Source organism: Argentina anserina, chromosome 5 (assembly GCF_933775445.1).
Source record: "Argentina anserina chromosome 5, drPotAnse1.1, whole genome shotgun sequence".
NCBI lineage: Eukaryota > Viridiplantae > Streptophyta > Magnoliopsida > Rosales > Rosaceae > Argentina > Argentina anserina.
Window position 1 is genome coordinate 21,235,576 of NC_065876.1, and position 72,089 is coordinate 21,307,664.

General features: G+C 38.8%; 6 protein-coding genes and 1 long non-coding RNA gene across 7 annotated transcripts in view; 5 read left to right on the top strand and 2 right to left on the bottom strand.

Moving 5' to 3' along the window:
* The first annotated feature begins 6,736 nt into the window (after positions 1-6,736).
* Positions 6,737-7,817, top strand: LOC126795720 (uncharacterized). Its single transcript, XM_050522494.1, has 4 exons — positions 6,737-6,908; positions 7,037-7,083; positions 7,284-7,472; positions 7,527-7,817. Exons 1-4 carry the CDS (start codon positions 6,737-6,739, stop codon positions 7,815-7,817), a joined length of 699 nt encoding a protein of 232 aa, XP_050378451.1.
* A 2,132-nt stretch (positions 7,818-9,949) lies between these two features.
* LOC126794422 ((-)-germacrene D synthase-like) lies at positions 9,950-12,266 on the top strand. Its single transcript, XM_050521135.1, has 7 exons — positions 9,950-10,041; positions 10,135-10,414; positions 10,521-10,893; positions 10,991-11,209; positions 11,326-11,488; positions 11,589-11,834; positions 11,946-12,266. Exons 1-7 carry the CDS (start codon positions 10,024-10,026, stop codon positions 12,240-12,242), a joined length of 1,596 nt encoding a protein of 531 aa, XP_050377092.1. The 5' UTR covers positions 9,950-10,023; the 3' UTR covers positions 12,243-12,266.
* A 7,983-nt stretch (positions 12,267-20,249) lies between these two features.
* LOC126794418 (uncharacterized) lies at positions 20,250-24,738 on the bottom strand. Its single transcript, XM_050521131.1, has 2 exons — positions 21,958-24,738; positions 20,250-21,876 (listed from the first exon to the last, which is right to left on the bottom strand). Exons 1-2 carry the CDS (start codon positions 24,700-24,702, stop codon positions 20,356-20,358), a joined length of 4,266 nt encoding a protein of 1,421 aa, XP_050377088.1. The 5' UTR covers positions 24,703-24,738; the 3' UTR covers positions 20,250-20,355.
* Positions 24,739-25,035: 297 nt separating this feature from the next.
* Positions 25,036-32,677, top strand: LOC126794417 (uncharacterized). Its single transcript, XM_050521130.1, has 2 exons — positions 25,036-31,821; positions 32,207-32,677. Exon 1 carries the CDS (start codon positions 25,086-25,088, stop codon positions 31,755-31,757), a length of 6,672 nt encoding a protein of 2,223 aa, XP_050377087.1. The 5' UTR covers positions 25,036-25,085; the 3' UTR covers positions 31,758-31,821; positions 32,207-32,677.
* Positions 32,678-64,215: 31,538 nt separating this feature from the next.
* On the top strand, positions 64,216-65,961 carry LOC126794423 (6-phosphogluconate dehydrogenase, decarboxylating 3, chloroplastic). Its single transcript, XM_050521136.1, has one exon. It carries the CDS (start codon positions 64,297-64,299, stop codon positions 65,779-65,781), a length of 1,485 nt encoding a protein of 494 aa, XP_050377093.1. The 5' UTR covers positions 64,216-64,296; the 3' UTR covers positions 65,782-65,961.
* Positions 65,962-66,114: 153 nt separating this feature from the next.
* LOC126794430 (uncharacterized) lies at positions 66,115-67,520 on the top strand. Its single transcript, XR_007672150.1, has 3 exons — positions 66,115-66,360; positions 66,493-66,585; positions 67,305-67,520. It is a non-coding gene; the product is annotated as an uncharacterized LOC126794430 (long non-coding RNA).
* A 1,819-nt stretch (positions 67,521-69,339) lies between these two features.
* The window catches only part of LOC126795721 (putative disease resistance protein RGA3), a 3,614-nt gene continuing 864 nt past the window's right edge, over positions 69,340-72,089 (bottom strand). Inside the window, exons 2-6 of the mRNA XM_050522495.1 lie at positions 70,937-72,089; positions 70,793-70,855; positions 70,583-70,676; positions 70,333-70,486; positions 69,340-69,914 (exon numbers count right to left, since the gene is read on the bottom strand). The exon at positions 70,937-72,089 is cut by the window's right edge and continues 539 nt beyond it. Of these exons, the coding sequence (XP_050378452.1) occupies positions 70,949-72,089 (1,141 nt within the window). The 3' untranslated portion in view covers positions 69,340-69,914; positions 70,333-70,486; positions 70,583-70,676; positions 70,793-70,855; positions 70,937-70,948. The remainder of the gene's footprint in view (positions 69,915-70,332; positions 70,487-70,582; positions 70,677-70,792; positions 70,856-70,936) is intronic.

A 72,089-nucleotide genomic window follows, 5' to 3' on the forward strand; every position in this document is an offset into this window, starting at 1 on the left:
AGGGAATTGAGTGAGAGAAGGGTAAGATAAATTTTTAACAATTGGCTCATCCTGACTGTTGGTTGATAATGGATGGCCAAGATCTGTTTATTAGGTTATATTAGGAAAAATTCATTAGGAGAGGATCCCAGACCAGAACAGGACATAGTGAGATGTTCCTCAATGGAGATGAGGTGGAGTGTTCGTTACTCCGTAGCCAGCTGGATGACTTGGAAGAGAGAGATAGGGATACTCGAGATCAATATTAACCCTGTAAGCATCGTTAGTAGTATAAAGCAAGAGGGTATCGTTCACAAACCGGGGATCCAACCAGGGTAAAGAATCACAAACATTTAACAACGAATTCATAAGAGTTTAAAAGATTTGAGATATATTTCGGATCAAACATAAAATAAACCTAAACTAATATATACATGTGATCAACCAACCAACACATAAGAAATTACCAAACAAATAACATAAGAACAAAGGTAACAAAATCTACTCTCAATCTTGTTCATGCCGTAAGTATCATAGTTCATCTTAAATTCGATCATGCATCAAGTTCCTACCTGGTTCCTAATACATAGATATTATTGAGCTCAACTACTTGTCTTGCTACGAAATCTAACATACCAATTCATCATGCAATTACGTATCACAAAGAGAAATCAATATGTTTAAAGCACTTATCCAATGTCGAACTTAAGATCATAATCGGTGGAGGAACACAAAGGGGACAAACAATTAATCAACTACTTGTATCAAAATTGTTTTTAACTTTGAATGATTAACATATGCGACATCAACTACTTGTCTTAATCACACATGCAATATAAGAACACACCGAAAATGAATTAAGAACATAAATAAACAGAAACTCATGGCATAAAACCTAAAATCATTGAATAAAAATCGAAAACCTTAATTCATCATGTCATTCGAAAATTACAAATATCTCATAGACAAGAATAAAAATAACTTTAACAAAACCTAAACATAAATCATCCAAGAACAAGAACATAAAAACCCGAAAACTTAACATGAAGATCAAAGAGTTACACTTTATAATTCTCCTCCCAAGGTTCCTTACAGAGGTATCACGAGATCTTCAAGAGTATGGTATCCTAGGCTCCCAAGCTTTGGACAGAAAATATGGTGAAGGGTGGTGAATTCGGATTCAATGATGCTTGGTGAATGAAAGTGTTTGGGCAGAGCTTTGGCAAGTCTTGTGAGCAAGATTGATGATCATTTTATGTGGAAATGAGGTGCTATATATAGAGGAAGAAACCCAAGGGAGGATGGCCACAAAGTCCACAAAGTTGAAACCAAATTGGTTGAGGTTTCCTAGATTCGGCAGATCTGACCTTTGTCCCTTGTTGTGGCCATAACTTTCTCTAGAAAATAGATATTGAGATGATTCCAACTGGTAATTTCAACTAGACTTCCGTGGCTTTTCATCCATATATCATGCACGTTTTCAATCATTCTGAGCTGTCCAGGGGAGCTCGTCAAAGTTGGATGATCTCTCCTCATTAAATTTGCTGCATGCCTTCTTTGACATTCTTTGGTGCAGGGATTTATGGAGATTCTGATCATATTTGTGCTCTATATGCAGGACAAACAAGGTCCCAAGTTTCCCTCATAACCCTTGGATCAAAAGCAAATCAATGGCTGAGATAATTCCGCCGAGCTCACCTGACCTCCGAGTAATGATTTGGTCATATCTCCCTGTAGGAATAAGATATTGATTTGATTCCAAATCCTACAGAAACGAGACTCAAAATCCTTTTTATCCATATAAGGTACGTCTTCTAACGCAATCGGAGCTATCCAGGGGAGCCCATCGAAGTTGGACTACAAATCATGACAGCATTTTCATTCTTGCATGGATTGGGCTTTTAAGTGTATCTTCTTCTCTTTCCTTGTGGAACTAGGATTGCTTTCCTTCTCCAACATGGATTTGTATTTCCTATTAAGAATAAGTACATTAGAAACAAAGAAATACGAAAGGATGAATCCTACTCGAACAAGGAATCATATCTTAACAAGGATTATTAACACTTAGCACGATTTCATCATCAATTCACTTATAATTGATATAAGCTCTACCTAGACACTTATTCATACAAAAGAAACTAAAACATACTAAATAAGAGGTAACAAAGAGTAAGAATATGGCATAATCACATTAAGAACGTCACACTTTGTGCTCCTATCAATAGGGCAATGGGGTGGACTTAGATTTTTATCTAACAATTGGATACGTTATACATGTTTAAAATATCGGTACTTTGACGTGTTGATAATATAAGAACCGTTGGCTGTTATTAAAAATAACAATTTAATGGTTGAAATTGATATCAACATGACCGAGTATTAATATTATGAGTATGGGAGAACTTTTGAATTTTAAGGAAGAATTTATAAGGCTACACCACAAGCTTCGTGTTGTCTATCCTTTTGTTATGAATCAATAAGCATACTCTTTAATTTACCAAACTACCCTTCATTTACACGGTCCATGGAAATCTTTCCTTTGGTTATATAAATTAAAATTTATTATTATTATTGGAGTTGAGATATTGAGTTGAACTAAAACATGAATTCAAAACATAGGTAAGATTACGTTTATATATGTGTGTGTGTGTGTGTGTGTGTGTGTGTGTGTGTGTGTGTGTGTGTGTGTGTGTTGTGTATGTGTGTGTGTGTGTGTAAGGGCTAGTGCGGCTGTCCTCAAGCTTTCATTAATGAAACCGTTGAATACTAATAACAACTTATTTGCTTTCGAACATCAGTACGATGGTGGAGAGATCACTAGATACGTAACTCAATCAACGATGAAGCAGCATTACATATCCTAATATCTAATAAAACAGCTTTCCAACTATGGTAAGATTACGTTTTGAGGTATAATAGTTTAATTCCATTGAGGTTTAATATCATCCTTTAGAGATGCTTCCATTTCAATTCATTTTGTGTTCTGTTAGAATTTTTTCCATACAAGAAATGAAATTACAAACTGAATCCCTTAGGGCATCCATAATTAATAAGATCAAATACAAGGGCATTAGGCCAACTCCAATAAAGGAGTCAATTTCCAGATTGAAAGCCTAACGTAAACATTTGATAGCCCAAACACAATCCAACAATATAGTCAATTAACACATGTAATTGACAACAACCCTTCAAGAGTCAAATTTGACATTCCAAATGCAACTAGTCTTTCATTTTTTTATTGTTTCTTTTGGTTCCCAACTTAACCATTTTTCATTATCTTAGAGTCAGTGAAAGCACCGCAATTGAAACTTTGAGAAGATTTGTACAGGCTGTCATCGACGTATTTGGGGATGAATATTTAAGCCCACTTCTGATGATATCACGAGATTGTTATCAATTGGAGAGAGGCATGGTTTTCCGGGAATGCTTGGTAGTATTGATTGTATGCACTAGACTTGGAAGAATTGTCTGGTTGCTTGGAAATGTATGTTTTCTCGTGGAGATCATCGTAAACCTTTATTAATTCTTGACGCTATTGCTTCACAAGATGTTTGGATATGGCATTGTTTTTTCGGATTACCAGGATCACACAACGATATTAATGTATTAGAGCATTTGCCTTTATTTGTCGACCTACGTGAAGGACGAGGTCCTCCGGTCAATTATAGGGTGAATGATCATGATTATATATTAGGGTATTATTTGGCTGATGGTATATATCCTTCATGGTCTACTTTTGTCAAAATAATTCCATGTCCACAAGGAGAGAAAGCAAAGAATTTTGCTAAACCTCACGAGGGATGTCGAAAAGATGTAGAAAGAGCATTTGGTGTGCTTCAAGCACGTTCTGCAATTGTTCGTAATCCTGCTCATTTTTGAGATCGGGGAGCTCTTCAAAATATTATGAAAACATGTGTTATATTGCACAATATGATAATTGAAGATGAACGTGTGGAACACATTGTGGCCAATGATCATGAAACTCTAGCAAGACAATATGCTGAACCAGAAGGTCCAATTGATGACTTTATAGTTTCACGTAATCCTACAATAGAGTTTCAGGATTTCATCAACAATCATTTGCGAATACTGATAGAACGTTAATTAAAACGTCTATAATAAACCCTGTAAAACATCATCGTTAGTATAAAATAAGTGGGGATCGTTCTTTCCGGGGAATTGAAGGGAACTCTAAACTTTTAGTGTTAACAAATAATGGGGGGGGGGGGGGTTTGAGATTGATTGTTACTTACTAAAATAAAACCTAAATTACTATTTACATGATCGACTTCTCTTTAATAAACTTAAATCAAATTTACCATTACACCACATAATTACAAGTTCGAATCTATCATGCATTCTAATTTGACCAATTACATACTTTTTAGACACCAATACAATTAGAGTCTTAGGGGATCATCTAATCATGCAAGATTTCAATTAACATTTAGATTGACTTAGGGTCTAATCTAAATTTGCATGCAATCGAATTCAATAACACTTAGAGTAGAAATTAAACAAGATTGCATTTAAGCACCAAATCTTTGTTGGAGACATGTTTCATGTATGGCGTCACCCACAATGGTTTTACATGCAAATTTCCAGAATTTTTACCACTTTTAATCTACACAAACCGAATCTACATAGGGCATGATTCGATTTGTGTCAATATGGTTGATGAATCTAGCACTTAAACACAATCTTAGGGACTGCATCAAAGCACTAAATTCATATGCACATATCTGAAAATTATCTAAAAGTATGAGAAAGATGATTAGAACACAATAATAGAAATACAAACTCATTAATTATATGAAACCATCAATTTGGCAAAGAACCAAAAATCCAATAAAACAATCTGAAAATTTTGATTCTTAATACAAAACAATAATCCCACACAAACATCATACTACAATCTTCATAGACAAAGTATTGTAAAAAAATCAAAAACAAACAAACCCACGGAGAAGAGTTGCGAGAATCACACGTTGTATGAACCTTAGAGGTGTGTCTTCAATAGTGATTTCGGTGGAGATGGAATTACTATATGGGGGAGGATGGATTGTTGTTTTGATGAAGGATGTTTGAGGTAGTATTTTGGTAGAGTTTTGGCTCTTGAATGCAAATGAGAAGTGATGATATTTGAGAGGTGAAGCCATGTATATATAGAGGAAAGATGGAGGGTTTGAAATTGCTTCTTTCTTCCTATAATAATGTCATGCTTTAATCCCTTAAATCATGGAAAGTTTTATTCCCTAAAACATGCCATGCTTTATTCCCTAAAACATGCCATGCTTTAATCCCTAAAACATGCCATGTTTTATTCGCTAAAACATGCCATGTTTTATTCCCTAAAACATGCCATGTTTTATTCCCTAAAACATGCCATGTTTTATTCCCTAAAACATGCCATGTTTTATGCCTTTAATGATCATCTTCTATTTAGTTGTTGCATGACTTGGCTCCATCTTTTTTTCTTTAATTATCTATTCAATCCAATCTGAAAATAAGAAAATAAAATCATAAGTAAGAGATAATTAGTTTCAAAACCTAACAAGGATTCTTAGTCAAACTAGGACTCTAAACCAATTATGCGTTTGAACTCATGTAAGTACAAAAATGCATCCAATGCCGCTCAAGACTCTTACTACGACTCAATGACTCAATAATGCAACAATAAGGGCTAAGCAAAGTACAAATTGAGGTAAAAACATGTTAAGAACGTCGCACAAAGTGCTCCCATCAAATACGGGATAGGGGAGCACATACCATGCTCCAAGTTGATCTTGTGGAGCATTTATGACATCTTCATGAGGCTAGAATGAATAGGTAGATATCCATTCAAGTATATTACTGTGCTCACTTGCCTAAATTATTTTCTCTACTGTATATTTATAACTTGTTGTGATATGTGTGTTTGGTAGTTAATTGTTGTGTATTATACATGTAGTGGTGAAAGTAGCAGCAAATGAAGCAAAAGGTCATTCACAACTTATGGTTGTATGGAGATTATGGAAAATGTCTAGATAGATAGGTACGTAGTAGAGGCTTGAAAAATATTTTAATGGTTTGTTGTAGTGAATTTGGACTGTCCTTGCTTGTATTACGTTTATATGTGAGTACTTGTACTCTAATTTTATTTAAGTAATTTCATTTTTGTCTTGTTTCATACTATAATGCTATAATATCAATAGTTCAATCTTTTTCATGTGACATACATTTCTCTTAAATAGCTAATTGATTATGCATAACTTGTATCCATCAACCTACATATCATGTAAGTGAGTGTCTTAAACCATCTCAGAAAGGTTATCTCATCTCGTCAGTGGACACTTGCAATAAAATATCAGGTATTTCTTGAACTGGTTAAGTGTAATTCATTTTGAATTGTTTTGGTGCATTAAATTCTTAGACTTGTTAACTAGTTGTTTAAGTAAGAAGCTTTTAAGTACTTATGTACTAGCTATCTGTATATAAAATTGTGTTGTTGTGAATGATTAATGTATATGAGATGTTCAGGAATATTTATGTAATACACCAGTAATATGTACTTCTTGTTAACTTGTTCTGTGCATTAGTAATGGTGTGCAATAACTATAACAACAACTAAACACGTTTAGGATTATACAAATCTTATTCCTTAAAACCTTCACCTGCAATAACTCTGTCTATTGATTTTCAACTGTTTCTCAACTCATTATCCTTCATTCACTCCTATATAACTCAATTTCATGGCATCATCATATACAAATTGCACATGGATTTTCAATATCATTCTTTTGCTAATGTGCAAGATTCAGGGCATGATAACAATGAGGGAGTCTCTCAGAAAGCCTCCAAAAGGCCCTCAAGAGGTCCAAGCTTTAATCCATACGAGGATCAGCTGCTTGTCAGTGCTTGGTTGAACACTGGTTTGGATCCTATAACAGGTAACGAGAAAAAATGTCAAACATTTTGGGGAAGAATACATGATTATTATCATAAGTACAAGAATTTTGAGAGTGCCAGCGATGGGGAAAGATACAACTGAAGGTAAACAAGTTTTCAAGATGTGTAGCAGCCGTAAATTTAAGAAATGAGAGTAGCAAGACTGAACTAGACAAGGTAAATTCTTTATGCAGCCATTCAATTTCTGAGAAATTAAAATGAAACTGATTTCAGTATTTTTGTTAGCTCTTATGTATAGGCTATATTTCCTATATATATAAACAACTATGTTTCATATATGTTTAATACGTATTAGGACCTCTTATATATTTATATGCTAGATTCATTGCTAACAAGAATTTTACTCCATTTTTCAGTTGGCAGATGCAAAACAGTTGTATGAAGCACAAGAGAGCTCTAAGTTCAATCTTGATCATGCTTGGATTTTGCTGAGGCATCAACCAAAGTGGATACAACTAAATGAGGAGCTGAACATTAAGACAAGTAAGAAGAAATCAAAGCCTCATATCTCATCATCAAAACTTCATATCCCAACATCTTCAGTTGTAGACTCTGATATAAACATTGAAGAATAAATCAACATTTATGATCCAATGTAGAGACCACCGGGTAAGAAAGCTGAGAAAAGAAAGTTGAAAGAAACAAGTGATCAAATGGAGTTAATTCAAAAGCTGCTTCTAGAGAAAAAGAAAGAGATGAAAAAAAAACTAGCAATCATGAAAGATAAATTTGAAGTTGATAAAGAAAAATTGAGAGTTAGAAAAGCTGAAGCTGATAATAGGAAGTTTGAAGCTGAGATGAGAGTTATGTCTATGGATACTTTCCTTATGAATTCTGAGCAACGGGCATACTATTCAAAAATGCAAATGAAAATTTTGCATGGAGATTAAATCTTTTCTTTTGTATGATGTTGTTTTTGGTAAATGTTTGTTTTATGGTATGTAATTTCTAGAGGGACAATATATTTCTCCTTGTTATTCATCATGTACTAGATTTATTAACTTTTATTCTAAGTACTGATGCATGCATATGTTTCAGTTAACTAAATTATTGATTATATGATTTTGCTAATTGTTATCATCTCATTTTGTGCAGAACGTATGCTTAATATATTTCTTTCAACATTTACAGCATTGTAGCAGAACTATAACAAATATATAGTTGTAGTTGAGCTATGAGTTGAGTGAGAGAACTCTTATTGGAGATGGAATTTGAAGTTGTTTCATATCTATATGCACATCATTCTCTTCATTCATTCATATCATTTGAATATATTTTTATTTTATTGACTAAAAATTATTAAGATAAGATATGAATTTGACTATATCATTAGAGATTGTAATTGTCAAAATATGTCAAAGTCATATATACCATATTACAAGTTCAAATTTAATTTTGACAAAGACATCTGACAAGATCATTGGAGTTAGGCCTTACAAGCCTCCAGGGGGACTTAACCAACCCATGATCTCTCATGCAACGTGCAACGTGTGAACAAGGGGGGAGAATGGCCTCATCATTGATAGTGTTGTGTTCTGTTAGATGATATAATGGTTTACAAATATTTTGAAGTCTAAATCGACGTGGCGTGTTGTGAGCGGTGTTTATTTGGTGTTGAGCACTATCCTAAACCCATGTACACTGAATCACTTTTTCAATTGAGTTGTCAACTACCTATTTGGTGATGTACAGTTATATTGTAAGCTTGCAAAAACAGAACCTCATCCTTGTCCTTGCCTTTGACTTTTTGCCTCTCTCTAATCCCTTCTCGTGGCCGGTTCATCTTCTGGACCTTTTCAAGGTTCATGCATATCTTAACCTCCGTCGCCATGAAAAATCCCACTTAATTAACCTGAGCACAGAATCCAGCAACAGAATGAATATAATGAATTGATAGTTGACGCTAAATCCCACTAAACCCAGGCGGTCATCTTCTCGCTCTTCAACATATCATCTTCAAAATATTCTTGGCCCCATATCAAACTCTAGACGAAATCGACTGTTCTTATTTTTGGTGACGTGTAAGAGTAACAAATAAAACTCAGAGCACTAAAGACGTGGCCTTGAATTGATTGATATCTAACCAGCAAATGATTCAAGCTCATGTCTAGATTCAGTGGTTTCGTGATGAGAATCAAGTTTTATAGTATCGCATGCAGGCCGGATCTGAGGTGAGGTCCGAGCAGTGGCCGCCTCAAGCCCTACAATCTGACCCTTTTTTTTACATAAATATTTTTGTGGTTGAGAAATTTTCATAAGCTTATGATAGTTGGGAAATTGTAATCTAAAAATGGCTTGGTTATGGTATCCATTAAAAAAAAAAAGAGGTCGAGAAGGTTGATTATGTAAAATAAATTGATGCTTTTGCATCCAAAATTACTAAATGAGTAATTTTTAAGTGATTTTGTGAGCAGATTTGAGAGATTTCGAGTAATTTTTAGTGATGTATTTTAAAATTTAAGAATTGTAATTTTATCTTATAATTAATCATATGAAATAAATTTTATTAGTTATTATTCGCAAGTGCAATACATATTTATTTACTGATTTTTTTTCGTATTAAAATACTGGAGAGCCCATTTTATATCTCGTCTGAGGTCTCTAAATCTCAGGTCCGTACTGATCGCATGAACTAACAAAAGGCTAAGTTGTTAATTAAGCCAGGTTCATAGCCTTACTACAGCTAATTACAAAACAAGTGCCGCATGTTTATGTTTAGACTTTAGAAGGTGCCGCGCCGCCACCAATTTAATTTAAAGTAAGTTCCACAGTGTAAGGCAACATACAGAGATTAATTTTGACTGAACTTATTAAATGGATGCATGCATGGAATATTCAACACGAGAGAGGATCAGAGTAATGTTTGATCTATAAATAGCAGGGACAAATAGCAACAACATCATAACCTCTTCTATTTAAGCCAGCTTTTTCATACTTGCACAAAAGCTTTTTAAGAGTTTTAAACGTCTAACATTCAAGTATTTGGTGTTAAATATGTTTTTCCAAGTTTCAGCATCTGAAGCTCAAACACTGAGAGTCGACGTTAAAGTTCGACAATCATCCAACTTTACTCGCGGTATTTTGGTGGATCAATTTATGCCATATGCTTATGTGGTGCGTATGAAGTATGAACTAATTAAGCTAATATACTGTTGTTTTTTGTTGTGTGTTAAGATCTAAATTTTGTTATTTTCTCTGTATATGCAGAAAAAAGATACTAAAATTGAGAATCGCGTCCAAGAATTAAAGAAAGAAGTGAGGAAGACGTTGATGACTCCAGAGGAAAGTATCTATATAAAGATGAGTTTGATTGATGACATTACACGCTTAGGAGTGTCACGCCACTTTCAAGAAGAGATTAATGAAGTTCTACAAAAAATTCACAAAAATCCATGTCATGGTACCGACCTCCAATATGATGAAGATCTTTACTTCACAAGTCTCCGATTCCGTTTGCTTAGACAACAAGGTTATAACATATCGTGCGGTAAGCCAGTTGTTTTCAACTCTGTGTCAAATCTACCAACCATTTCAAATGTGTTTCCTCTAATCATGTAACTTATGCATGTGACATTGTGACGTTCTTGAAGTAGACAAGTTCAACAAGTTCAAAAACGGTGATGGAAAATTCAAGGAATCACTTGCCAAGGATGTAGTAGGACTACTAAGCTTGTATGAGGCCGCACACCTTATGATGCACGGAGAGGACATATTGGAAGAGGCACTAGCATTCGCCACCACTCATCTCGAGTCTGCATTGAACCATTTGAGCTCCGTACTTTTAAAACTAGTAACTCATGCCTTGTGTCAGCCCTTTTGGAAAGGCTTACCAAGGGTAGAAGCACTACATTATATATCTATCTATGGGGATATCGATTCACACAATACAACTCTGTTAACTCTTGCAAAGTTGGATTTCAACCTACTCCAGAAAATCCATCAGAACGAACTAAATAAGATTGCAAGGTTAATCCTTAAGTTATTATCAGTAAAACTAATATACGTAAAAATGCATGCCAAGTTAATTGTAGGAGTAACTTTTTGTGTTTGATAATTATTTCAGATGGTGGAAGGACTTGGATTTTGTGAACAAGCTACCTTTTGCTAGAAATAGGATGGTTGAATCTTACTTTTGGGCATCAGCAGTCTACTTTGAACCTGAGTATCACCTTGCTCGGATGATTGTTTGTAAATACGTTTGTTTAATAACCGTCGTTGATGACATTTACGACGTTTATGGAACTTATGAAGAACTAGAGCTCTTTACCGAAGCTATCGAGAGGTTTTACTTAAAATTTGATAAACTCTTTGTTTAATCCTAACTCTATTATATTAAATTAATTGTTATATCATTTAAGATCACTAGCTTGATATAGTCTATTAACTAAATTTGATCAGGTGGGACATTTCTGCTGCTGATCAGCTACCAAGTTATATGAGAGTTTGTTATGAGGCGCTGCTAAATACGTATACTGAAATTGAAGAAAATATGTATACTGAAATTGAAGAACAACTTACCAAGAAGGGAAACTTTTCTCGCATTCACTACGCTCGAGAAGCAGTAAGACTACTGATAATGCGAATAACCATATTTCTTTCGTGTTGAAATATTGGAATAGTATATGATAACTAATTGATTATGTCTTTTGATTCTATCACAGTTTAAAGTCCAAGTCAGAGCTTACATCCAAGAAGCGAAATGGTTCAAGAAAAAATACACACCAAGAATGGAGGAGTATATGGAAGTAGAATGTGATACATCCTTCTTTTGTTTCGCAGTCACATCATTTTATGGACTAGGAGCTAGTGTTACAAATGACACCATGGATTGGGTGTTCAGCGACCCTAAGATTCTAAAGGCTACATCAGTGATTGGCAGACTCTTAAATGATATAGTTGGCCACAAGGTACATCGATCATATATGTGTGTGTGTGTTATACATATTTGCATCACTATTCAGACTCAACCATTGATCTCGATGCATGTTATAACCTTAACCTTGTTATCGTAAATGTAGTTTGAGCACGAGAGAGAACATATTGCTTCATCAGTGGAATGCTACATGAACCAATATGGTGTCACACAGGAAAAAGCAAAAATTGAGCTAATGAAGCAAGTCAGTGATGCATGGAAAGATATAAATGGAGAGTGGCTCCAGCCCAGCGCAAGTATCCCGAAGCCCCTACTATGGTTCATTGTGAATCTTGCTCGTTCGGCCGAAGTTCTATACAAGAATGTGGATATGTTTACTCATTCTAAAACTGTACTCCAGGGTTATCTTGTCTCTCTATATATCAAACCTGTGGCTATGTAAACTTGAAATTATAGCTAGCTATAAATAATGTCTACAAATCAAGTCCTGTAAGTTTTAAACACAAGTAGTTCATACTCGCTGGCCACTGAAAGTTGAAACAACTGTTTGAATTTTTAGACAACTGCGAGATGTCTTGTTAATAAAGTATTTTTCTCAGTTTCTGATCGAGTGTGTGTTCGCTCCACAACTCTGATATGATACTGTTTTTCTGGATTAATTCATTGGTTCAGATTATTATTGGAGTGAACATACGGTGTCACCGTATCTGTTTCATTTCTGCTACGACAGAGCCAACATATAAAGTTAGTGTTAAAGGCGTCATTAAACTGTTGTTAATTAAATTGAGTAAGAACTATCAAGTTTCAAGAATCTTATTAGAGGTGAATAAACTACACTGTCATATACTCATATATGATCATTCAAATTAGTTTTCATCAGCTATCCCATACGGTTAGTTGACCACGTTATGTAATTAGTTTTCACCGGAGACTTAATCCCTTTTTAATCAATTCTCATGCTTAAGATAAAAGATGTTACTGAATAAATCAACATATACAAACACATTATAATCAACAAGGTTCTTAAACAAGGATTAGAAGATAGCCATTGCTTGAACCTTGATCTTATGCTCTCATATATGGTTACGACCTCAATGTGATAGGTGATTGTTTCGTAGTTGTAGAGAGATGCAGGGACCAAAGCTCATGTATTAGTGATCCAATTAGTGCCTTACCCATCAAAAAGTCTTAATTGAATCATAAACAATTTCCTTATTGAACATGAGAATCATATCAGAAATCTAGTTGGATTCTTAGTAAATATCTTGTTTATATGATTACAAAATATTGCTGAATATACATTCCTCGTTCAACTCAAATTACTTAGATATTATTTGATCAATTGGTTAGTCCTCAAATTCCAAGATTTGAGTACAAGTCCAAATAATTTTTTCATAAGAAGCTCAATGCAAGATACAAATTTATATGACCAAATTCAGTTGATATTCTAGGGGCTTTTAGCCTTTTGTTAGCATGAGTCAACAAACAACAACCAGATCTCACCAACCAATTCTATAGCCGTACTAATTGACAAATCAATATTTGGTTTCATACTTGATAAATAGTAGTCTATATTTTTATAAATACCTTGTAATTGTTCATATAAATTAAGCAATAATATATACCTTTCTTCTTGGTATCAGAGCCTCCGTGCTCTGTTTTTCTGGGCATTTTTTTCCCGTCTTTTCCGGCAGGCTACAGCCTTCGTGCTCGCCGCTGCCTCCTCCCCTCCGGCGCTCCCTCACCGCTGTCCCCCGGCGCTCCCCGACGTCGCCCTTCACTTGAGCCAAGCCCGACGTCGCCGACACTCCTCCAGCGCTCCCGCTGATTCCCCTCGGCCCGACGCCGTCCGCTCCGGACTCAAGCCGACATCGTCCTCTCGTCGCCACTGTTGCTGTCTCCGCGCCCCCTGCCCCGACGTCGCTCGCCGCTCCTCACTCGCTGCTCCTCAGTCGCCGCTCTTCACTAGACGTCGTTCTCCTCTCCAATCGCAGAAAGTGTCCCCAAAATCAACCCTAAATCGACATCTCCTGACCCGGTTCGATTAAAGCCCGGCCCGAACTCGACCCGGCCCAGCCCAGAAACTGTGCGGCCCGGCCCACTCGATCAGACCCGAATTTATCCCGGGTTTGACCCGACCCGAATTCGACCCGACCCGGCTTTGAATCCGACCCGCACAAGATCCGGCCCGGCCCAGAATTCATATCTCTTTAATGTCAGTGTAGGTGCACTGACAGTGAACGTGCACCGAAGACAGGTTCTTATCAATTCTTTGGTGTTTCCGCTGCATAATTCCTGATTCTGTTTTTCCATTTCCTTTTCAATGGGTTCTGGAGACGAAGCTGATGTTCCGAAATTTGAAGTATCCGTCAAGAGTTCTGACAGTAGGTCCTTTGGGGGTACTAAACTCAATGGAACCAATTTCCGTAAATGGAAGCGACTTATGGCGGCTCATCTTCGCGGCATGCACAAGATGGGGCATGTAACCGGAGTCACTCAGGCTCCTAGTAAAGATGATATTATTGCCTACACTAAATGGGACGATGATGATGGCCTTGTGATGTCCGTCTTGTGGAAAGCTATGAATGACGAGATAATTGATCTGGTGGAGGCATGTGACACTGCGCAGGCAATATGGCTGACACTTGAAGGCTTATACACTAATGATTCTGATTTCATACAGGTTCATGAGTTAATGTGCACCGCTTTGGCGATGCAACAAGATGGGCAACCGATGGCGCAATATTTCACCAAACTAAGAAATATTTGGGCTGAGATTGATGTGAAACGTCCTTGCATGATCAAACATCAAGAGGATATTGTTTGGTACCAACGTGAGAAGGAGCTTGAGCGAGTTCACCATTTTCTGAAAGGTCTTGATACTAAACATAACAGTGCGAAAGGGGAATTACTCCGCCAGACCGAACCCTCTATCTTAATTACAGCTTTCACCTATATCCGTAAGGATGAATCTCACCAGGAAAGCCTTCATCAGACACAAGTTGAAGTTTCTAGCCTTACTATTCATGCTAGATCTTCAGCACCACCCCTTCAGCAGGCCACTTCATCTCCACTTCATCACCGAGGACCACCACCAGGTTTCGGGAATCAGCCCCGCCCTCCTTGTTCTTATTGCCATGATACAAACCATGCTCGTGCAACATGTTGGAAGTTGTATCCACACCTTAGGCCCCAAAGGCCTAATTATCGTCCTAACGCAAAAGCAGCTATTCAACTGGTACAGGAACCAGATATTTATGGTGTAGTTGGACATGATCATCATACAGCAGGAGAAGCAACACCCATAGCATCAATAGCTGGTCGTGGTAAGATTGGTATGGCTTTACATATTTCTCACTTTGATGGTTTTGATACATGGATTATTGATTCTGGTGCGTCTGATCATATGACTTATGACAAATCTTATTTTACTATATTATCTCCTCCACCAGTACCATATGTTACTAATGCTAATGGTGAGGCCTTCCCCGTATTAGGGAAAGGATCAGTTCGTATTACTCCCACAATAGAGCTTCACAATGTGTTATATGTACCCGCTTTATCTCATCATTTGATATTTGTCCCACAAATGAACACTAAAGCTAAGTGCTCTGTGACATTTTTTCCCATGTATGTGATATTTCAGGATCTTCTCACCGGGGAGTTAATTGGTCGGGGGTATCTACGGGGCAGGTTGTTTCATCTGGATCAGACATATGCGGGGGAAAAACCAGGGGCACAGTCCCGGATCGCTTTGCTCTCCACTTCTGATAAGCTAAGTGAAGTTTGGTTATGACATCGTCGCTTGGGGCATCCTTCATTTAGTGTTATGAAAAAATCCATGCCTACTTTGTTTATTGGTGTGGATGAGTCAGTTTTTCGTTGTGAAACATGTGTTTTGGGCAAAAGTCATCGGTCTACTTATTCCCCTAGTACTTCTAATAAAAGTATTCTTCATTTTGAATTAATTCATTCTGATGTTTGGGGAGCCTCCAAAGAATCTACTGTGTCGGGAATGCGGTATTATGTGTCATTTATTGATGATTGCACACGTCTTTCATGGATTGTTCTTCTAAAAACCAAAAAGGAGGTTTTTCCAGCTTTTCAAGCCTTCTATACCACTGTCCAAACACAATATAATGCCACAATTAAAATTCTTCGTTCTGATAATGGGGGGGGGGGGAATATGTGAATTGTGTCTTTCATGAGTTTTTTAACACACACGGAATTGTTCATCAAACAACGTGTCCTTACACACCTGAGCAGAATGGAGTTTCCGAAAGGAAAAATCGTCATTTACTTGATATGGCTCGGTGTATTCTCTTTAGTGCCCATATGCCTAAATACCTTTGGGGTGATGCTGTCATAACTTCCGCTCACCTCATTAATCGTCTTCCATCTCGTGTCCTTGAAGGCAGAGTTCCATATGAGGTTCTTGCTTCCCATGTTTCCTTACCCTCTTTTCATAATCTTCCAGCCCGTGTTTTCGGTTGTATTGCTTTTGTCCATCTTCCAAAACATCAGAGGTCTAAGTTGGATGCCCGAGCGGTTAATGTGTGTTCGTTGGATACGGAGGACATCAGAAAGGGTACAGGTGCTTTCATCCACCTACCACACAATATTATGTCACTATGGATGTTACTTTCTTTGAGGAAATGAGCTATTTTACATCTTCTGATACTGCTCTTCACGGGGAGATTTCATATTTTGAAGAACTGTATCATGGAAAGGGGGAGACAAGTCAGCCAGGAGATATGGTGCCATGTTCGGTTGGGATTACTGATGTGTCAGCTACACATGCACCACCAGATGATTCTGGTATAATCACTCCAGAGATTCAGGTACCAGAAGCTGACAGCACAACTGCCTCCCCTACTGTTATTTATACCCCTGACCAACGTTCCCCTGGTACAGAAGATCACTCATCTGAGGTTAGTAATTCTATTGGGACTAGTACTAGTGAAGCTAATAGTAGACAATATATCTTGCCAAATAGGTCTACTCGGGGTCAGCCAACAAAAAAATATGAACCTACCCTTCAGGCTAAAGCTAAGTATCATGTGGCAAATTTTATGTCTACTAAAAGATTGTCTAAGTCATATGAATCATTTGTGAATCAAATTTATGCTGTATCAATACCTAACAAAGTGCAGGATGTATTGGGAGATCCAAAATGGAGGAAAGCGATGGAGGAAGAGATGGAAGCATTACATAAGAACAATACGTGGGAGCTTGTATCTCCACCACATGGCAAGAAGGCAGTGGGATGTCGTTGGGTGTTTACAGTAAAACATAATCCAGATGGGTCAGTGAGCCGGTATAAAGCACGCCTAGTAGCAAAAGGGTTCACCCAAACATATGGCATAGACTATGATGAGACTTTTGCACCTGTTGCAAAGATGAACACTATTCGGGTATTGCTCTCTTTTGCTGCTACCATAAACTGGCCGCTTAGACAATTTGATGTTAAGAATGCATTCCTTCATGGAGAACTTACAAAGGAAGTGTATATGGATCTTCCTCTTGGATATGTGGCAGCTTCTCCAGATAACTGTGTATGCAGGTTGAGAAAGTCTTTGTATGGTCTTAAACAGTCTCCTCGTGCTTGGTTTGGAAGATTTTCACAATTAATGAGGAAATTTGGCTACAGACAGAGTAATTCAGACCACACATTATTTCTCAAACACCAACAAGGGAATGTAACAACCCTAATTATATATGTTGATGATATGGTAGTTACTAGTAATGATACTATTGAGGTGGATAGATTACAAAAACAGCTAGCCACAAAATTCGAGATGAAGGACCTAGGTACACTCAAGTACTTCTTGGGCATTGAGGTAGCGCGGGGAAGTGATGGTATCTATCTGTGTCAGAGGAAGTACATCCTTGATCTACTAACAGAGACAGGTATGTTGGATTGCACTCCAATTGATACTCCTATTGAGCAGAACCATCGATTAGCAGAGCACCCAAATCAGGTACCTACTGACAAAACTCGTTATCAAAGGCTAGTTGGACGCCTGATTTATTTGTCACTTACCAGACTAGATCTTGCGTATGCAGTAAGTGTAGTAAGTCAGTTCATGCATAATCCCAGTATGGATCACATGGATGCTGTTGTGAGGATTTTGAGGTATTTGAAGTCAGCTCCAGGGAGAGGAGTAATGTTTTCTAATCACAACAATACCATTGAGGTTTGTGGTTTCACAGATGCAGACTGGGCTGGAAATATTACAGATCGGAGGTCCACATCAGGGTACTTTACTTTTGTTGGGGGTAATCTTGTTACTTGGAAGAGTAAGAAACAAAAGGTGGTAGCTCGATCTAATGCTGAAGCAGAATACAGAGGTATGACTCAGGGAGTATGCGAGTTGTTATGGCTTAGAAATTTGCTACAAGATTTGGGTGTTAAGCCTAAGAATGTTATGTAGTTGTACTGTGACAACAAGGCAGCTGTTGATATTTCACATAATCCTGTACAACATGATCGTACAAAGCATGTGGAGGTTGATCGTCACTTTATAAAGAAGAAGCTAGATGCTAAGATCATTATCTTTCCTTTTGTTCCTTCGGAAGAGCAACTTGCAGTTATACTCACAAAAGGAGTATCTAAGAAGGCTTTTTATGACTCACTTAGCAAGTTGGGCATGGTCGATATGTATGCACCAACTTGAGGGGGAGTGTTAGCATGAGTCAACAAACAACAACCAGATCTCACCAACCAAATCTATAGCCGTACTAATTGACAAATCAATATTTGGTTTCATATTTGATAAATAGTAGTCTAGATTTCTATAAATACTTTGTAATTGTTCATATCAATTAAGCAAGAATATATACCTTTCTTCTCCTTTTAGGTTTAATGTCTTGATTTATTCAATAAATCACGTTGGTCTGTAATTCCAAATGATATCAACCTGGTCCAAAATTTGAATTCCGTTCTAATCAAGGACTGAAAAATCGATATTTTCCACGAAATATCGCCGAAAATATCGTTATTCTCACGGTTCGATATAAATCCTCCTTACCATCATAATTTCGGGGGATATTTTGGAAATATCGCGATATTTCCCAAACTATCCCGAAATACTGGAATTTTCTCCAATTTCTCGCGATATTCTTGTCTTTGACTGCCACGTGTCCCATGTGAGCTTAGAATTTGGAAGTAAAAATAGGCCCAATTGTAGTCTGCAGCAATCGAACATGTGATCCCTTATAAGGGAGTCAAACACATCAACCATTCCCACTATGTAGACAAATGGTTATAAGATACATTTATTTATATATATCCTTATCTAAAAGCTATTTAAACTATATTTCCGATATTTCCATCAAAATATCCAATTTTCGGAATGTCGATATTTCCGTTATCACCGATATTTTAGTCCTTGGTTCTAATTGTGACATTATGGGCTGAGTGGACAGTTAATTCTTAGCTGAATGAAGGTTCGAGAGCTTGAACGTCGGCTCCACTCCGACGTCATCGTCGATCATGTGGATCCGAAAATCCACAACCTATAAAATGGCGTAGACGCACCTTTCGCCGCCTCAGCGGGGAACTTATTGGACAATATGCATCAAAGTCAGTTTAGCTGTAGAGCATCTACTATATTCAGGTCCCCTTCCGGATACCTAATCATTAGTTTGAAGACTTCATACATGTATGTCCTCACTGTGATCATCACTGATAATGTACACAGGTGTGCCAACTGCCAATGATACCTACCAATATGAACAATATCATATCTAGAGTAGAATCTCAGCATATATATCCATATTCCCATCACCATTTAGTAAAACGATCTGTAACAGTTGCAGGCTTGCAGCATCGTTATATCGTCTTTGTTAAGAGTAGCTGTATTCATTGTCCCAAACTATCTGGAGCAAGGGTCACAATAGTTAAACATAGAAACATGGAATGATGTACTGCATGCCAAATCTATGGAACTCATAACAGTGATAAACAACCTGTGTGAGAGTTTGTTAGCCTGAGGGAACTTGTCTGATATTGAGAGCATGTTTGGGTTCAAAGTTTCACACTGGAATGACAGATTGACTAAGAGTTCTTTCTTCATATCCCTGGCAGTGAATTAAACAAAAATCAGCTGTCAAGTAACAAAACCAACTGAAATCCTAAGCTTTCACACATCTAAATTCTAAAACTAAATCACTTGTGATAAAAATAGACTTAAAAGCATGCTCTTGAATCTTGATGCTTATGATTGATCATATGACTGCTTGAACTTTATCACTAAATGCAGCTTAGAGCAGATAAGTGAGATAACCATGCCACTACATATGAAATTGAATTGAACTTCTATAACAAGAGACACATGCCATATCAAGCAAAGTGACACTGATAGGATCAAGATCCATCAATTGGATTGAAAGAGATAAAATGCAGAAATTGAAAGGAAATAATTAAAATAGATTGATATTCATTTTTTAGATAAGAGTTACATTGGAGACTAAATGCCTTATATAGATATTCTAGCACAACCCTAGATACCCGTTTAAATTATGACCCGACCCGAGTCTACTAATGAGCTCATCTAACACACTAGCCCAACTAACATAAGGTTATAGAATATTGGTCCTAACAAGTCCTCCCCCCTTGAAAACAAGCTTGTCCTCAAGTTTGAGAAGTTGGAACCAGCAGGGGGTAATGTGAAGGCCTGGTTAAACAAAGTAACTGCATGCTCGAGCACAACCAGTGAAGATTCATTGGTATCTGCAAGATATGAGAGATTACTTGCTACTTTAGCAGGAGGGACGTCAGGCAAGGGCTGATCACACGCATGAGAGATAGCTGACTGCCTATGACACGCATGTGGCGAATTAGAAGGGACTTCCAAGGCTTTGTTATATGAAATAGGCAGACGATGGCTCAAAATCACAAATTTCATTGTCAGCGAGTGTAAGACTGCCCAGAAAACGACAATCAAGAGCACTGCATTTGGTGGCATGACTACTGGAATGTGTATGTGAGTAACCAAAGTATTATCACCAACAACATTTGCCGCCAAGCCAAATTGGAGAGGTGTCATAGTGTAAGTAGGGGAGTAAAGAGAACAGCTCGCCGAAGGAACACAAGCTGCAAAGGTCAGCAAGGTAGCAATAGCAGGAGCATCATTTTGACTTTCATGAGATGAATTATCACTTTGGGAAGCAACATCTCGGGCCACTAACACCGAAGCAACAAGCACAATCATGCCAAGGGCTTTGAATATCATAACAAGGATATTCACAGTAGCCATGCACTGAACATCATTGTAAGACAAACAAAGTGGCATATAAAAAAGTGGCAACCTCAGTGGGAGAAGTAGTACAGCAAACCCCCCGTGTTTGTGATCATGTGATGATGAGAGATGGGATACCTCCATAATCATTGCATAGAGACATGGGAAATTCTTTGCAAAGTCTTCACCAAATGAGTGAGACAGACGATCATCAAAGAAAAAGTTGCTGGGAGTAAAATGGGATGGCAGTAGTGTCCCCAATATTAAACTGTACGCAGAAAGTACCTCGCCCAATTTTAGAGCCAAAAGCAAAGCATTAGAGTTATCCGCAAGCCAGTCAAGAGATCCTGGAGCCTCTTCAACATGATTCAGCACAATCTCTAACTCGGCAAATTCATGGACATGAACAAAGCAAGGATACTGATGAATGAAATGGAACACTATCGACCAGAACTCAACGATATCCAAAGTAGAACATAGAAGATACTTAGCACAGACTCGCCTCTCGGAACAAATGGTACCCTTAAAAAAATAGCACCGTAAAACAAGAAATTCTTCTATAAAACTCATCACCTCAAAATGACCAGCAGCAGGCTCAAATTCAGGAATATGAAAATCCCAGGCAATATTAAATGATGGCACGAGTACAAAAGTCTCATGATTGTTCAGCACATGGGCCTCTGCCTGAATCAGCTCAAACCTTATCAGTACCAATAACCGATTTCCAACATTAATTCCAAGTGAAGTTGAAACATTATCCCTAGAGCCCAATAAGCAAGAGAAATCATTGATCCAAGCATGTAATGCAGTGAGAGCTTCCCCAAAAGAGTGAACCTTAAGATGCAGAGACCACCAAAACAAGTCATTAAACCTGGTAAAAAACATGTCACCTGCAATGTCAAGATCATGATTTGCCATTACAAGTCCCATCATCCTAGCAGAATGATTATCATAGCAGACACAACAATTGTCTAGTGGGCAAACAAATCTGGCATTCAACACTACAACTTGAAGTCTGTATGAACCGTCTTGTAGTTTCACATACGTAGCACCAAGTACGATTACTGAGGAGCTGTCTTGATTGGGACATTGAAGAACATAGTCAATGAGCACAAATAGTTGAACAGTAGCACTACACAAGACATGGAATTTTAAAGATGACTCCATGTGGAGTGCCAACATACTATGATAATATCCAAGTACTCCAGTCAAATTCTCATACACTAGAAGAGTGGTTGCAGCAACAGCACAATTAGAATGGTTCAAACAAGTGGGCAAGATGTTCCGCCAGCCATTTGCACTTAACACCTGTAAATTACTCCATAAACCCATTGTGGTAAATGCTCCTCCACAACAAGGAAGCAGAGTGGTTGTTTCACAATGACAAAATTGGAAGCAACAAGATAGCCAAGGCCAAAACCTTGCATCAGAATGTCCAGTAGCAAAACATATCATCATCTCATTATTAAGCTTTAGCCCTTCCCTAGAGGTGAAAAACAACTCTTTTGCACTCTGTAAACTAACATGCACGGCATGAGCTTTGGATTTCCATTTCCCACAGATTCTATCTAACTCCATTTTAGTACGCAGTTGTAAATCTGCATATTTAACTCCAGGGCCACAATTATCTTCACCAGTACCAACATGCAAGAAGCTAGTAGTAATAATCATGGGGTCAAAACAGGGTGTTATGACATCAAAATTTCCCAATTTGCAAACGAGACACACCAAACCAAACTTTGGTTTACAAAATGCATCCTGCAAGGGTAGCAGCTGGGGTATAGGATCATCAACACTCTGCACCGCTTCAGTATTATGAGACTCAGGCTCAATATTTCTTGTGCTAAGACCCATGCTATCATGCACAATATTCAAATTCTCAACAAAAACAACAACAACATCCTCACTACTCATTTCAAATACCACAACAGGATAAATATTATCATTGAAGCCTAAAATCACTTCACCATGTGACAGAGTAGAATATGGGTTCTTTGAGATTAGAATACTACCTCCGATTGTAGAAATTGGTAGTGACCGAGACCCAGTCATAACAGCTTCTGTGGTGAAGGAATTTGCTTCATCAACCATAAAACTGGACTGATCATACTTCCAATCCCGTTGAACAACAGAAAACCCATCACTGTGCTTCTCAGGTGAGGAGCTACCACCAAATGCAAGGGTAGTTAAACTCATCAAACACATAATCGGTGCCTTAACAACTGAGACTAGATTCTTGGTTGAAGTTAAACTCATCGAACACGCTCCTCCAATGTGGAATGGAGAGTCAACAGAGGCAACAAAGCCGTCGCTTTTGGGTTCCAGTGAATTGAGGTTGAGCTCCTCGGCAACGGCTATGGGGAAGGATTGTGGAAGAGTCTCGATCTTAAGACCATTATCACTAGAATTACCACTATCATCTTCTTTGACCACACTAGGACCCCCAATTTCAATACCAGTCGTTTCAAATTCAGAATTATTAAAATCGAATAACTCATACTCTTTGTTTGGGATTTGTACCTCAATAATAGCATCAAAAATTTGGAGGCCCGTCGTCGTTGTATTTGCTTCCAAATTGATGACGTTATGCTCCTCCAAAGACGAGGTACAACCTGAGTTATCCTCTGCCAGGCCTTGGGTCGGCAAATCCAAATCCAAATCCTTACAACAGTAGAGGTCGACACTGGTCCTCGTTGTAGTATCATTCATTGCCACGACGAGCAGTGCGGGAACAGAGATTGGCACATCGCAACCGTCGGTTTCGTCGGAAGGACTGAGAGAAATGACGGATGGGTGAGCGTCAGAGTCGAAGGAAGGGAAGGTCAGTGGAGTTTGTTCACATGGCCGCTCATACTGGGTTGCGTTAGTTTCCGGATTCCAATAGTACAGAGAACCCGATGAACCATTAATTAAACCTCTCCAAGGGGCTGGGAGCGTCGGGTCTGCCGGAGCATACTGTGGAGTACTGGGTGTAGAGGTCGCAGAAGCCCGAAGTTTGGCGTAAGTTTCCCGAATTTGCACCAGTTTGACACGAGAGTCTTGAAGTTGACTCTGACACTTGTGCATCTGGGTCGTGAGAGTGTGGTTGAATTTTTGAAAAGCAGCAAGGCAAGCTTGTACTGTTGAATCAGGCTGTGGGTTGGGGTTGGGTGCGACTGGATTATGAAGAAACTGGTTGGGTGCGGCTGCTTGAGATGGGTATTGTGCATTAGTAGATTGGGGCACAAAGATGGGGGTTGAGGGTGACTGAAACGTTGGAATGGGAGGCGACCCATCATTTTGCGGCTGAAAGGAAGGAAATGCTGAGTAGGTTGGGTCGTAGGTTATGGGAGCGAGGTTTGGGTAGTGAGAGCGGAAGACGTGGTCGGAGGAAGCAATAACGGAGGGTGGATATGCGGCTGCGGAATGTGATGGGTAGGGAGATGGACAAGGAATCGAGTAAACAGGCATGTCGTATTGGCTGTGGTTTGTGTCTGGATTCCAGTAGTATAAGCGCCCAGTAGCACCGTCGATCACCCCTTTCCATGGCGGCGGGAGGGTGTGATCATCAGGAGTTACAAACTGCGTCGGCGGCGGGTAATAGTGGGCGGAGGTGGGTGGGACAAAAAAGTTCCTCACCGGAACTGGCTCTGAATACCAGTTGATAGGATCAAGATCCATCAATTGGATTGAAAGAGATAAAATGCAGAAATTGAAAGGAAATAATTAAAATAGATTGATATTCATTTTTTAGATAAGAGTTACATTGGAGACTAAATGCCTTATATAGATATTCTAGCACAACCCTAGATACCCGTTTAAATTATGACCCGACCCGAGTCTACTAATGAGCTCATCTAACACACTAGCCCAACTAACATAAGGTTATAGAATATTGGTCCTAACAGACACACACTCAACTCTCAAGTACTTTTGCTGTGGTAAACAATACGACTTGTCGTTTCGGAAGTCAAAGACTCGAAATGAAAAGAAAGTAAAAGGGGAAAGGAGAGAGAGCTGATTCCGTTGTTGCTGATTTCAATTTTCAAATGCCAATTTAGGCCATGGCTGCGAGTTTGAGTCCGCGAGGCACAAAGCGGCCCAACGCCGGCGTCGGCGGTCTGGAGGACATCCTCGGAATTCTCAACGCCGCGCCCAAGCTCGCTCCCTGGGGGAGGAAGCGGTGGAGGACAGGATGCGAGGGTATTTCGGGAATTCAAGAAGAAAATCCACAGCAGCTGAACCGGAACCAGAGCGGCACGGCGGCCATGGACGGCGGCGATTCAATGATGTGCCATCAGTGTAGGAAAAAAGGCAGTGGCAGAGTCGTTCCGTGCAGTTGGTGTCGGAGTAAGAGGTTCTGCATGGAGTGCATAAAGAAATGGTACCCGAGGCAGTCGGTGCAATTCATCGCCGACGCTTGTCCGGTGTGCCGCGGCTACTGTAACTGCAAAGCCTGCCTCGGAATCGTCAGGAGCATCGAGGATTCGTGCCCGAAACTCGATGAGAAGACCAAGAGGGAGCACTGTAAGTACTTGATTCATCAGCTGCTTCCGTATTTGACTAGTATTAGAGATGAGCAGGTGAGTGAGATGGTGTTCGAGGTGAGGCGGCGGAGGCTGGAGGATGTTAGGGAGTTGATTGTGGAGGAGAGGAGTGGTAATGTGGGGCAGAGTTTGTGTTGTAGTAACTGCAGGGCTTCGATTTTCGATTTTCACAGGAGTTGTCCTGGGTGTGGGTATGATCTGTGCTTGAGTTGCTGCCAGGAGATTCGAGATATCGCGGAATTGGAGTGGAAATCGGGTGCATTGGAGTGTAGGGCGAGTAAATATGGAGACATTTACTGCCCTCCTGCATATTGTGGTAAGCATAGATTAGAATTGAGGTGTGTTTTTAATCAGAATTATGTTGTGGAGTTGGTAGAGAAAGCAAAGGAAATAGATGCAAGGTATAATGTTATTGATCGTAGTAGTGAACCATTTGTATATAAGTGTATATGTGCTAGCCCTGTGGGTAATGCCACTAGATCGAGTAGGAGTAGGGGTAAGTTAAGAAAGGCAGCTTCGAGAGAGGGTTCTGATGATAACTATTTGTTCTGCCCGAGAGTTGGAGAGAGTGGAAATGAGGATTTTGGGCATTTTCAGTGCCATTTGAAGATGGGTGAGCCTGTGATTGTTCGGAATGTACTTGCGAATGGATCAGGTTTAAGCTGGGAACCATCTGTAATGCAGCGGGCATTTAGACAAGCAAAGAACAATCTTCACCATGATAAAGAATTGACAGTCAACGTCACTGATTGCTTGGACTGGACTTCCTCAAAAATCAACATATCCCAATTCTTTAATGGATATTCCAAGGGACTGTTTTATGAGACGGGATGGCCTCAGAATCTCAAGCTCAATGACTTCTCGTCATCTGCTGAGTTTCATAATCGTCTCCCTCGGCATTGTGAGGAATTTTTATGGTGTCTGCCTTTCAAGGAGTATACTCACCCCAGCAATGGAACTCTGAACCTTGCTACATACTTGCCTCCCACCTCGGTGAAACCGGACATGGGTCCAAAAACATATATTGCCTATGGTCTTGCCGATGAGCTTGGACGGGGAGATTCTGTAACCAGGCTTCACTGCAATATGTCTGATGCGGTTAACATTCTGATACATACAGCTGAAGTGGCCCTTACAACTGAACAACTTACAACTATAGAGAAGTTGAAGAAAAAGCACAGGGAGCTAGATGAAAGGCATATATTTGGAAATTTTCACACTAGTGCTGAAAATAGAAGTGAACCTCAGCAAGAATCAGCTGAAAGATGTGAAGATGGAGGTGCTATATGGGACATATTCCGGATCCAGGATGTTCCCCTGCTGGAGAAATACATCCACAAGCATGTGAATGAATTTATGCATGTGCTTGGTGATCCTTTGCAGTTTGTTACTCATGCTATACATGATCAGACTGTTTATCTCACTAAGGAGCACAAGAGGAAGCTCAAGGAGGAATTTGATATTGAGCCGTGGACGTTTGTCCAAAAACTTGGAGATGCCGTTTTCATTCCTGCGGGTTGCCCTCATCAGGTAAGGAACTTAAAGTCTTGCATCAAAATTGCAGTGGACTTTGTTTCCCCTGACAATGTGGGTGAGTGTTTTCGTTTGACGGAAGAATTTCGCACACTTCCAACAAACCACAGAGCCAGTGAGGACAACCTGGAGGTGAAGAAAATGATTGTGCATGCTGTTTGTGAAGCTGTGAAGGAGATTTCTGCTGAGAAAGTGACAAAGAGGGCAATGGCTGCCAAGGATATGTGTGCAAGGCGGGCAAGGGTTGTGAAGGCAAAGAGAGCCAAGGCTGTGACAGCAAAGTGGGCAAGGGCTGTGAAGGCAAAAACAGCAAAGAGGGCAGCGGCTCCCCTGGACTGGTCTACTGTACATGGTTATTATCAAGCTGTGAACAAGATTTGTGCTGCCAGTTTGACAAAGAGGGCAAAGAGGGCAACACGACGCTCATCGAGTATTTGCCATCAGTGTCAGACAACTTCTAGGGGACGAATTTTGTGGTGCACAAGTTGTCTAGGTAAGGGAATGGAGACGAGGTATTGTATCCCTTGCATACAGAGATGGTATCCCAACACGTCAGAGTCAACCATTGCTAAGGCTTGTCCTTTGTGCCTCGGCAACTGCAACTGCAAAGCCTGCCTTCATAGGGATGTGCCTGTCAGGTGTTTACAGGAGCCAGACCCAAAAAAGGCAGCCTATCTGGAGCACTGTAAATACTTGCTTCATCAGCTGATTCCTTATTTGGAGAGGATTAGGGATGAGCAGGTGTTTGAAATGTTGGTCGAAGCTAAGGGGCAGGGATTACATGATGTTTCGAAGCTCAAGGTTGTGAAGGCTACTTGTGGTGAAGCTGAGCATACGTACTGCAAAAACTGCAGGACTTCATTGTTTGATTTTCATAGAACTTGTCCTGAGTGTAAGTATGACCTGTGCCTCAGTTGCTGCCGGGAGGTTCGAGATGGCATGTGGAAGAGGAGAGGGGTGGATGAGAAAGCTCGAGGGTCTACATTTGAGTGGAGAGCAAGTGAAGATGGAAACATTCTCTGCCCCCCAACACAAATAAATGGTTGTGGGAAGCATAATTTGGAATTGAGGTGCATTTTTTCTCAGAGTCATGTCGTAGAATTGGTAACAAAAGCAGCAGAAATAGATGCAAGTTATAATTGTTTGCCTGATCAAAGTGAAACATGTGCATACAAGTGTTCATGTGTTAAACCTGTGGATCATGCTATTAGCTCAAGTTTCAGCAGCAGCTGTATGTTAAAGAAAGCAGCTTCTAGAGTTTCTGATGATAACTACTTGTTCTGTCCAAGGGTTGAACAAATCCAAGATAAGGATTTTGGGCATTTTCAGTGGCATTGGAAGAGGGGTGAGCCTGTGATCGTGAGCAATGCACTTGCAAATGGATCAGGTGTAAGCTGGGAACCATCTGTCTTGTGGCGGGAATTTGGACATGTAAACAAAATCAATAATGATGCTGATTTGATATTTCGTGCCATTAATTGCTGGGATTGGTGTTCTATGGAAATCAACATCATCCATTTCTTTACTGGATATTTCAATGGACGGTCATATGAGACAGGTTGGCCTCAGAATCTCAAGCTCAATGACTTCCCATTATCTACTGAGTTTCACAATCGTCTTCCCCTGCATGGTGAGGAATTTTTATGTTGTCTGCCTTTCAAGGAGTATACTCACCCCGGCAAGGCAACTCTGAACCTTGCTAACTACTTGCCACCTACCTCAGTAAAGCCGAACATGGGTCCAAAAACATATATTGCCTATGGGTTTGCACAGGAGCTTGGACGGGGAGATTCTGTCACCAAGCTTCACTGCAATATGTCTGATACAGTAAATATTTTGACACATACAACTGCACAACTTGCAACAACTGCACAACTTGCAGTTATAGATAAGTTGAAGAAAAACTACAGGGAGCAAGACGAAAGAGAGTTATTTGGGAATTGTTACACAAGTGCTGGAAATAGGATTGAACCTAAAGAAGAATCAGCTGATGCTTGTGAGGATGAAGGTGCTGTATGGGACATTTTCCGAATCCAAGATGTTCCGATGCTGGAGAAATACATTTATAAGCACGTCAACGAATTTAGGCATGTGCTCGGTAATCCTTTGCAGCGTCTTAATCATGCTATACATGATCAGACAATTTATCTCACTGCGGGGCACAAGAGGAAGCTTAAGGAGGAATTCGGAATTGAGCCCTGGACATTTGTTCAAAAACTTGGAGATGCTGTCTTCATTCCTGCAGGTTGTCCTCATCAGGTGAGGAACTTAAAGTCTTGTATCAAAGTTGCACTGGACTTTGTTTCTCCTGAGAATGTGGGCGAGTGCCTTCGTTTGACGGAAGAATTCCGCACATTTACTACAAACAATGGAGCCAATGAGGACAAGCTGGGGGTGAAGAAAATGATTGTGCATGCTGTTTGTGAAGCTGTGAAGGAGATTTCTGCTGAAAATGTGATGACTAAGGATGTGTGTCCTTGGGAAGGCTCAAGGGAATTAAGGCGTACTGTTTGTGAAGCTGTGAAGGATATTTCTTCTGAGAATGTGACAAAGAGGACTGAGACGGCAAGTGTTGTGAACGCAAAGCAGGGACGGGCTCCCTTAGATCAGCGGCGATTGTGCCATCAGTGTCAGAGTTTTGTTCAGGGACAACTGCTTTGTTGCAGAAGTTGTTTGCAAAGAGGTTGGGGAATGAGGAAAAGGTATTGTATCCCTTGCAAAAAGAGATGGTATCCCAACACATCAGGGTCCGCCATTGTTAAGGCTTGTCCTGTGTGCCGCGGAAACTGCAACTGCACAGCCTGCCTTCATTTGGATGTCCCTATCAGGTGTTTGCAGAATCTAGACGTGAAAATCAACGAGGGTACCAAGCTGGAACACTGTAAATACTTGATTCATCAGCTACTTCCCTATTTGAGGAGGATTAGGGATGAACAGGTGATCGAGATGCTGGTCGAAGCTAAAAGGCAGGGAATACGTGACCTTTCAGAGCTCAAGGTGAAGAAGGCTAATTGTGGTAAAAATGTGCGTATGTACTGCAACAATTGCAGCACTTCGATATTTGATTTTCATAGGACTTGTCCCAAGTGTGAGTATGATCTGTGTCTCAGTTGTTGCGGGGAAATTCGAGATGGCAAGTGGAAGAAGAGAGGGAATCAGGAATCTCAAATGTCCACATTCGAGTGGAGAGCAAGTGAAGATGGAAGCATTGTCTGCCCCTCAACAGAAATGAAAGGGTGTGGTAGGCATTATTTAGACTTGAGGTGCAAATTTTCTCAGAATCATGTTATAGAATTGGTAGAAAAAGCAGGGAATATAGATTCAAGTTACAATTTTCTACCTGATAGGAGTGAAACTTGTGCATACAAGTGTTCGTGTGTTAAACCTGTGGGTGATGCTGTTCACTCAAGTAGCAATAGTTGTAAGAAAGCAGCTTCTAGAGTTTCTGATGATAACTACTTGTTCTGTCCAAAGGTTGGACAAATCCAAGATAAGGATTTTGCACATTTTCAGTGGCATTGGAAGAGGGGTGAGCCTGTAATCGTTAGCAATGCACTTGATAATGGATCAGGTTTAAGCTGGGCACCATCTGTGATGTGGCGGGCATTTCGAAAGGTGAAGAAACTTATAAATGATTGTGACTTGACATACCTCACCATTGATTGCTGGGATTGGTGTGCTATTGAAATCAATGTCCTCCATTTCTTTTGTGGATATTCGAATGGGCGGTCTTATAGGTCAGGATGGCCTCAGAATCTCAAGCTCATTGACTTCCCAGAATCTACTGAGTTTCACAAACGTCTTCCTCGGCATGGCAAGGAGTTTTTATGTTGTCTGCCCTTCAAGGAGTATACTCACCCCAACAAGGGTTCTCTGAACCTTGCTACTTACTTGCCACCTACCTCAATAAAGCCAGACATGGGTCCAAAAACATATATTGCATATGGTTTTGCACAGGAGCTTGAACGGGGAGATTCTGTCACCAAGCTTCACTGCAATATGTCTGATGCGGTTAATATTCTGACACATACAGCTGAAGTGGCCCTTAGAACTGAACAACTTGTATCTATAGAGAAGTTGAAGAAGAAGCACAGGGAGCAAGACCAAAGAGAGATTTTTGGGAATTGCCACCCTATTGCTGGTAAAGAAAGTGGGTCTCAGCAAGAACCAGCTGAAGTATGTGAGGATGGAGGTGCATTATGGGACATTTTCCGGATCCAGGATGTTCCACTGCTGGAGAAATACATCCACAAGCACGTGAATGAATTGAGGCATGTGCTCGGTAAGCCTTTGCAGCGTGTTACTCATGCTATACATGATCAGACTGTTTATCTCACTGTGGAGCACAAGAGGAAGCTGAAGGAGGAATTTGGTATCGAGCCGTGGACGTTTGTCCAAAAACATGGAGATGCTGTTTTTATTCCTGCTGGTTGTCCTCATCAGGTGAGGAACTTGAAGTCTTGTACTAAAGTTTCACTGGACTTTGTTTCCCCTGAGAATGTGGGTGAGTGTGTTCGTTTGACAGAAGAGTTTCGGACACTTCCCAAAAACCACATAGCCAGTGAGGACAAGTTAGAGGTGAAGAAAATGATTGTGCATGCTGTATGTGAAGCTGTGAAGGAAATTTCTGGTGAGAATTCGATGATGAAGATGTGAGGCCTAGGGAAGGCGCAAGGGAAGTAAGGCAAAGTCTAAGGCCCAAGTCTAACAAAATGTAATGGTATGCATCATAGCTTAGAACCTATCTACTTAATATATAAATTATCAGTCTCTTTCTTGTTCATCTTCCATTCGGAAGGGGTTTAATGTGCACCTGCTCACCTCTCTGACTCTGAGTATTTCCAGCTGACAAGAAACCATTACAGTAAAGATAAAAAAATCCCAATTTATTAGAGCAGGCTGCATTTCTTTTACATAATTCAGTCTTTTCTAACCTTTTCTCAAAACTGAATTTTTGTTTGTCACCTATTTCCCTTACTTTCCTTTGTTTCACTGTAAAAGCTGTTATCTTTTGGTCAATTTAAAGCCATTATATAAATAATTATATATATATATATGTTCAGTTAAGAATGTTGTATCAACTTTTCGCTCTTGCTGGAATTCAGGACCTTTCGTCCTCCTTGTGTTCTCAAGAATCTGATGGAAATTTATTTGTGCTGAAATTTCTGCAATGCTAAGAGGGTTTGACTGGAGTAAGTCCTTGGATTTTGATGACATTATTGTGGAGAATTATTCAGACCAACTTTTGTTTTGCTGTTTCTGGAAACTGCATCAACACGTTGCTGGGAAATAGAATTCTTAGAGCAGCAGCTGGATTGAAGCACTGTAGCAGATTGATTTGTTCTTTTCTTTGAGGTAGTCAAGTTTTACTTCAAGTCTTCCAATTCTTGAGTTTACTTACTCAAGTTGATTGATCTTGAGATGAAATCTCTCAAGTTGTTCTAGCAACTTTTCTGCAATCTTGTTGCTGGATAGATGATTTAGGAATTCTACCAAACTTGGCTGCACTGGGTCAAGTTCTTAAACTCCTATTTCTCACTGAAAATGAGACAATTCGTCGTAGAGTGTATTTAGTACTTTACACACGTACTCTATCGAGTACTGATTTTCTTGGATATGTCTGGAATGAAAACACTTTCCACTTATCCGAATCTTTTGTAATACAATTGGATTGATAACTTTTTGGTTTGGATTCTATCTTGTTGGTTGAGAGAAGCCAACTTTGTGGCATAAGGCGTTTTGCCTACCAGCTTTTGAGCAAAGCAGGCTTTGATACCAGCTGTGGCGGACCTAACTGATGCTCAAAATATCCAAAGGCTTTTGATCTTCTTCAAAGATTTCTTGAAGTGATGCAATTTCTTCCCTTGTGTGGTAGATTTGTTGTTGGATATTATATATAATATCCTAATAATCTTGGGTATTTCTAGGGAGATTATTTCTATTTTTTACGAGTCTTTTTTCTTTTGTTTTGGCTTCTTGTAGTTCTTTAAAGGATAATTTAGCAAAAGCTAATAATTCAAGTCTGGTAGCTATTAAAATGTTATATGAAGATAAAATAACTGTCTACCTTTAAGTATTGAGGATAGATTTAAATATTTGCAATATGTTGAATAAATAAATTCAACTTAATAAGCCCATCATGTTTCGTCAAAATTTTTAAACTTTTAAAAATAAACCAAGGAAGAATATACTAGAGTTTTTTTTTATATAGTTTTTTTTATGAAAGCTAACAGAATATTCTAAAATAAACGGAGACCCCTTGTTGTTATCAAAATTAGAATTTAAGTATCATATTGTCAACTTTATAAGTTTAAGTATCCCGTTGCCCTGCACACTAAGAGTTGAGGTACCATTGAAGTACTTATCCCAAACGCACGCGCAGTATATTTGGTAGAAAAAAATGCACTCTTTAGAGTCATTTAAAAAAAAGCATCATATGGAGAACTATATATGTGTTCAACGTATTACCTAGACTAAATAAATAAATAAATAAATACACGTGCGATTTCTCCCCTTAAATGATCCACTACCGCGTGGGAGGGTGCCCGCCATGTCTAGTCTCATGAATGGATCAATGAGATTTCATGCATAAAGTTTTAGAGGTACGTGAGACTTTGATCCTCCTAACATCTTCAGCTTCCTCTCTTGAACTAGTATAGATTTCTTTTCTCATACAGTTTAATTTGGGAAAATTCTATACAGAATGCCAGTGGCAGATCCTAGATGGGTGCTTAGGGAAGCTTGATCTAAAATTGTAATCTAGGGAGAGTTTGAAATTTGGCCGAAGGTAAAAATATTTTTTTTTGACAATGTACACAAAAGATGGGATTCAACCAATGTACACAAAATACTATGTGATTCACACTTTTGAAATGATTGTTTTATATTATCTGTATCAAAATACCTCCAAGCATATGTAACCGAGAGTAGATGGAAAGCACACGCAGAAAGCTAGAAATCCCAAATGGGAAATCCCCAATTCAATCATGATATCTCGTGCTACTAGAGGAGTAGATGCCGCACATAACTTCTTAGTGGAATGGTGGAATGAGTCCAATTCTAAGTGCAATCTATGACTCTAATTTAAGAACTAGGCTTTAATATTTAGGGTTAAAGATTTAATTTTATGGAAAAAAAGAGGAAAAAAGACAGAGAGAGAAAGATAAAGAAAAAAAAAATTGGTGGTCTGTGTGAGATTTGAGAGGTTGGTGTGGGAGGAGATTGAGTGTGAGTGGGTGTATGTGTATGTGTTAGTGAGAGATTGAGTGTGGAAGAGAGTATGTAATACTAGCTCTAATTAAAAAAAAATTAATACTAATTTTTTTTTCTAATCAACTAGCATCCCTAATCTTTGAAAGGATACGCCCCTCCAGAATGCTGAACTTGCTCCAATTTCCCGAGGGAAGACACTAAATGGTAAAATATAGTAAGCTGTAAGCTTGGCTCTGTTGTTCACAGTTTCTTTAGTTCGATCTGTATTTTTTGGATTCCATGCATGAGGGCTATATTGGAGATTCAAATGGTTTACTTGCTTATGATATAAGCTCTGGGAATGTCATTGATATTGTCCTCGTTCATGAGTGCTCTTTCTCCCTTGTGACTTACTTTCTTCTCAAACACATGTATACAGGTAAATCATTTGGAGTTGCTTGCATTCGGGTTCCTTAATTTCACTCCGTAGATTCAAGTCTATAAAACCACAACCTATGCCCAACTAGGAAATGGTGAAGTGGGAAAAACGTGTATGGTAGTTGTTATTTTCCTGTACATAAAGTTCTCTGATCTGGGAGGGGATGTATCCTCAAGAATTGCATCTTGTGCTCATTAATTAAGTCTCAAATATTCAAGTATGATATAGTCTCCAATCGCCTGTATACGGGTTTAATTTTCTTAACGCTTGATTAATTTTCTCTTGAAGAATGTTTAATGACTATGAGGATGAGTACAGGATGCGTTGCAACATAGAAACATAAAGATCCTTATGAGTGAATCGAATCATGTAGATTAGAGCAAGCATGCATATAAGTTTGGTCCTGCTGTTACTTTGGAGCAATGTTTTACTCGCCCTACACTCCAATGCACCCGATTTCCACCCCAAGACTTGCCTAGGGCTTAAAAAGCTCAAGACTTACTCGAAAAAGAGTAAAAAAGACGCAGTGGCGCAAAAGACACACGTTAAGGTGCAAAAAAAAAAAAGCGTAAAAAACGCGCATTTGTGCGCGCTCCCAGGTTTTTTTATTTTTTTTAAACACCTAAAACACATCGTTTTGGATGATTAACGAAACGTAGAGAACAAAAGATGAGAGAGTCTTGGAGCTGCATTGCATTTGAAGTAACCACATCGCAGAGCCGCATCGCAGAGACGCTACCACAGATCGATTTGTTCTTGTTCTTTAGGAGTTTTACTTGATCGATCTGTTCTTGGCTTTGAAGGTATGATACCGATCAATCTGTTATTGCTTGATCGATAAATCTGTTCTTGCTTCTCATACTCATATGAGATCTTATCATTGATTTGAATTTTATCTAACACATAATTGTATGTTATGAACTGTTGTAGTCTGATTTATCTTATATGCATTTGGGTATTCATTACTGCTATGATAATTGTCTGTCATTCATGTTATTGGGTTTTGTCAAGTTGTTGAATTTTATGAGAAGCATTGTGATTTTTTTAGGTCAATTTTATGACTTCTTAGCTGATCAATTTGAGGAAAGAGCTAGGACTCTTTGCTGTGAGCCCCTTAGCAAATTAGCTGAAAAAGTATATCTAGGTTTTGGAGAGTACGACTAGATTCATGTTAACCCAAACGTCAGTTCTCGGTGGAAATGGTTGAAGATTAACATTGTAGTTTATATGCTAGTAATACTACATGTTTGAGAATGTCTGCAGCTAGTACTCTTCATGTGGTTTGTAGGTCATACGATTTAACCAAGATCAAGCTTGTGGTTATGTGCTTACTAAGAGTAGCTGTGCAGAGCGAAGTCTGTCCACATATACTTTCCTGTGTTTCTTGTCAGCATTGTGATCTCCTTTTCCATGATGAAATTATAATTTTTTTTTGGGAATATTTTAAGAACAATACACCAAGTTTTATCCATTGAGAATTATGATCTATAAACTTTTAAAACTACCATATTGGTCCATAAATTTACAAATTGGGCACACTTTTAGTACATGTCATTAATAACACCATCGACCTTATTTTATTATTCATCTTTTAGAAGCTAATCAAATATTTTCACCCTTATATCCATTTCAATCTCCACCTCCATTCCGATGTCAATCATCACCTCAGCCATCTTTGTAAAAGTAACAAATAACAAAATCCACAAACCCAAAATTACATAGAAATCCCAAAGCATATCCAATAATTTCATCAAAAGTTACCACCTTGTGTAGCAACACAACGACGACTGCTTGTTGCTGAATGTGGCGTCTCAATTAGTGGAGAACTCGACAATCTGGACGGTTATATGAGGTCTTGTTCTGGGTTTTTTTGCTTTTGTTCTTGTTCTCCGACATCGGCAGATTTTCCGGCCAATATGAGCTCGACTACGATTGTGGAGTATGACTTTCTCCTTGAAATCAGTTCAAAATGAGAAGAAGGTGATGACTTTTGGGAGAGAAGAAGACCTTGAAGAACTAAAAGCTTCAAGGATTTGCTTCAATGTCTCCAAATCTTCAACGATAGAGAAGAATTAGAAAACATATAGGAAGAGGAAGGGTAATAGGTTGTTTATTTCGTAGAGGCTAATTAGGATTTGAGATTGGGAAGGTGAGCGGCAAAGACTCAAAGCTTGTGAGGAATGGGGCTAATGGACTCTCTAATACGAGAGAGAGAGAGAGATAAGAGGATAGAGACAGAGAGTAGAGGGATGAGAGTTTATGCGAGTTTTTTTTTCTAATACCAGGTTAATCTTTATTGAAATAATAAAATTATCCTTCAAATCATGATGGGAAACAAAATAATTTAACAGAAAGTTAACGAAATGTACTGAAAATATATCAAATTAAATATTTAATGTACTATTATGATAGTTTTGAAACATAAAACACCATAATTCTTAATGGAGAAAACTTGGTGTACCATTCTTAAAATTTACACATTTTTTTTTTGCTCTATGTTTTGTTCGCGGTTCAAGACTTATTTCGTTGGATTCAAGGCATTAAGTAGTACTTAATTCTCTCTCTTTGGAGATGGGTCATGCAATGAAAGTATCCTCAATCTATATTATATGAAGTGTTTAATTCACTCTGCATTAGCTATTCTTCTGCGTTTGGTAAAGGGTAAGATCAAATCTTTTTGTCCACTTCATTTTCTGCTGTGATTTTAATGGACTGATTTTTTTAAAGATTATTGAAAGTTAAAGACAACAGATGGGATGAACTTGTATGTATAATTGTATAGTTATGCTTTTGAATATATATAATTGTATAATTGTGTCATTATTAGCTTTTGAATTTGAATTGTTGATAGGTAACAATGAGTGCTTCGGTAGTAACAGTGCTAATGCTAGTGCTACTGCATAAAAAAAAAAAGATGGTGTTTGGCAATGAACTACACCCATGACGATTGTATGTATGAATGCATGACATTTGTTATGTTTTATAAGCTATTCTTTAAGTGATATGTACAAAAATAATAGTTATATTTAAATATGTTTGTTTATTTTTTTATATCGTAAGATTTACGCTTTTTACGACTTAAGCGTTAAATCTTAAAATTCTCGCAAAACGCTTTGAAGTACGCTTTCGCGTTTTAAAACATTGATTTGGAGTACTTGGTACTCGAAACGTACCCCTGAGACAGTCTTGAAAATTTATTAAAAGGCCGTAGCTGTACTAGCTAATTAGAAGAAGATTGAATTTGTAGAAAGACATGCATGTAGTAGCAAAATGATCGAGCACTCGAGCTGCTTGATCAAGGTTCACACTCCTACCTACCTTCTTTTGTACTTCTTGGAAATCCAAGAACTAGTGGATTTGAGATCTCCCATGAGGGATTTTAGCCATCATAGCTTTATTCCTCACTTCCATAATGACATCTAAGATCTCACCAGCGGCTGCTGCGCCTTCATCTATCACTGGCACAATATATTGCAGCACCAAATATTACAAGATTTGTGATAAATATGTATCAACTTCTTCATGGACTAAATATAGGCAACTTCTGTTAAATGCCCACTCTCCGAGCGCCTCGCCGTTAGTTCGCAGACGTCGTCTGTGTGCGTGTGGGAACATTGATCTGCGTTTAAAAATTTACCATCTCTTTCCGAAATCAGTCTCACGTGCGGGTTTAAAATAAGTCCTCCAAACCCTAAGCATTGTTCAGACCAAAAAAAAAACCCTAAGCGTTGTGATCCGCCTCCTCTAAATGGAAAAGGGAATTAGAAAGAGGGTTTATGATAGGAAGGGAGAGAAATATGCAAGCATACCCAAGAAATCGTTTACAACCCATTCGAGCCGATTCGTTGATTTGTCTTGGTCCCCGCAGCCCTTCCCAGATCTAGAGTGCAGAGAGAGATGTGGAGGAAGAAACGAGATCCCGATATTTTCCCTGTAATTTTGTAAGCTTTAGCTTGAATCCATGTTTGTTAGATGTATTGTTTTATATGGAATTTGGCTAGCCATCGACTATATAGTCAATCAAATAGATTATCTTTGGTTTTGTGGTTCTGATATCAAAGTTGCTGACCATAACTTGATATTCTGGTTTCCAAACTTATTAGTAGCAAACTTTTTCCCCATATTGATATTGATTTTCATGTCCACTTGCTCATTAGTTCAATCAATTGTTAGTCCTTCGATTGCAGCAGACTTACCCTTTGAGTGCAGCAGACTTACCTTCATTTCTTCTTATTTTGCAGGTTTGCAGCAAAATACCCTTGCTACTGCCAGCTTTGTTAATTAAAGGTTAATAGTATTTTGAATGTCTAACTAATTTTGTCTCCTTATTACTTATTCTTGCTGTGTTGTTTCACGTAAAAGAATATAACTATTGTCACAACTTATTTTGACAAAAAAATGCAGATGTTTCCTCATTATTGCTCTAGTAGTTACTTCCTTTTATTTTGTGTCCTGATTTAAGTAGCCACAGTTACCCTTGTTTTGCTAAATATTGAGTTTCTGGGAATTTAAAGGAGACTACCTTGACCTATATGTATATACCTTTTCTCCAAAATTTTAGTTACTGTAATGCTACACCTATATTGCACCAAGTTCTGAGTTACACTATAATGAACTTCATATTTTTTTTCTCAATTTTTATGTTCCGGAGATAATTTCTCTTAGGTGCATAAATTAGTGAATTGAAAAACCCTTTTAGTATCTGATTCGTATTAGTTAGTCAAGTAGATTGAAATTGTGATTGTTAATCAGAGAGTCAGAGTCTATCATATTGTTGATTGATTTCTATCAGCAATTTGGTATTCTAACTTCTTAATTTGGGTTCCTGGTATGACCTTTTAGGTTTGTGACTTTGTCTATAAATTATTTAGACAATTAATCCTCAAAGTTGGGCTAATAGCAATCTCCATCAGGGAGCACATCTCCAGGTAGATTGTCCAATTATCCTTCTTTTTCTTTTTCTTTTTCTTTTTCTGCTTTTTGTTTGCAGAATTTTGACTGATTTTGTTGGTTCAATTTTTGGGTATCATTATTGTGGTTTGAAGCTTCCCTTCCATCTGATAAGTCATGGATTCAAAAACGTAATCCACCATTCCATTTAATCCAACTTTAATGAAATTCTGCTTATTTCTCTAAGCTTTTGTTCATCTTTGTTTTCTAATCCCTCAGCATGTGATCTTTGAATTACACCTTGTTCATTAGATTAATGAAACATGAAAATGCACCGAGCTAATTCAGATCTATCTCTATACAAGCTATACTGAGAGAAAAAAAGATCTAATTGAAAAGGTAGCTGATCTAGCATCTTTTGATTTATTAGTTTATTCAGATATATCTCTCTACAAGCTCTACTTGTTTCCCCCTTACCTTTAAACATAAGATGATTTGTGCTAGCTATAGCCTATAGGAGAATATAGCTATATAATGATACATTTACACCCTAAATATTTTGATGATATGGTTTTCGGTCAGTTTGTAACCATGAGAATGATAAAATAATACAGTGAACATATGGTTGACAGTTGCCTATGACATGGTATTTTATTAAGGTCTTTGGTCGATTACTGAGAACTGTCCCCTATCAAACATAGTATTCAGCTCACAGTTAATTTTGTCTGGAGATAGAAAGATCAGTTCTACATTTACTTTGTGATCCATGTGAATAATTTGCATTATAATACTGGTATGTTGTGAAGTATCGGGAAATAAGTTCTTATTGCCTCACTTACCTATCATTGCATACATTAAAGAATTATTGGCATTTCAATTCGCATCTTGATACATCTCTTCATCATCTTATTTTACTTTCATATTTATGCAGGTTCACGGTCAAATGTTTCTAGAAAATTTTTGCGTTGTGTGAAGTATATGGTGGTGTAGTTAGGGGTGGTGGTGGTATTTAGTGGGCTTGCCGAATCTACAAATTTTTACTACAGATATATTTTACTCATTGTAGTTCCGAACTGCATGTTTTTAGAGTAGTTTTTTCAACAATGTGTGTATGGATTATAGTGTGGATTTTCTGTTATTGACAATTTGACATGGAGGATTGTGGGAGATGTGAGAATTCTCTACTGTGTCAATGTTATGTAACTAATTTGTTAATTTTTTTTTCTTGCAATTTTCCACAGACCAACCTCAATCTGAATCCTCACCTCCCCCCTATAATGTATTCAGCAGTAGCAAAGGTATTCAAAGAACACATTTACATACATCTATGAACCTAAACCTTTATTGCATTAAGAACACATATAATGAAAAGAATTCTTTTTTACACATCATGATGCAGTTATAGTTTTCTAGTCTTTAATCTTTGGAAAAAGCTCTACATGTGGGTCCACCCTTAAAACTAAGGGTGTGCAAATACAATAGACTTTAAAGAAGCCCTTTTAAATATAGCAGATTGGAGTGAGACTGAGACTACACACGGAGGCATTAGCAGAGGATGAAACTAATGGTGAAGGTAGAGGTGAAGGTGACATCCCACAAGCCAATGAAGTTGGCCCCTTGAGCACAATTCAATATCAGCAACAACTTCACGATACCAAGGTTCCCCAGGAATGCAAAATCTCTTAGCCAGTGTGCACTTACAATGGAATGCAAAATCTTGCAAGTGGTTAACCGCAGATGGTTTATATTACTCCGGTAGTGTTGTCGTCTTGCCAGATATATGGCATGGTATCCCAACAATGTCTTAACTGATTTTTGCAAGGTGTCATTAATCATTATCATGTAATGAAGATCAGGAACGAATCCCCTGACTAAATATACTAATTGTGATCCAATGTGTGCAATTGGCTGTTGTTGCTTTCGCCTATATTGTTTTACAGGTGCTGTGGTATTTATTATTTAACTTAATGGTCTTATTGACAATGTCTAACTGATTTTTGCAAATTGTCGGTTCATGCTGAGTATGAGAACTAACAGGTTTATATATTTAGGGAAGTGCCAGACAATTATTTCAGTGTTTGCAATAGCCAATGGGAGAGTGGAAAAGGACACTCTTAAATCTCATTTTGAAATGATGATTGAGATTGGGCAAAAGAAAGACACTAAAGGTGATTAAGAGTCAATTGTACAAGTGACTGCCATATCTATTTAGTTCATAGATTAGTTTTAAACTTTCTGTCATTCGAGGCTTGAATCCAATTGAAACTATGATGAACGTAATGGATGATGGATCGATGATATAAACCAATTATCTCCTCATTTTTCCAGCTAGTTTTAGGTTTTATTGTTCTTTTTACTACTAAAATTGGGACTCACTACTTTTGTTACTCTCAAAAGTACTCAGTGTACTGGAAATTGATTACATACAAACATACTAAGATTTTGGGATGTAATAATCAAGGGCATCTTCTTCAATCTTCAACAGTTAAGTAATATGCTTAATATTAGTAAATTTACCAGTTATTGTGTAATCCATGAAAAATGAAGGCCTCACACTGTGCATGGCACTTCCATAACACAAAAAAAAATCAACAATTGGGTATTCAGAGACAACATTAGGTATTGGAATTGATTGAAACACGCATTTGAACCCCAGCGGAACAAGAGTAATATTGGAAGGAGGCATTATGAAATGTGGTTCCAGCTGGTGGTTAATAGTTCGCTGCTCATGTAATAACCCCAATTTTACGAACAATATTAGTTTAATTCGAATTCCATAAAATGTCGAATTTTTATTAGAATGAACGTATTTGGTTGCGACGTTAGTAAACGAGAAACGGAAACGTTCTCGGAACGTTTAAATTGAAAAACGTTACATTTCCGTAACGTTTATATCGACTTTTATTCCGTCGATCGGTTGCGAAAACTTCCTTCACGAAAGTTGTAGAGCTCGTCGATACGAGTGCGTGGACATGTGACACGTTCGAATCGGACGTCGGATGTAAAAGTTATTAACGTCGGAAATTAGTTTCCGATTTGGAAACGAGTATAAATAGAATGTTTTGTGATTAGGGTTTCCACTATTGGAAACCCTCAGTTTCTCTCCGCCTCCCTCTCACTTTCTCTCTCTTCTCTCTCGTTCTTTCCCCTCTCACCCGCGCTCTCCCCCTCCCTCAGCTTCAACCTTCGATCTCCCTCATCCGAGGGAGGTGTTCCTCACCGCCGGCTCCATGGCACTCAGCAGCTCGACGCGACGTCCCACCGATCATGGCACAAGCTCCAGCGTCGCCGCGAAGATCATCGGACCACACCGAGCCCAGCGACAACAGGTTCTAGTTCTCCGCCGTTCGAGCAGCCCTCCGCCGACGCAAGCACACGATCCACACCTCTCTCTTCCCTCCGACGCCGTAGATGAGCTACCACTATGCAACTCGAGCCGAGGCAAGCCCCCCTTGAAGGATCGAGCTCCACCGACGATCCATCCATCTCCGACGAGTTCCAAGAGCCCCACTATACGATCTAGGTAAGTATGGAAGTGATTGTGGTTTGTGTGTGATTGTGGATCGAAAATTTGTTGGATTTGGGTTGATTTTGTGGAATCGGAGGATTGATGAACACCGCCGCCTTAGGCGGCGCGTGGGGAGGCGTGGGGTGGTGTAGGGGCTGCTTAGGAGCGGAGGGAGGAAGAGGGGAGGAAGGAGGACGGTTTTGGGGTGGTGGTGGCGCCACACGCGCCGGTTTTGGGCTCGGCGCGTGGGCCCCACGCGCTGCCGGCCGGAGGTGGCGCGTGTGCCACACGCGCCGCCATACGAGGCGGTGTAATTAGTTTTGAATGAAGGGGTATTTTGGTAATTTACTGTGTACGGTAAAAGTAAATGTAATTTTTATTTACTGCGGTAAATGTAATTAAGTTTTACCTACGGTAAATGTAATTATAATTTACTTTCAGTAAATGTAAAAAGTAAATTGTAAAAAGGGTAATTTAGTAAATTTTATTTACTGAATTTGTATTTACAATAAATCGTACGTATACGTACAGAAATACGTATTAATATTTATACGTACAGAAATACGGATTTAATATTTATACGTACAGAAATACGTATTAAATAATTATACGTACAGAAATACGTATTAATATTTATACGTACAGAAATACGTATTAATATTTATACGTACAGAAAATACGTATTTAATATTTATACGTACAGAAATACGTATTTAATATTTATACGTACAGAAATACGTATTAAATATTTATACGTACAGAAATACGTATTAATGGAGTATTGTACAGTAACCGTGAATAGTGAACAGTGAACAGTAACTTCGTATAACCAAAATTGCTGAACAGTACCGTATATTACTGTTTTGGCATTTAAAGGTTTACGAAACGATTCTAAATCCTTTTCTTATTCTTTTAAGGTGATCGTTAAATCGAGGAAAGGAATTAGCATCGCGGATTGTGGAATTTCGCTCAAGTCAATAAGGTGAGTAAAATCTCACTGAATTTACGAATCTACCCTCGTGGTGATTCAACATTTTGCAAGTGTGTTTATTAAATGAATTACAACATGTATATAATTTAGTGAACTACATATATACAGTATAATGGTAATAAGTACATATATATATATAGTTCATTAAATTACTTACTGTTATTAATTCATTGGAAATAGTCATTTCGGTGACAGAAAAATTGTGCATGTGTATGTGATTTCAATGGTACGATATGATGTGAGATTATCGTACGTAATTTTTCAGGTGTTTATGAAATATGACATGTATAGGATATAGTGGACTATGTATATGTGGTATAAATGGTAAATAAATACGAATATATATAGTTTGCTATATAATATACTGTTATGATTTTTATTATGGATATATTGTGAAAGTTTTAAAACGTACAATATGATGAGTGATTATTGTACATGATTTTATCACGGAAAATGTGAAATATTGTGATTTGTCTTCGGACGTGATGTGTGGTACAATATGATGTGAGATTATTGTACATGTGAGGCAAGTCGGAACCTAGCCTTTGGCCGGGCGAAAGTTACGATACAGTTAGAGCTCTAGTCTGTCTGCCATAGTACTGCATGAGGTAACGGGTGGTTATCTGATCATGGGTACTCAGCTTGTTTTGGATGTTGGGTGGCGGGTGGTTGCCCAACATCAGCGGTATACTAAGTGAGGGGTAACGGATGTGTACCAGCGCTCATTAGATACCATTTTGTGAAAGTATTAGAGTAACCAGATGGGTTGCTCGTTTTCTCATGATTTTTTTCATTATACTGTGTTGATGTGGAGTTGTGTCTTTTATGAGACTTGAGTTATTTTAATATTTTACTCATACGAGCTGTAAAGCTTACCGGGTTTGTGTTGCAATCCCGGTGCACCAATTTCAATGGTGTAGGGAATACTTCCGCAGGTGCTGAGTAGTGGTGATTGAGTGACGACTCCGAAAACTCGAAGTCGATCGCATCCAGTCGTGGTGAGGTTCCAGCGTGGATTGTGTGTGAGATTTGGTGTGATTTTATTTGTGAGGTTGTTGTGAGGATTATACAATTCCATTTGTTATATGTTGAATTATCATTTGGGTTTGTAATAATCGGCTTGACTGAGTTATATTTTAAACTCAGATGTGATCCGCTGCGACATTAAAATGATTTCGATTTCATTGAGATTATTTTTGTGTTTAACGATTCTAAGATTTTGAGTTTTGAAGCTCGGAATTTTAGGGTCGTTACAGTTGGTATCAGAGCCTAAGTGCGTATTTGGCGATTATCTATACCATCCGGGAGCGATGATCCGACTGCAGGCGGGCTCCCATCACATACTCCCCGGTATTGATATGTTGTCGGGTACGCGAGAGTGTTAGGAGCCATACCTTATGGTTTGGTCCTGTAGAGAGTATTGTGACGATACTCCGATGATTCACCTTCTTCTGAGATTTCATGATTGATATTGGTTGGATCTATTTTTTCGAATCCGAGACTTCACATGTATGACTGAGTGTTAATTGTTGAATGGTGATGAATTTGGAAAAAGGGCCGTGAACAGGGCCGAGGACGGACGATAGGTCGCGGCCGAGGTAGGGTTGCAGGCCGAGTCCGCAATGTGGAGAACCTTTACGAGGAGGCTGCTCCACGGGCAGAACAGGTTGACCGTGCTACTGTCGTTAGAGACGACGACAGTCGTGTGTTAAGTTGATCAAGGACTTTAATCGTCTGTCAACGTCTTATTTCATAGAGGCCTGGATCATATGGTAGTGGACCACTGGATCGAGGGCATCATAATCTACTTTGAGATGATTGAGTACCCTGAGAAAGAGAAGAAGATGATATCGACACTTATTAGTGATAGTTCGGTAGAGGAGATGGTAGGATTGACTCCTACATCTATGAGAAACTCTTTATGTGTCACTTCGCATTTGGAGTGTTCCTCGAATTGGAGACAATGAAAGGCTTGTCCTATTGTGAGTGGAAGTGGAGAGTTCTCTGCTTATTTGATCATGATTCCGGATCACACCTATGATGTGATCATAGGAATTGATTGGTTGAGTACGCAGTACACGGTGATTGATTGTTTTGACATGGTGGGTTCATTCGTAGACCCAGGAAATCAGAGTTTCGTATCTTTGACTCGAGGCGGATAATGTCATGAGAGTTTGAGTCATGGCATATGTTGAGTATGTGGATCTGAAGTAGCTATCACATACATCGTTGTGATATCAGAGTAAAGTGAGACGTTTCAGGAGATATTGTGTTATAGCCCCTATAACGAAGACGACGTATGAATGAGACAAATGAATTCATAGACTTAATGACTGATGCGATCAGCTTAGAGAGGTTACAATACTCCCTGAGTTTGACATGCGATCCAAATACTGGAATGCTAACAGGTTTGAGTATATAGTTTCCTATCAGGGCAGAGAACTATCAAGGAGTCTTGATAGAGAGCGTTGACCCTATATTGAGGGATGTTCAGTGTTTAAATGTTAAGGACTAGATTTTAGTTATGCAACTAATCTAAGTTGAAGCCTAACAAGGTTGAGATATTACGTTCAGGTAAGAGATGTGTAGACCATAGGTTGGAGGTGGTTAACGAAAATTTTCGTGACTAGCATCTCTAACGCTATTGGTAACAGAGTGGTAGGGCGTATGATACGTCCATTAAGTGGTAATACAATTATTGAATTGAGATTCACTTTTTGTCGACGTGACATTCCAAACTTGTTTTGGTTCGACTATAGACAATTGATGTTACGCATTGTTCTTGGCTAAGCGAGAAATATAAGGTGATGGAGAAATCTCAATGTGGCGATATGAATTAATTATTTTGCTAGATGAGCATTTAATTGAGAATGCCGATCTTTCAGGATTTAAATATTTTGGTGTTGGGGATTGGAACTTCACAATGCCACAAGTCCAAATGAGACGCAATGGCGGTGAAGTAACTCTATTGAAGGTAAGGTATGAGATGACCTTAGCTTATAGGTGTTTTGACGAATTTTTCGTGACAAGCACCTTCCAACCGGTAAAGAAATGGTTGAGAATCAAATTTTCTTTTCAAGTGCAAGTGGTGTTAGTATGGGGGGGGGACTTAGATGCTCTTCTTCCCTCTGTGCATCAGATTATTATTGTTGGATAAGGCGAAGTTGACTGAAGTGTTCAACAAGGGATAATTCTACGATAAAGAGTAATCAATTATATTGATGTTTGCAGAGAAGTTATGTTGGCCGAATGTGTCGGCCATGAGAGTTCTTAATGAAAGTAAAGAAACAACTGTTTATAGTGGTGGTGTAGCAACCATTTTTGGGTTGATTTTGAGGAGACAATAGACCCAATAACCAACTTCTGTTGTTGAATTAATTGCAGAATTTATTCGTACTACGACGGTGGGGGAAATAAATATGTTAGATGATGCCACTGGTGCGTTTGTGTGGGACCGTATGTCATGAATTTGAGGCATGTATGAACCAGGGGTAGAGTATATCGCGGTCGCGGTCTTGTAGGATTTTGCGTTGTAAATTAGCTTAATTTTCATGTTCCACCGTTGTGGGATAAATGCCACCTTGGTCTGACTTGTAAATTGTGGCGCACCACTCAGGGAAGCAAGAAGATGAAATTAATTTTCGACGGTAAGTTTTGATGAGAGGGGTAGGATGCGTGATGCATCTCTCTTGTGGTGGTGGTAGAATTTTCTACAACCTTTTGCGTATATTAGTCGATTCTCTGGTGCACTGTTTGAGAGTAATTCTGAGTCCAAGGTGGTGTTCTGTGGTGGTCGTGGACTTGATGAGTTAAGACTTCTTTACCGTGTAGCCGATACAAATATGGTACCTAGGTGGGTATCATGTACGACAACTTTTGATGGTTTTAATAAGACGATTATAGAAGCAGATTGTTATGCGGTTTGAAAGGAATGGTAGGTTCATGGTCCTAGCTATGCGTTGAGGTGAAGTCATAACGGTACTGTTGTGGGTAAAAGTATGATTACCTTGAAAACCGATGTGTGTGATGCAAGTAGTAGGCATGTGTTAAACATTGATTTAGACTTGTGTTAGATGTCGAGAGTTTTTGACCATGCTTAGTGGTGAGGGGCAAGCTCATGACTCGAGAATTGTCTGATAACCGCAAGAGAGTGGTGAATTAGACAAAGGGGTATGTTGACATCGCTACCGAGAACATCATTATAGTTTGGTGACTCACATGTGTCTGTTAATGTTAGAACACGTGACAGACTGTTTGTTTGGAAGAAAGTTGAGGGAATTGAGGATATGCTGAGAGCTTATAGGCTGTATATTATAGGTAGCTGGGAAGATCATTTGGGAATCGATTGAGTTGCTTACAACAACAGTTACTGTTCCAGCATCGGTATGGCACCTTATGAGACTCTTAAGGTAGACCATGTCGATCACCTATCTGTTGAACCGAAGTTAGGTGTAGTGAGATTTGGCAAGAAAGAAAAGTGGGCTCCTATGTATGATGGGCCTTTGAGATTCTCGAGGAGGGGGAAAACTAGCATACCGACTAGCCTTGCCAACTATCATGTCGGGCATTCACAACGCATTCCACATTTCTATGTTGGGAAAGTAGAGACCATCTGAGTCGCATGTGATCGTTCATAGCACCATTGAGGTGAAGGGAAATATCACTTTTGTTGTCGAACCGGTTCGTATTTTGGATAGATCTACAAAGAAGCTTCGGAGGAAAGACGTGGAGCTAGTCAAGGTATTGTGGGGTCACCATGATGAGGGTGATGCATCTTGGGAGCTAGAGTCAGACATGATGACCAGATATCTACAGTTGTTTGTTGAGTGAGCTTGAATTTCGGGACGAAATTCCTTTAAGGGGGGTAGATTGTAATAACCCCAATTTTACGAACAATATTAGTTTAATTCGAATTCCATAAAATGTCGAATTTTTATTAGAATGAACGTATTTGGTTGCGACGTTAGTAAACGAGAAACGGAAACGTTCTCGGAACGTTTAAATTGAAAAACGTTACATTTCCGTAACGTTTATATCGACTTTTATTCCGTCGATCGGTTGCGAAAACTTCCTTCACGAAAGTTGTAGAGCTCGTCGATACGAGTGCGTGGACATGTGACACGTTCGAATCGGACGTCGGATGTAAAAGTTATTAACGTCGGAAATTAGTTTCCGATTTGGAAACGAGTATAAATAGAATGTTTTGTGATTAGGGTTTCCACTATTGGAAACCCTCAGTTTCTCTCCGCCTCCCTCTCACTTTCTCTCTCTTCTCTCTCGTTCTTTCCCCTCTCACCCGCGCTCTCCCCCTCCCTCAGCTTCAACCTTCGATCTCCCTCATCCGAGGGAGGTGTTCCTCACCGCCGGCTCCATGGCACTCAGCAGCTCGACGCGACGTCCCACCGATCATGGCACAAGCTCCAGCGTCGCCGCGAAGATCATCGGACCACACCGAGCCCAGCGACAACAGGTTCCAGTTCTCCGCCGTTCGAGCAGCCCTCCGCCGACGCAAGCACACGATCCACACCTCTCTCTTCCCTCCGACGCCGTAGATGAGCTACCACTATGCAACTCGAGCCGAGGCAAGCCCCCCTTGAAGGATCGAGCTCCACCGACGATCCATCCATCTCCGACGAGTTCCAAGAGCCCCACTATACGATCTAGGTAAGTATGGAAGTGATTGTGGTTTGTGTGTGATTGTGGATCGAAAATTTGTTGGATTTGGGTTGATTTTGTGGAATCGGAGGATTGATGAACACCGCCGCCTTAGGCGGCGCGTGGGGAGGCGTGGGGTGGTGTAGGGGCTGCTTAGGAGCGGAGGGAGGAAGAGGGGAGGAAGGAGGACGGTTTTGGGGTGGTGGTGGCGCCACACGCGCCGGTTTTGGGCTCGGCGCGTGGGCCCCACGCGCTGCCGGCCGGAGGTGGCGCGTGTGCCACACGCGCCGCCATACGAGGCGGTGTAATTAGTTTTGAATGAAGGGGTATTTTGGTAATTTACTGTGTACGGTAAAAGTAAATGTAATTTTTATTTACTGCGGTAAATGTAATTAAGTTTTACCTACGGTAAATGTAATTATAATTTACTTTCAGTAAATGTAAAAAGTAAATTGTAAAAAGGGTAATTTAGTAAATTTTATTTACTGAATTTGTATTTACAATAAATCGTACGTATACGTACAGAAATACGTATTAATATTTATACGTACAGAAATACGGATTTAATATTTATACGTACAGAAATACGTATTTAATAATTATACGTACAGAAATACGTATTAATATTTATACGTACAGAAATACGTATTAATATTTATACGTACAGAAATACGTATTAATATTTATACGTATAGAAATACGTATTAATATTTATACGTACAGAAAATACGTATTTAATATTTATACGTACAGAAATACGTATTTAATATTTATACGTACAGAAATACGTATTAAATATTTATACGTACAGAAATACGTATTAATGGAGTATTGTACAGTAACCGTGAATAGTGAACAGTGAACAGTAACTTCGTATAACCAAAATTGCTGAACAGTACCGTATATTACTGTTTTGGCATTTAAAGGTTTACGAAACGATTCTAAATCCTTTTCTTATTCTTTTAAGGTGATCGTTAAATCGAGGAAAGGAATTAGCATCGCGGATTGTGGAATTTCGCTCAAGTCAATAAGGTGAGTAAAATCTCACTGAATTTACGAATCTACCCTCGTGGTGATTCAACATTTTGCAAGTGTGTTTATTAAATGAATTACAACATGTATATAATTTAGTGAACTACATATATACAGTATAATGGTAATAAGTACATATATATATATAGTTCATTAAATTACTTACTGTTATTAATTCATTGGAAATAGTCATTTCGGTGACAGAAAAATTGTGCATGTGTATGTGATTTCAATGGTACGATATGATGTGAGATTATCGTACGTAATTTTTCAGGTGTTTATGAAATATGACATGTATAGGATATAGTGGACTATGTATATGTGGTATAAATGGTAAATAAATACGAATATATATAGTTTGCTATATAATATACTGTTATGATTTTTATTATGGATATATTGTGAAAGTTTTAAAACGTACAATATGATGAGTGATTATTGTACATGATTTTATCACGGAAAATGTGAAATATTGTGATTTGTCTTCGGACGTGATGTGTGGTACAATATGATGTGAGATTATTGTACATGTGAGGCAAGTCGGAACCTAGCCTTTGGCCGGGCGAAAGTTACGATACAGTTAGAGCTCTAGTCTGTCTGCCATAGTACTGCATGAGGTAACGGGTGGTTATCTGATCATGGGTACTCAGCTTGTTTTGGATGTTGGGTGGCGGGTGGTTGCCCAACATCAGCGGTATACTAAGTGAGGGGTAACGGATGTGTACCAGCGCTCATTAGATACCATTTTGTGAAAGTATTAGAGTAACCAGATGGGTTGCTCGTTTTCTCATGATTTTTTTCATTATACTGTGTTGATGTGGAGTTGTGTCTTTTATGAGACTTGAGTTATTTTAATATTTTACTCATACGAGCTGTAAAGCTTACCGGGTTTGTGTTGCAATCCCGGTGCACCAATTTCAATGGTGTAGGGAATACTTCCGCAGGTGCTGAGTAGTGGTGATTGAGTGACGACTCCGAAAACTCGAAGTCGATCGCATCCAGTCGTGGTGAGGTTCCAGCGTGGATTGTGTGTGAGATTTGGTGTGATTTTATTTGTGAGGTTGTTGTGAGGATTATACAATTCCATTTGTTATATGTTGAATTATCATTTGGGTTTGTAATAATCGGCTTGACTGAGTTATATTTTAAACTCAGATGTGATCCGCTGCGACATTAAAATGATTTCGATTTCATTGAGATTATTTTTGTGTTTAACGATTCTAAGATTTTGAGTTTTGAAGCTCGGAATTTTAGGGTCGTTACAGCTCAACTTTTTTACTGAGGACCCGAACCAGACGGTAGCGCATTTCCCTCCTCCTTGTTTGATTCATTAAGCCTATGTCGGGTCGTCCCTTTGGTCGTCCAGCAGGGTCCAAAGCAGCCTTCTCCTCCGATTTCCTTGGTCGTCCCCGATCTCATTGCGGCACAGCAGCTACCAGACTGTCCTCGTTTATACTGTTTCCGGCAAGACCATCCATTTAATAGCAGATGACTCTAAAATAACGATTGATAAATAACTTTATCTGCAACAATAGAACAAGGATCAGAAAGTCATAATGCTATGCAGCAATCGTTGCCACTCTAGCATCAACACCAACATCCAATTAGAACTCAGATCATTCAATGCAGCCCTTCAACCTCAAAACCCTTTACAAGAGTCCATTCTCATATGTTTCTGGTGATTCTTAATCCTTTGGAAAGGCAATGAAACCCTCTACAATTACAAACAAGATATATCTGACAAACATATGAAAGAGATTGGAAGAAACTGATGTAAAGAAATTATTCGATTACTGGCTTGCTATTTTATATATTGTCACCATCTGTATTAATTCAATTTTGCTCACTTAACCCTGGCATCAACTATAAGTTTCTCTGTATTAGGAGAATAACATGTTCAGAAACAAGTATATGTTCTTGGTACTAAAAGTTACAGTTGTGCACAGGTAGAGAAAAAACAGTACGTAGAACACAACTTAAAATAACAGAAGAGTACTTGCATGTATTACAAGCACATGACAATTCATCATGGTTCTTCAATATTAGCCTGCCAAAAATCCCCAGTAAATTTTTGACAGCATACATATCATATACCAAGGATGCCCTTAAAAACGTGTTTTTATTTGAACTGTTGACTTATAATAGAGAAAATAAAATATCCACTTACACAAGATGATAGCCTACACAAGCATATAGTACCAATAAACTGCATATGCATTCAGAAAGATGAAATATAAGATGAATGGCTAAGACGTTTAGAGAACAATAAAAAACAAAATATAATTTAGGTTTGATGATATATAGCAAGTAACAGATTTAATGATGGGTAAAACAAAGCTTCAATACTTGACTTTGTTTCAAAGATATACAACTCATTAGAAAATTCAGCTATCAACTTAATAGCTCCTAAGTCCTAACTGATATTAACTTCAACAAAGAGCAACAACTGTTGATAATCGAATGGAGTTGATACATGTGGAAGTTCTAGTTTAATTTTACATTGTGACTACTAGTTCTAATTCCATTATATATTTCAAACACCAAAAAGCATATGCAAGCATTACACTTCTTAAAAGTCTCATATGACAAGCCATCAGATTTGAAGGAAGTAACTCAACCTAAAACGAAAGTAGTTAACAAAAGACTTTGTCAATGGCTAGAACAGACGAAGATGCCTAAAGGCTAAAAGTTGAATGCTAGAAGAAAACCGAGAAATTCACCTGTAAAAAAATCTCCTGATTGATCTCTTTACGTATTTGTAAATCAAAATCAATCTATGGCCTCACTCTATAATCATTTTTTGTAAAGAGTATACAATCTCACAACATAAATAATCTGAGTTTTCTCTTTTCACATCAACAATTATGTTAACCCAGAGAGCAAAATCGCAAAAATATAATCATTCACTCAATCAAAATCAATCTATGGCCTCAGTCTATAACCAATTTTTGTAAAAAGTATCAAATCTCACAACATAAATAATCTGGGTTTTCTCTTTTCACATCAACAGAGCAAAATCGCAAAAACTTGTTTCATACTTAGATCTTACTGACCTATCTCATCCATGGAGGATCTGGCGCTTCCAAACAATGAATCGATCAACCAAACGAATTCTAGATGCGGGCCGCTCCTTCCGAAGTTGCCCTTCTAAGATTTTTGGGGGAAATTTCAGAGAGGGCTACAGGCTACAGCCCTAATTTTTGCATTTGGGAAAATTTCGAGATCTCGTCGTCCACAGTGGGATGAATCGCGATTTCATCTAACCCATCACGTGTGGGTGGTCAACGGGAAAGTCTGCCCGAGAATTACCAAAAGCTAACCCAGCTTTTTTTTTTTCACCTAACGTTGGGGCAATTATCTCCGTCTCATTCATTTTCAAAATACACCAATCATACATCGACACATAATCAATTTAAATTTGGGCTCTCTGAGAGTAGGCTTTTACCAGAACTTGCCCTAAATATAAGTATGATTACAAGTACACACGTACGAGTGCGTAGCTATGTTTTCATATATAATTTGCCAAGACTTCATATGGGAAATACCTGGTTACGTACCTTTTACCACGCCATTTCGGTTACGTTGGGGCACCGTCGTCTCTGTGTTCCTTACCATAACCACCTCCCTTGATATTGTCTCTGTTACATACCGTTCTATATAAGCGAGCCGAGGAGGTGCTGGTTGTGGCAGTTGACGAAGCACTGAAACTACCTGCCTTGGTATCATCTCTATATAATATTTCTTTAGATACAAACTGAGGAGGTGCTGGTGGCGGAGGTGGAGCTGGAGGTGGAGAAGGAGAAGGAGAAGGAGGAGTGTGAGGAGGAGGTGGAGGAGGCGGAGGGCGCCGTGATTTTGCTGTATTTCTTCTAATAGTCTTTTCCAAACGCAATATCGCCTGCACATCCCTTGCTTGCTGCAGCTCCACTCTCTTCAACAACATTTTAAGAGAATCGTCCAATTCAACAAGCCGGTCTCCATAGCAAGCTGGCTTCATGCAGTAGTTCCACTGGGTGCGGGTACGTATCAACTCTTCATTAATGAGTTTTTGACCTTGTAGCATTTTTGCTATAAGAGTTTCTATGTCATCGTTTCTGAAACCTAATGCAGCATTCTCCACTCTTATATCTTCCATGATCCGCGGTTCTAAAGACTCTAGCGTAGATTTTAGGGTTCTCATGAGAGGTTTAATCTCAGCGCTCTTGCCGAGCGCTACCTTCACCAAATCAATGAGAACACCAAACGCTGTGTTTGAACCTATATTTTGCAAGGCCCACGTGACATAGTAAGACAAATGGGCCGCCCTTGCGATGATCCCTAGAGTTACCACAGCCATAATATGTTACAGCGGCCATAGATATTCTGCGATCACATGTACAAAAAGACGATTTGCATTGTCAACTTTGACAATTTGGCCGCCTTAATGTTGGAGCAATCAGTGCTACTGTTTGTTTTTCTTACTCATTTGAGATTAATCTCAGCAATTATTGCTAAGATTTCATTCTCTTTTCTTTTCTTAGTTTCAGTATAAATAGGGCCTTAAGATTCATTGTTAGAGGTGCTCGACTAAACGCTCAACGCGGCTACATTATTTTCTTATCAATACAATTCTACAATTCACAAGGATGGCCTAGAAAAACTCAAAATTTATGCCAAGAATATAAAAGATTCAAAACTTGGGGTAAAACATCGCTGGCCACCTCCTTGTACTTGTAGTTGGCCGCGATAATTTGTTTGTTGTTTTTTCAAATTTCTTTTGTTTGATTTATATTCTATATGTAATTTTTCTTTATTTCTAGATTAATGAAATTCTTTCAGTGCCATCATTTCAAAGTACAATGTAACATAAAAGGACCGTGGCTAATTGCTAGCCGTAGTGGCTTGATATTTGATCTCAACTAATAGCTGGCCACAATGACCTAGATAGTTGATTGCGACTAATTGCTCACCGAGCTAATTTGATGGATATCGCGGATAATTGTTGGCCGCGGTGAGAAGGTAATTGTTGGCCGCACTTCTTTTGGTCGTTGATAGTGTTTAATTGTATATTCTATTTGGTTGGCCGCGGTAAATAAAATTAATCGACCATGTTTAATGGCAGCCACTAATGAATGGCCGCAACAAGTGATGATCCCGGTTAATCAATCGATCATGACTTATGGCTGCGGCTAATGCATAATCTCAATTGGCAAATCGACCATTGCTAATGGTTGTGACTTATAAATGATCGCGGTTGAAAAATAGCCATGAAGCAATACATGTTGGTAATATTCTCCTATAGTCCCTTAACCACTCGGTATTATACCGAAGCTCAAGGGACTAGGGAGGCTCTGTTAATTTGGCAACGCTTATATGACATACATGTGAATAGTGTCCACAATGAATTCGAGGCTTGAAACAATGTCGAAGACTATACGATAGCCGTGACATGGAAAATAACAGACATTGAATGATCATTGCATTATTGATATTGGCAACACATATAATATAACGTGTTCCTTGCCAAATAAATTTCTCGAACTTATTCATTTAGTCATTTAAACACTCGGCATGTGGGGGATCTTTTTGAACCGATATTTTGCAAGGCCCACGTGGCATAGTAGGACAGATGGGCCGCGCTTGCGATGATCCCTAGAGTTACCACAACCATAATATATTACTGCGGCCATAGATATTCTGCGATCACATGTACAAAAAGACGATTTGCATTGTCAACTTTGACAATTTGACCGCCTTAATGTTGGAGCAATCAATGCTACCGTTTGTTTTTCTTATTCATTTGTGATTAATCTCAGCAATTATTGCTAAGATTTAATTCTTTTTCCTTTTCTTAGTTTCAGTATAAATAGGGCCTTAGGTTTCATTGTTAGAGGTCTTCAACCAAACGCTCAACGTAGCTACACTATTTTCTTATCAATATAATTCTACAATTCACAACACACCAGTCTCCTTTCAATCTTCAAGTTTACTTCATCGTTTTCTTTACCGATATTTATCTTTCTACACTTTTCTATATCGTTCTTTACTATATTGTTCTTTACATTCTTGCTTTATATTTCCATGTCTTTTCTTTATATTGCTTACATTAAGTAATAAGAAAATCACAAAGAACTACAATCACCATCACATTCACAACATTCACCCGTACCACACAACACTAAGATCGCGGCTAGCTAGCTGTTCTGTGTTAAAGTCCTTATATCAAGGCATTGAGAACCCCGCGGCCAAGAGTGATCCTTTCTCGGCCCACAATCATTTGATTACAAGTTAGATCCGCGCAAATAACAACTTTGAAACCTCGTTTGGCCCCTTGGCCGCGAGTTGGGACGCCTTAGCACACGTCACAAGCCAGAAGGATACGTGGAAGCCAAAAAGGACCTCGGCCTATTAACACGCGGCCGGGACGATTTTTGAGCTCCTACTATGATTTCTGCCATTCAAATCAGAATAACTGAACGAACCAAATTGTAGTCTAATTTGTTTGATGATCGGGTTGTAAACAATCTATTTATATAGAGAAAGCCAAAGCAAATGCATATATATTACATAGAGGAAGGGAAGTTGAGACTGCAATTTCCAACAGCCATTAACTAATGCTTAATCTTGGAGAGTAACAGGTTGATCAGATTGATTAACGACGACACCTGAGAAAGACAAAGAGCACATTTATAAGATAGCAGCAAGTATTATCATTGGAGAGACCGCCATGCATCATCCATGCCGGCAACACCCAGGTGATCGAGAGCATTAATTCATACCAATCTTTGTTTGTTTTCTATGTCAAAGTTTAATTTGCTCATCATCTTTCATTACAAACTTACATATATGCATGTCTTTTCCTTTGTTCTCTGGTTAGTAGCAAGGACGATGGATAATGATAATAATTCGAGGACCATCTGAATATGCATCTGGATCTAACATAGAGTACGTCCAACATATGTATCAAAACAAAAAATAATATTCATTAAGCAAAATGCATGCATAGAATACCTACGTACGTACTGTTTTGACTTCAACTGTTGAATTATTTATGCTCTCTAGTCTCTACAGTTAAATTAATCAAACCAGCGTGAAAGATTGAATCTGAGGAAATTTCTTGTTAACGTTCGAACTTACTTCGAAGCAAAACGCATATCAATTGAACACATACAAACTAAAATCTGGTCTCCTTCCATACAACATTTAGCAGGACGACCTTGATTTAAAATTTAGAGATTCACTTGGTCTTATTTGTTAGCGTGAATGACTCTCCGTGAATCACGCTCGTGATTTATGGAAGAAATTAAGGAACAGATTGTTGTTGAAGTATACGTTCATTAGATTATATATAGAATTAGTTTGTATAGATGAATTAAGAAAGTGTAATATACTTGTCCTCTTTATCGGCTCCAAGCGTTCTACTCGCTTGCAATCTTTCTCAGCCGAAGCTTGCATTTCTGAATGGTGGTTACACCTTTTGGCTTTTGCTTAGTTCTGCATATCCTAATATTTTCATATTTTTGCTTGCCTACTTCCTTCTCTTGTTAAATTTAGCAAACTGATCGATATACATTAGATTGTGTCATTGTGAGTTTGTGACAAAGTAGTTTACCAAAAAATTACACGGTTGCTTTTAGACTTCCAACTGTAGCTAAGAAATATAAATTTGTATTGAGCAATGTGATTGATAGGATAGCAAATTGATCCGAAATGCTTTATTTGTTTATTTCATTTTCATTGACAATATATATGCTTAATTTTATGGGTTCGTAATTGTCTCGCTTGAACATATAAAACTCATAAAATTCTTAAATCTCCATGTATATATGTAGTAGTATGGTGCTATGTAATGACGAGTGACTAGAAAAAATGCCAAGAGATAGAAGATATGATCAATTACTGAAAGCAGAGATCAAATGTACGTAGTTCAATGTTTGCACCTGCAACTATGGTACGTTCCGAGGCAACTAGCATTTTAAAAGAGATTCAAGAGTGAGACAAAACTAGTAAAATAATAATAGTCTTGTGGGGTGTTCATGTGTCTATATTGTAAATTTGTAATAATTCTGTATGCAAGTTCTGAGATTGGGGCAGTAGTGTTTGTCTGTCATTGGTTTCTAATTAAAGTGGTTTGGACTCATATTATTGAAGACGATGTTAACTATACATTCTGATCAGGAATCTTGAGCTCAGAATAATGTCATGAAATCTGGGTATGACACTTATTTAGTAAGAAGAAGTACGTGGACAAGTAATCTGCGTGTGATAGTTGATCGAATGAACTACGTACTCGATCGGGTAATCGCCTAATTGCTGGGTTCGTAAATATAATAGTTACAGCACTGGCGGATGCAAGATTTGAATATGGGGTAGACTAATCGATACTACATATATATAGATGGCATGTTCATTTGCTCTATATATTGACTGACAGTTTTTCACCATTCTGTTGTATCTAGTTTCTTTTCTTTGTCTCTCATCTTCGAGGTAAAAACTGTACAATGTATAGATCACGTACGAAGAGTAAGGAACGGGGCGGTTCAGTCGACTACCATTTTTGTACCAAATTTGAGGTCTAACTTGGTTGTATGAATCATATTGAAACCAACAAGAATAGCGTCCACACCAATTAATAAACTCATCTTGATACCCACCAATATTAAGAACGACTACAGACCAACAAAATCTCTTTGTTTTTCACAAGTAAAACATGTCAAAAGATTTAATTGATATATGAAAAAAATACAGCGACACACACACTCTCTCTCTCTCAAGTAGAGTTGAGGTTATTTTTTAGAACTTCCATATTGTGCGGCGGCGTCCATCCATGGTTGTTGCTTTGGCTAGCTATCGTGACTGTTACCAAGAAAGTTGTCTTTATTATGCACATTGAAGGTGCTAAACAGCGACAAGCGTGGCTCGTGGACTAGCTGTACCGATATTGTCCCAACTTAGCCACCTCACAGGTGTTGGGTTTTAATCACAAAAGGTCTCGGTACAATTGGTTATTATCCACCCACTTATAAGTTTTATTTTCTTTGTCACTTCTTAGATGTGGGATCTCTACTCTCCAACACGCCCCCTCACGTGCAACCTAATTTTTAGGTTTGCACGTGACAGATTAACATCCCACATACTGGGACGAAATAAACGAAATAAACCAAGGTCCAGTACCCAACGACACTTGGTGACCATCCAATCGGAAAACTCTCCGATGACATGATAATGACACCCATCTTGGGCCCATGACAAAGTGGCACCCAACTCGGGCCCACGACAGATTGTAGGCGCGACTGGAGAGGGACTCGCTCTAATACCATGTTAAACAGCAACAAGCGTGGCCCGTGGACCAGCTGTACCGATATTGTCCCAACTTAGCCACCTCACAGGTGTTGAGTTTTAATCAGAAAAGGCCTCGGTACAATTGGTTATTATCCACCCACTTATAAGTTTTATTTTCTTTATCACTTCTTAGATGTGGGATCTCTCCTCTCCAACAGAAGGACGATAAGGAAGTTGTCAAGTTTGAGTAACCAATGTTGCCTGGAGAAAGATATTCTTGTGCGTCAATTCATTTTGGTTGGAAGACACATCTCGTGTGCTGATTCTTAATTCGTTTCGCAAAGCAGTCAGCTCGATTTGGGAACTCTCTATCCCAGCCCTGTCAAACTTCGAATTCAGGCTCGCTCGTGGGGATCTTTCTCTTCAGGTTTATCAACGAATGTGATATGATCAATTGATCAATTGATCATAATGAACAAAGGAGGACCTTGTATGACTTTATGGAACTAGATATCAGCCTTTTGGTACAAGCTGATATATGTAAAAGAGTTTTACAGTTCAATATATAACATCAGCGAATTAAATAAAGTTTGTAATCGAAAATAGATTTATGAATGCAATCTGTTTTTGAATTTGAATTTAAACGTGTATGATTACTTCAGAGTAATACATAAAAGAAGTTATAAGACAATTTCCTTGATTGAAGGAATTGCCTTAACTGTTATTTTGATACAAAGGAGTTACATTCATTGATCCCTGCTAGAGCACCACACCTCAATTTATCAGTTTCATCAACGATATGAGATCTAGGGTGAATTTAGGAGAATAACAATGGAAAAAAGCCGTTTATGTAGTTTGCATCTCTAAACTCTTTCGTATTTGATTCAATTCTTCTTATATATGTACTAATTCTCGATTTGTCATAATTGTTTTTGTTTTTGCTCATGTGATCTTACATCTTATTCAGTTTGAATCTAACAGACCTTGGGGTCATCATGATCTTGCACAACGACTACGTGGCATATGACTTCTCTCAGTTCTCTGCATGATATTGTCACCGTCCCCGGCCTTGAATTTTTTGTGGAACTGTGGATCTGGGTTAAAGTGACTGGTTTGCCACCAGCTCTGCGTACATCGGCGGCAGTGGGTCAAAGAGTTAAAATATAGGTCCAATGCTACATGATGATCGATATCAGCCAGGAGTGCACAAAGGTGCAACTAGGGTTAGGGTTTTACTCTATCCATGAGGTGCGTATGTCAAGAAATGGTAGGGTTTCTCCATAGGATGTCTTCTCCTTGTTGTTCCGGTATGAGTGGTTACTTGGACGCTGTTGATGTGGTTGTTTGGCAAAAAAAAAAATTTGTCTCGGCCGAAAAAAGGGCCGAAACACTCAAAAACAATCGTCCTTTTGGTTTACGGGCGTGCCAATTTGCGGCCGAATGGCAAAATGAGGTTTTAATATGTGATTTGCGCTAGATCTAACTTCTTTCAAGTGATTGTCGGCCAAGGAAGGAACTGTCTCGACCATTGGGCTCTCGTGTCTTTGTTGCAAGGACTTTCAGTGTTTTCACTACTATTGAGTGAGAAATAAAGTGGAAAGTAAAGTAAAAGACTATGGATCTAATTGCTAAAGAGACTAAAGAAAACGATAAAAATTCTAACTAGAACTAAAAACAAAAAGATTGATATTGTAGAGAATTTGGTATATTGAATTGATTTGGGTTGTGTGCTCGGGGACCTTTTACATTGTGCTAATCACCTCCTATTTTTTATATTGCTACATACGTAAGATTTACAAAGAAAATGAAATATCTAATTAAATGATATTTTTTCAGTCTTAATGACTGAATTCTAAATGTGCTCCATATTGCTTCATTCCTTAATCACATCATAATTATTACCTTCTTCTCGCACACAATAAGGAGTAATTTCATTCTCGGCATTAAATGTTAAAATTAATAATTAACGTCGTTAACTCGATAATTATTAATCGCCGTTATTTGATTCTATTACGATTAAATCTCGGTAATTAAATAATTAATCGCCGTTATTTCTTCTTTCCCCTTCTATATCTCGGCAATTATAATTAGGGGAAATTACTTATTATTACTAGACCATATTTGAATTAACTAAAAACTCACTTTTCATATTTCTTATACAAATTAGGACATAACCCAAAGAATAAGTAGAACCAAAGTGATAAATTAATTAATGTAAAAATATCCAAAATACCCTTATTTTCGTGAAAATTACCAAATGTCACTTATATATATAACAAATTTCTCTCAACTCATTTTTTAGTTTTTTTTTTCCGGCAAATTTAAGTTTTTCGGCCACCGACAATTTGGAGGTGAGCCAATATATAAAGTTGTTCCTTATCTCATGGGCTTTCATTTAAGTACCATATTGCATATGTTTTGAGAAATTTTATAATTTCGAATTTTACTCACAAAAAACCACAGTAGCAGTTAGTTTCTCAATCGACAATAGCAGCTAGATTTATAGTTGACAGTAGCCGGTACCTTCCAAGTCGACTGTAGCAGTTAGATTTATAGTTGACAGTAACATGTAACTTCCAAGTCAACAGTAGCAGGTGTCTTCCAAGTCGACAGTAGCAGGTGTCTTCCAAGTCGACAGTAGCAGCTGGTTTTTAACTCGACAGTAGCAGTTAGTTTTTATAGTCGACAATAGCAGTTAGTTTTTATAATCGACAGTAGCAGATAACCTCTTCATTGATGTAGCAAACACTAAGGGTCAAAGAGGGGTAAAAAAGTAAAATATATTATGACATGTGACAACTTATCATCATTTGGTCGTTATTTGTAAATTTTAGTACTTATTTGCTCTATTAAATTAAGTAGCGAGTTATTTGTAAATTAAATCGTTGTCAGGTACTTTTGAGTAATTTGTTCTTATAATTAATCGTCATTATAATTTTCTTTCCTTTTTACTTGAATCTCCAACACATAATATCCAATAGAATTTCATTTTATGGAAATTCTATTGAGATACTACTAATAAAAACACCAAAATTTTCCTTATTTATCGGGCAAAAATATAAAGTCCGATTCACCAAAATCGGTGCAAACAGTGGTATGATCAAAGTCATCAAACCATATGTTCGATCAACTCGCTCTTGTCATCTTGGAAAGGACCAATGAAGTTATGTTATCTCCAGTTACGACTATACGTACTGCCATTTCAAAGATGTTTTCTGCCTTTAATTTTCCTCCTCAGATCGGTTGCTCTACTGCAAATCTGCAATTTCGGCCTCAAGCTCCATTCATGTGCCCCGACAGCTCCATTCTGCAAGTTTTCATTTTCATGTTAATTTTCGTAGTTCTAGTTTTTGCTTTGATCAATTTTTACCTTTTTGCTTTGAATAAGATCTCATATGGAATTTTTGTCTCCAAACGAGACTATTTGGCAGTGGTGGATGTAAGTAGTAGGCTACATAGGTTCACGATTTGCCCCAAAACCCCTAATCATTTGTATATTCCCCTTCCAAATCAAATTGATTACAACCATTGTCATCACTAACTATTTAATATGGTTAAAAGATGATGCCGAAACCATGCCGTTATAAATATTATTAGTTGCATAATTCAGTAGTCCGGGTTGTATAACGAATTCACTGCTTTGATATTATTTGCATATGGGCGTAAGGGGACTAAGGGCGTTGGAATTCTGTTTTTTATTATCATCTTCAAGCTACCTATTCTTACATGACTTGTTGATTGTACTTGGTACTTTCATTCCCTCACCGTATTTAGTTTCTACTTTCTGATGAACAAAATGTGCAACTTTCATAATTATGGGGACAAAGATGAATGATTTTTTTCTGGGCACATATAATTAGCCTAGACACCATTTGGATCCTGCATCCGCTGCTGTCATTTAGTAGTACGAATTGAATCTATATTGCTAGTTGTAAACTTGTATATATTCTACTCCTTCAATGAAAAAAAATCACATGCACCATCTGTCAAATACATAATGAGTGACGCGACTATAAGTGCCCCTGAAACGGCGTCGTGCTGGGTTGGACTCGGTAGTCATCGACGGCACCCTCTCATTGGTTTTTGGGTCACTTTGTCCTTTCACTCCCTCGACGAGTCCGTCACCACTTCAACAAATCTCTCTCTCTCTCTCTCTCTCTCTCTCTCTCTCTAAATATCAATCCATTTCTCCTCTCAACTCTCTTCCCTCACCCAACCCCGAATTGAAATGGAGGCCTCCACCGCCCTCTCCCGCATCGGCCTCGCCGGCCTCGCCGTCATGGGCCAGAACCTCGCCCTCAACATCGCCGAGAAAGGCTTCCCCATCTCTGTCTACAACCGCACCACCTCCAAAGTCGACGAGACCGTCCGCCGCGCCGCCGCCGAGGGCGACCTCCCCCTCTCCGGCCAGTACTCCCCTAAAGACTTCGTCCTCTCCCTCCAGCGCCCCAGATCCGTCATCATCCTCGTCAAGGCCGGCGCCCCCGTCGACCAGACCATCGCCGCCCTCTCCGCCTACATGGAGCCCGGCGACGCCATCATCGACGGCGGCAACGAGTGGTACGAGAACACCGAGCGCCGCATCCACGAGGCTGAATCGAAAGGGCTCCTCTATCTCGGCATGGGCGTCTCCGGCGGCGAGGAAGGAGCTCGCCACGGCCCGAGCCTCATGCCCGGCGGCTCCCACCAGGCCTATTCGAACGTTCAGGACATTCTACACAAGGTCGCGGCGCAGGTGGAGGACGGGCCGTGCGTGACGTACATCGGCGAGGGCGGCTCCGGCAACTTCGTCAAGATGGTCCACAACGGGATCGAGTACGGCGACATGCAGCTGATTTCGGAGGCCTACGACGTGTTGAAGAACATCGGCGGGCTCTCCAACTCCGAGCTGGCGGCCATCTTCGACGAGTGGAACAGGGGAGAGCTGGAGAGCTTCTTGGTCGAGATCACCGCCGATATTTTCAAGGTCAAGGATGACTTGGCCGATGGTTTCTTGGTGGATAAGTTGCTGGACAAGACCGGGATGAAGGGGACGGGCAAATGGACGGTTCAGCAGGCTGCTGAGCTGTCTGTGGCGGCGCCGACGATTGCGGCGTCGCTGGATTGTAGGTACTTGAGTGGGTTGAAGGAGGAGAGGGAGAGCGCCGAGGAGGCGTTGAAGCAGGCAGGGTTTAAGGAGGAGATTGGAAATGTTGTTAGTGGGGTTGATAAGAAGAGGTTGATTGATGATGTGAGGCAGGCTTTGTATGCGTCCAAGATATGTAGCTATGCTCAGGGGATGAACTTGTTGAGGGCCAAGAGTATCGAGAAGGGTTGGAATTTGAACTTGGGGGAGTTGGCTAGGATTTGGAAGGGAGGGTGTATTATTAGGGCCGTGTTTTTGGATAGGATTAAGAATGCTTACCAGAGGAACCAGGGTTTGCCTAACTTGGTTGTTGACCCCGACTTTGCTAAGGAAATGGTGCAGAGGCAAGCTGCGTGGAGGAGAGTTGTGGGTCTGGCTGTGGCCGCCGGGATTAGTACTCCGGGAATGTGTGCTAGTTTGTCATACTTTGATACTTATAGGCGCGGTAGGCTTCCGGCTAATCTTGTTCAGGCCCAAAGAGACTTGTTTGGAGCTCATACTTACGAGAGGATTGATCGCCCCGGCTCTTTTCATACAGAGTGGACTAAACTTGCTCAAAAGAGTTCGGGTGTCGGTGCTCTCAATTGAGCTGTTGTAACTTACTAGTCTGTTTAGCTGTTGATTTCAATGGGTTGTTGGGTGGTTTGATAGTTGAAGTGGAATTGTATGTCTCTTTGAGGCTTCCTTGCTTAGGTGTAGCGATCATTGCTTACCCTTGTCAATAAAAAGTGCTTGCCTTTTGAGTTCAATGCGCTAATAGTTTTTCTGAAGTTATTTATCTCTCTTCCCTTCTGCCTTTTGAATGATTACCTTGCTGAATGACTTGTCTGGGAATTTGTGTTGTGTTAACTCCCCCATACATGTTAGACTCTGTCATTGCTTTTCCCCAGGTCATTTGATCAATTCTTTCTCATTTAGATTCTCGTGATGAGTTGTGTTTAAAAATTAGAATCTGGAATTAATTGCTTCTTGTTTAATTCAGTTAATTTGTGTGAACTCTGTTCTTGTTCTCTATGTTAAAACCCCGTGCCTTTTGAAATGTAACTCATTTGCTTTCTGCCCCTCCCTACTGTAATATTTCACTTCTGGGCTTCCCGCGTCCTCTGCAGCTGTCACAAGAAAGATGGTGTTGCTTGTTGACGAGTTTTGGCATAAGCTTAATTCTAGGTATGATTAATTTAATGAGTTTGGATTTCTGGCAACTTAAAGCAATGAGTTGATGCTGATTATGGGAAATTTAGTGCTTACTGGAAATTGTGGTTTGTTTTCTACATGGTTAATGTTGATTGTTTTGTCCAGGCTTCTCTCAGCTGGTTATTTGCTAGATTTATGTATGACGAATGTGGGTTTGGGTGGTTTAAAGCCATGCAAAGGCTACCATTTACCTCAAGGGTATGATTTACTTCATTGTCTATTGCCTAGAACACAAGTCAGGGTTATGTTTGTGTTCTTTCTGTAAGAAGAATCCTTTATAAATTATCTAATTGGTTGCTATTTTCTGTTAAAAAATAAAAGCTGAAAGATATTTTCTCAAAATAATTGCTTACTCAATCCTCTGCATTGAAGTTGGTTGTTTCAGTTTCTAGGGTGTTGTGTTTCATTGTATGAAAAGTAACTTTGTTGATGAATATCAGGCTCTCTTTTGGATTTTTCTTGTAGTCAGAAATTTGTTTTTGGTTCCGGACTGAAGAACTTCACTTTCTCTAGGTTCGTAGGCCAAGGATATAACTTAGGATTATAAAAACGCAGAGCTCTGGATGTCAACTTCCAAACTTTCCATATTTATTCTGTTTTTGCCTCCCTTGGTGATCGAGTTTATTCTGATTGTGTTTCTTTGATGCTTTCCCCTTACATTGATATTGGGTCATTATGAATTCCAGATTGACCTTTCAGGGTCCCTCGCTAACGATTGAAACAGTGATATACTGAGCTGCCATAACTTTTTAAAGAAAAAAATTAAGATCCAGAAAATCATTTATATTAAGTGGAAATGATACTTGTATACATAATGCAATCAATATGTTGATTATGTTCTTATTCACATGACACTTCTTTTTCTCCCAATAGGATTTATAAATCTATATTTATGTTCTCATACTTTTGGCATGTAGTTCATCTCTGGCACAGGGATTTGTGATTCCTAAAACATGATCCAGACAGCATGACTAGAATATTGGATATCTGTCAAGACCTCAAGGTGATTTTAGACACCGGTTGAATTGTTTCCTTAAAAGTTGTCTGTGCATGTTTCTATATAGTGATTGAGCTGAAGTTGATACCACTCACTAGGCCCTTCTTCCATTCACTAAATAGCCACCACCTTCATTTCTCACAACAATGGAGGAGTCTGTGTCTCGGTCCTGTGCTGTTAAATCACGAGAGGGTGTTTTGGAAGGAAAGCATGATGAAAATATAGACATATCACTACATCAGCACCATATTTGAAGAGGCAGGGTGCTCCGCTTTCATTCACAATAGCTGTAAGGTGAAGTCTTATACTCCTGCAGATTATCCATTTCTTGGGAGGTGGGACATTTTGGATTATATCTATAATCAAATATTGGTTATTTGATTCAGGTTGGCCGTGATGGCGCGTTGGAGTTGAACAAGGAATACAACAGAGAACTGTATATATGATACATGAACTGGCAATTTTTCCTCTGAATTAAAGGCAGAAGTGGTAATCTTATTTGTTCAACAGGTGGTATTCTATAGTTTAGTGTAGGAGTAGGCTGTAATCTAGATGATATCCAAAGCGCGACGTATTAGAAACTTTGTCATCAACTACATCTGTAAAACTTGCAAGTCGGTAATATATTAGACATCATCAAAAGTGCTAGTTCTATTTCATGATTATTTCATCTTATGGTTTGTAAGGACTGTATTTGCGCCCATGCCAATGAACAGCACCTTTCCAGCTTTTTTAGATCCCAATCAGCCGTCATTCCAAAAAAGCTTCAGCCTAAAACAGGAAAACCCATACCATGAACATAAGACCTGATTTCACACAAAAAAAAAAAAACAGGAAAACCCATACCATGAACATAAGACCTGATTTCACACAAAAAAAAAAAACAGGAAAACTCATACCATGAACATAAGACCTAGTGAAATTAGATATTTTAACAACTAGAAGTGTGTAATTTAAAGCCTTGAATGTTGAAAGTACGTACACATAGAATTACGTAAGATGCAAATGAACAGAAAAATTCCTTTATGTCCCTCCTGGACATAACTTTTTCATCAAATCGTATTCACTATCCATTTCTCTGCTAGAAGTATTTCTTATGGCAGAAAATCAACCAATAACCAACCGAGGTCGCTAAACTTTAGATTGCAGTTAGATAGAAAAGACTACACAGTACTGAACATAATGCACAAAATTATCAACCCAAAATATGAATACCAAATGTAGCTTATCCTTATAGTGAGTAGAAACCAGAAAGATATAAAACTAGTAGAAAATAAACATGAAAAGTTTTAAAATTATCTTATGGAGAGAAACAGCAGAGGAGATCAGGAATCAATAATAGTTAAAGAAACAAACTGATACTTCTAGCTAGCATACATAGCTTACATGGTGAGGTTCATCAGCTTGACAACTCCACTGACTTTCTTAGTGCTAGAAGCTTCTATGCTATCCTCTAGTACTGTAACTTAGTTATTAGTGTGTAAATTTCTTTTTCACTAGAACTTCATTTCAGGTTGTTTCTTTTATGTTTGTTTATCGTTGGAAGGCATGGCCTCTTATTATGAGATACAATATATGCTGATACTATGTTAGCTTACTGTGGAAATTTATGGCGAAAGAATGCAAAATTATAGTATAAGCTTTGATTAAATGAAATCAAGTTTCATATTAAATGTAAAATATCTACACAGAATTCTACCTTTTCTGTATTTTCGTTCCAGAATTGGACAATACATGATCTCCAATGTACGTTTATCTTGAAGAGGAAGTCCGGCAGTGCGTTGAGCTCGGGACAACTCTGAACTCACAGAAAGAAAGGCAGGACAGATGATTAAACAATGACTAAATAATGGTAAACTGATTTCAGAGGTTTCACTATGATATGGATATACAAGCATAAATCTATCCTCTTAGAGAGACATAATTATGAAGAAGAAAAAAACTTGAGAGTTGACCTACTGCAGAGGACAAGCAGTGAAAGAATCAGAATGAGGTACATATATAAATAAACTTGACAACTCCAAAGACTTTCTTAGTCCTAGAAGCTTCAAATCTGTCCTCACGTCAACTAAATAAGCTTGAGGATGACTTCGGTCTTGTCAGGTTTCTTATATAATAATTTATAAAACTTCAATTCTGTTCTCACTATAGTCTTTTGAGGTTTCTTCCAATCCTGATATGTACCAAATTTTGTTATGGTGTACACCTGATATTCCCTAGCCTCCTGCATAAAAGTTAGTTGTAGACTTTTGTACAACCCTCTGTAAACACACTTACAAAGGATAGAGTCCATGCAGCCGGAAAGGACATACCAATCTTGTAAAAGAAAATGATAACAAGCGAGATCAAACCTTGTAATTACTGTAGTTGGCCCCTGGTTATTATAACTCCTGCGTCCACTTAACATCTGCTCCATCAGTGGCATTGCAGTACAAATTTTGGAAATAAAAATCTTCATCATTAACCAAGTCAAGAATAGCTTCCCAAATTCCAATCAGTGCAATTCCACGAGAGACTTCAACGGTTCAACCTATATGACAAGAAAATCCATGTAATAGATATTAGATATCAAACCTTGTAACACTATTGGAATTGGACAACATGCAGGAAAGTGCGAATGTAAGGACTTGTGCAATATATAATATTTAGGATTGTCCAAAACAAAAAAAAACAAAAAGAAACGTATGATATTAGAATACTTAGGATGCTAATATCAGATCCCTACTCCTAGCATAAATAAGAACCTCATGACTCAGCCAAAATGTCTACGAGGAGTCTTTAATCATTTTGTTGTTCAGTGAGTGGCACATTTCAGTATTAAAATAGAAAGACAACATAAGGGTAGTCATATATATGAATATATGATGGCAGGATAACAGTGGGACTGCATTGTGATGTGCAGAATTCTTTGTTACTTATGTACCAGAAAAAGGAAGGAAACAACTCACCACTCCAACAGAATCATGCAGCTCCAAAGCTGCAACGCATTCATGGAGGTGCCGAGCCTACAGTATCATGAAGCTCCATCTGTATAACCACCATTACCATGAACTGATTTTGCATCTTCAAATATAATCCCTTCACCTAGATACACTCACCAGGCTTCAGACACAGATAACTCTTCAAAGTAAGTGATTCGTATCTTGATATGGACATTTCTAAAATGAGCACCCCAAAAACCATAATTCAAATTCGGACCTGAATGCATGCAGTGTGGACAATGAAGCGCATCACTCGGAAGCACATCAAGTAAAGAGATGGAGCACGAACCCGTCAAAGGAAACTTCAATTGCTATAAACAAACAGAGATAATCAAAAGCTAAAATTAAGAATAGTAAAGCAAAAGAAATGCAGAAAGAAGAAATAAGACAAAACATAAAGGAAAAGTAGAAATAGAAATAGAAATACCGGTGAAGATGAAGGAAGAGGCGGTTGAGTGAAATTTGAAATTTTACATAATGAAAATCCCACCTGCATAGTCGGATATGTTCATCAAGTTGGATTGGAGTAAAATCATTTCATAAAACTCATAGCTGTAAATTGAGAATTTACATGTTCATCAGATTAACAAATTGTGAGGTTTTGGATGTGAGAAATGTTGTGCCACTCCTTCCCCACGCCTTTCTCGTATTCTCTTGCCAGAATATCACAGTCCAAGATCGTCAGAGTTTGCAAGGCTGCTATCTTGTAGAGGAAGCCAGGCAGTGCTTTGAGCTTTGGGCAGCGTAGAATTGTTAACTCAGAAAGGCGTGGCATGATTGTGATTTCAGAAGAATCCACCTTTGTTATTCCTTCCCACTCTTCCCAGTTCTCCAATCCCGCAAAAGAGAGTCGCTTCAATTTGGAAAATAGAATTTTTGTTTCAGAGACTTCTTCTTCTTCTTCTCTTGCCAGAAAATCAACTTCCACCTTCTTCACTTTCTTCATCCTTTGGATCTCCAGAGATTCAAGCGATGGCAATTTTCCAAGAGGAGGCAAAACTTCACAAAATTCCCAGTCATAGAGACTAACTCGTCTCAAATTGTGTAAGGAGTTGATCCAATATAGAGACTCGGCAGTGAGAATATGACATCTCCAAATCCCTAAATATTCCAAATTTGGATGTGGTTGAATTGCTTTCACTATTTCGGACTCACCTTTTCTCTGCAATCCTCCCTGGAAATCTACTCCTATACGAGAAAGGTGCTCCTTCTTCCCCAGCTGTGCTTTCTCAATCTCACTTGCATCATCATCTTTTTCCCCCAGTCCTCTGATCCAAAGGCTCCCCTGAAGCTGGTTCATGCTTCCCAGATCCCCTAATTTCATTGCTTCAACATCCTCACCCACACATATAATAAACCAGTTTAATGATTGCAGCCTTTTCAAACTCCCAATCCCTTTGGGTAAGTACCTCAACCTAGAACAACCCCAAACACAGAGATGCTTCAAGTTGATCAACTTCCCCATTGCCTTGGGTAGTTTCTCAAGTCCCATGCACTTTCTAAGATCCAGAGTTTGTAGATTTATACACTCACACACAGCTTCCGGTATTTCTTTCAAACTCTCACTCCAAGACAAATCTAGATATCGCAAATGAATCAAACCACCAATCTCTTTCGGAACTTCTTTGAGCCATCGGTTACCACCCAATCTCAATGTCCTGAGGCATTTCAATTGCAGCATTGAATCGCGGCTTATGGTTTCAAGTTTTGAATCAAAAAATGTG

Coding starts and splice junctions, on each gene's coding strand:
- LOC126795720 (XM_050522494.1), top strand. CDS start 6,737: ATGGATTTTCAATATCATTCTTTTGCTAATGTGCAAGATTCAGGGCAT. Junction 6,909..7,036: donor TGGTTTGGATCCTATAACAG/GTAACGAGAAAA, acceptor CAAGATGTGTAG/CAGCCGTAAATTTAAGAAAT. Junction 7,473..7,526: donor ATATCCCAACATCTTCAGTT/GTAGACTCTGAT, acceptor GATCCAATGTAG/AGACCACCGGGTAAGAAAGC.
- LOC126794422 (XM_050521135.1), top strand. Junction 11,210..11,325: donor TTTACCGAAGCTATCGAGAG/GTTTTACTTAAA, acceptor AAATTTGATCAG/GTGGGACATTTCTGCTGCTG. Junction 11,489..11,588: donor TTCACTACGCTCGAGAAGCA/GTAAGACTACTG, acceptor ATTCTATCACAG/TTTAAAGTCCAAGTCAGAGC.
- LOC126794418 (XM_050521131.1), bottom strand. CDS start 24,702: ATGGATCTTGATCCTATCAACTGGTATTCAGAGCCAGTTCCGGTGAGG. Junction 21,877..21,957: donor GGATGATGGGACTTGTAATG/GCAAATCATGAT, acceptor CTGCATCTTAAG/GTTCACTCTTTTGGGGAAGC.
- LOC126794417 (XM_050521130.1), top strand. CDS start 25,086: ATGGCTGCGAGTTTGAGTCCGCGAGGCACAAAGCGGCCCAACGCCGGC.
- LOC126794423 (XM_050521136.1), top strand. CDS start 64,297: ATGGAGGCCTCCACCGCCCTCTCCCGCATCGGCCTCGCCGGCCTCGCC.